At 39.5% G+C, this 72,089-nt stretch overlaps 1 protein-coding gene across 1 annotated transcript; it reads right to left on the bottom strand.

Annotated features, from left to right (window-relative positions):
- Positions 1-11,552: 11,552 nt before the first annotated feature.
- LOC124594845 (esterase E4-like) lies at positions 11,553-54,559 on the bottom strand. The gene is made up of 10 exons (XM_047133302.1): positions 54,284-54,559; positions 44,351-44,479; positions 42,530-42,689; positions 38,224-38,409; positions 28,721-28,905; positions 25,933-26,107; positions 24,885-25,060; positions 20,888-21,035; positions 16,669-16,801; positions 11,553-11,928 (listed from the first exon to the last, which is right to left on the bottom strand). Exons 1-10 carry the CDS (start codon positions 54,506-54,508, stop codon positions 11,694-11,696), a joined length of 1,752 nt encoding a protein of 583 aa, XP_046989258.1. The 5' UTR covers positions 54,509-54,559; the 3' UTR covers positions 11,553-11,693.
- Positions 54,560-72,089: the final 17,530 nt, after the last annotated feature.

Raw genomic sequence — 72,089 nt, 5'->3', positions numbered from 1 at the left:
GTGGGGTGACAGAACTCTTTCAGGAAACGGAGGTGAAGTAGACCAGTGGCCACATGGCACATCAGCCCAGATATGGCTTTTGCGCGCGTCAGGCACTTGACATTCATCACCTGTTTAGTTTTGCAGGAATTGAGTCCCAAAATTTTTTTTAAAAAACTGTGGTTCTATTAGACAGCTGCCAAATTACTGTAGACGCAACTTTTTTTTTTTTTTTTTCGAGCTGTATGATAGGGCTTCAGATAGCAAGACTTTCCCACTTTTTTGTCAGTCATTTTATAGTTTGTAATACCCTCTTCAGATCTTCCTGAATCTGATCCAGCCATGTTTTTTCTGGATCATCCTATTGGTCTTTTCCCCTGTGCACATTTCCATCGAAGTATTGTTTTGGCAAGTGGTTATCCCTCACCGCCTTCATGTCTTCAGACTACTTGAACTGTGCAGTACTCAGTCTCTGAGTCATTGACAGATCCACTTGCACATTTCCTCTGACGTCTTCATTCCTAATTTTATCTCTGCTAGTCTTCTGCAGGGCTGATGACAGAAACTTTATTTCACCTGCCTGTAACTTGCTCAAATCTCCATTGTTAATTACATAGCACTCCAGGCTGTATATCATTATCTGCTGGAGATAGGAGACCTGAGATTCTCGTGGCATATGCAGTGTTCAAGTAACTTATGGGAGTGCAGCTGGATAACATTGTCGACAACTGCCGATATTTCAACAGGAGCACAAAAGGGTGCGTTCCTTTCGAAATACCAGTGATGTCACCTGGCTTCATTCCTGTAAGTTATTTGGGCAGGAGATACATTTCAAACATGGTCACCTTTCACAGTAACTACCTTGCCCCCCACAAGGTTCCACAGTTATGAAAAAATTTAGATTCCTATCTTACTCTGTTCTGTACTTCTAGTTTGTCTGTTCCATTCCTTGATTATACTTCCCAGCTAACTGAGAGCTTCCACACATTCAATCTTCTCTCCATATAGTGTCAGGTTGCCCTAGGCAAGTGTCGTACTCGTAATCATTGCTACAGTTTTGACCTTGTTGCTTACTGTCAACTGGTACTATTTAAATTTGGGGTTCCATTCATCTAATCCTCCCTGTACCTATCTCCTTGATTGCCATTATAATCACATCCACAAGTGCAATAAAAAGTAAGGGGGAAAGTGAACTGCCCTGTTGCACTCCTCTCTCTAACCTGGACCAGTCCGATCTGCCATTACCCATTTGTACACAACTTTTCAGCCTTCATATAGCATTTGCATCTTCATTATTTGGATGTTTGGAACCATTACTTCTTATGACAATTCCCAGGTCTTATACCTTGGCACACTGCCATACATTTTATTACCCTATTTTATCTAATTGGGTTATTCTGTAATAAAATAGCTTGAATGTTAATTATGGGTAAAGGAGTATTAGGAGTTAGAGACATATAAATGACCTGGGATGAATGTAAACACTTGTTTGATTGAAGAAGGGCACTGTATTTATCTTTGTAATAAGTATACGTAATTGGATGTACGACAAAAGCGTTCTTCTTGTGTTTTAAGTATAATGTGTCATGGTGATTGATTTTTCCTTAAGAGCAGAATCTGTTGATAGTGTGTTAAGGTTTTGTTCATATTTAGGGAGTAGTAGTTTTGAATAAATTCTATTCAATAAAACATTTTATCTGCAATGTAAGGAAAAAATTGATTGTAAGGAAAAGATTGATTGCTGCTTACTGTAAAGATGACATGTTAAGTTGCAGACAGACACAACTAACAGACACTTATACATTAGCTTTCAGCCACAGCCTTCATCAGAAAAGGAAGCACACACACATATACACCCACAAGCAAGCACACCTCATGCAAGTGTTAACTGCCATCTCTGGCAGCTCGAATTGGAATGCAGCTGTCACACACAATGGAAGCAGGAATTTGGGGAGAACAGGGAAGGAGAAGGGGTAGCGGTGTATGGGTGAGGGGAGAGAAAAATTCTGTCTGGCGGAGTGTGCAGGGACTAGACTGCCAACAGGTGCAGTGCTGGGAGGCTGTGGGGTAGAGAAAGGGGGGGGGGGGGGGTTGGAACAGGGAGCAAAAAAGTACAGGAGCAGGGAAAGATGAGCAGGTGCATTGGGTGGAGGGTATGGGGATGGGATATTACTGTAGGTTGAGGTGGGGATAATTTCGAGAGTGGAGAATGCGTTGTAAGGATAACTCTCATCTGCGCAGTTCAGAAAAGCACGTGGTGGAGGGGGATCCAGATGGGCTCAGGTAGTGAAGCAGCCATTGAAGTCGAGCTTGTTGTGTTGAGCTGTATGTAGTGCCACTGGGCGGTCTACTTTGCCCTTCGCCACAGTTGGCAGTGGCCATTCATCCTGGTGCACAGCTAGTTGGTAGTCATTCCAATTTGACATGTCATACCTATATGACATGGCTACTTTCACTTATGACCCAGCCTCTGGTGGGGTAGGATAAGCCTGTGACAGAATTGAAATAAGAGGTGCTGGGTGGGTGGATTGGACAGGTCTTGCATGATCCTTGTGGCAGGGTGTTGGGATAAGGAAGGACTGGGATGTGGAGGTTGGGTGGGCATCAGAATACCACTTTGAAAGAGTTATGTGAAGGATTTTGGGTAAGATGCCCTTCATTTCAGGGCGTGATGATAGGTAATCAAAACCCAGGCAAAGGATGTGATTCAGTTGTTCCAGTGCGAGGTGGTATTGGGTAATGAAGGGGGCATTCCTTTGTGTTTGGTTCCTACGGGTGGTGGAAGGATTTGGGGTATGAGGGGAAGTGGCATAGGAGACCTGTTTGTGGACTTGATCCGGGGGTAGTCCCCATCTGTGAAAGCTTTGGTGAGACCCTAAGCGTACTGGGCAAGGGATTTCTTGTCACAGCAGATACACCGTCCCCAGACGGCCAGGTTGTACGGGAGGGATGTTTTTGGTGTGGAAGGAATGACAGCTGTTGAAATGCAGATACTGTTAGTGGTTGGTGGGTTTTATGTGGACAGAGGTGTGGATGGAGCCATCAGAGAGGAAGAGGTCAATATTCAGGAAGGTTACATGCAGGGTTGAGGAGGACCAAGTGAAGCGGATGAGAGAGAAAGTGTTGAGACTGTGAAGGAATGAAGATAGGATGTCTTTGGCCCTGAGTCCACGTCATGAAGATATCATCTGTGAGCCTGAACCAGACTAGGAGTTATGCATTTTGGGAGGCTAGGAAGGTCTCCTCTAGTTGGCATAGGAAGGTGCCACGCAATGCCCGTGACTGCGCTGCAGATTTGTTTGTATAACTTCCCTTCAAAGGAGAAATAGTTGTGAGTTAGGATGAAGTTAGTATGGTGTGAGGAATGAGGTCGTGGGTATGGAGTCTGAAGGACATTGGGAAAGGTAGTGTTCAGTAGTGGTAGAACCATGGGCTTGAGGGATGTTGGTGTATAGGGAGGTGATGTCAACAGTGATGAATAGGGATCCACAGAGGTGAAGGTGTGGGGATGGTGGACAGCCAGTGAAGGAAGTGGTTGGCATCTTTGAGACAGGAGGCTAGATTACAGGCAGTTGGTTGGAGCTGTTGATCGATGATGGCCAAAAGTATTTCAGTGGGGGCAAAATAACTGACCATAGCGGGACATCCAGAATTGTTCGGTTTGTGGGTTTTGGGTAGCATGTCGAGGGCAGATGTGCAGGGTGTCACAGAGGTGAGGGGGGAAATGTATTTAGGGGAGAGGTTCTAGGAAGGGCCTAAGGTGTTAAGCAGGCATTGGGGGTTATGTTGGACTTTTGGGGTGGAGGGTTGGGTTGTGTGGGGGAGAAGACCAGACAGCGAGGTCATCGGTCTCATCGGGTTAGGGAAGGATGGGGAAGGAAGGTGGCTGCGCCCTTCAAAGGAACCATTCCGGCATTTGCCTGAAGCAATTTAGGGAAATCACAGAAAACCTAAATCAGGATGGCCGAATGTGGGATTGAACCTTTTGGGATGGATCACTGGCAGAGTTTGTAAGTGGAGGAGTCACATAATTGGCAGAGGCCTTTTGCTAGGTAGTCGCTACAATTCATAACAACAGTGGTGGAACATTTGTCTGCACGTAGGATGATAAGGTCAGGATTTGGTTTGAGGTTGTGTATGGCTGTCCTCTCTTCTATTGAAAGGTTGGTGTTATAAGGAAGGATCTGGGGGAGGATAGTGGTGTCAAGGAATTCCTGGAAGATGACCAGCAGATGGTGAGGTGGAGGGGATCACTGTTGGATGGTGGTCTGAACTGAGAGAGGTAGGGTTCAATGTTGGGATAGGTTGGCTTTGATTGGAGGAATTGGTGGCAGAGAAGTGTTTCCACTGCAGGGATTGGAAGAAGGAGAGTAGGTCTTTTACAAGTCAAACATGGTTAAATTTGGCTGTAGGGCTAAAGGTGAGGCCTTTGGATAGGACTGAAACTTCTGTGAGGCTGAGGGTTTTCGTGGAAAGGTTAACAACAGTTTTATGGGAATGTTTCAACTCTGGATTTGTAGAGTTTCGTTAGAGTTTTTTGAGGGATGTGGCAAGTTTGAAACGTCAGCTAGGCAGGCTTTGTGTGATTGAAGGGTTGACAAGGAGGAACGCTGTGGGTAAGGTAGGGATTGGATAGTGGTGTCCTGAGGCGACAGTGGAATGGCAGCAGGTTAGATAACTTATGCAGAGGGTGTCTGGAACTCTCCTCCAGGTGCTGGAGAGCAAGGGATTCAATTTCAGAGATATGATGTATGTGGTAGGGATTGCACAGTAGCAGTAGTATCTTGCAGAGGGAGCAGAGGTGGTTCTGAGATGCCTACGCATGGAGATGCTGTTTTGGAGTACCAGGTTTTAGACAGCCAGGAACTGGAGGAATCTGAAAAGATGAAGACAACTGTGAAAGGAGAGGTGGGATTCTGAGTAGGGAATTTTTATGGTTAGGACTTTGGGGAGGGGGCGGGGTGGATTCCATGGTTTATACAGGATTTGGGACTGGGTTTTAGCTAGAGAAAGGGATACTTTCTGAACCGGAGCAGAAAGATGGAGCAGGGGTCCATTGTATTAGGGACGACATAGGGGAAACCGTAATGTCACAGAAATGGGCAAAATAAGATGTTAGATGGTTGTGAGGGGAGCTGGATAAGAGGAAAGACACACAAAAGCAGGCACAGATATGCAAAAATGTGTGAAACCACATAAAATATGCACAATTACATTAAAAACATACAGAAACATGGGAGAAAAGGAACAGATGAGGTATATGAGTATGTAGGTGTTGGGATAAAGGAAGAGAGGAGGAGGGGAGATCAGTTAAGTTGAGGATCACTGGTCTGTGAGGAAAATAAAATGCTAAAGTGTGTGATGGTAAGGGAGGAAGTGGATCAATAGGAATGAATACCATTATTTGTGGAAAGAATTCGGGTCATCCGATGCTGCATCAACATTGTATCTTATCACATGTGATTTATCTTTCTTCATTCTCCCACCTGAAAACTGCTGCCTTTTGATATTTCATTAACAGCATTCAAAAATGTTGAGTACTTGATGAGTAAATATAATATTTTCTGTGGTGTAACTGAAAATAACTTAAATACGAGCCAGACTGAGCCTTCTACGTGGAAGATATCTGTTCTGGTTGAACATATCAGTAATGGCCTGAGGAATTAGTTTCCCATGATAAGCAATCTATTTATTTTTAAGGGTGACCAATTTTTTTGTGTCAAAAAACCATATTATTATACATACATGCCTGTGATAAAACTCTTTCCAGATTGCAGTATAGCTTGTCATCATTTATAACTTAGTTGCTGGATATTGTGTGCTTGGATGTTTCTTGGCAAGACAGAACACCTGCATGCTTTCCTATAATCTTATTACTTATTTTGTGTGTGTGTGGAGGGGGGGGGGGGGGGGGCAGTGTTTTCTTACTGAAAAATTTTTTCAGCAGAAATCATATTTACCTCATTTTTAACTCTTTTTGTTGACAATAAATAAATTTGGAAAAACTGTCCTAGTTTCACGATCTTATTCGCTTGAGAAATTGGCAATATAAAGTAAACTGAGAACCTCATTATTTCAGGTGGTTGCTTTTTTTTTTTTTTTTTTTTTTTTTTTTTTAGGGCGCACAACTTCAATGGTCATTAGCGCCCTGACTCTTAAATGCACCGCGAGGCACAAGTTTAAAACAACAACTAAAAGGGAAAACACGATAAAAGACAGACTGACAGGCATAGGATTAAAAAACAGCATCATCAAATGTCCTTAGAGAGGTTTGTCAAATTGATAAAACGAAGAACACGAGCAGCTGCTCGTGAATCATCCACTAAAATGGCATCTAAAGTACATGGCAGGTTAAGATCTAGACGCAGTCTGTTAAAATCCGGACAGGACATGAAAATGTGGCGGACCGTCAGCAATTGCCCACATGGGCAGAACGGCGCCGGCGCAGCCGTCAGCAGATGGCGATGGCTGAACCGGCAGTGTCCAATGCGTAACCGGGCCAAAACGACCTCCTCCCGCCAAGAAGGGTGGGAGGAGGACGTCCAAGCCGCGGGAAGAGGTTTCAAGGCCCGAAGCTTGTTGTCTGTAAGTGCAGCCCAATCGGCATGCCACAGCGATAAAATGCGCCAACAAATAACCCTGCTACAATCTGATGAAGGGACACAACAAGAAGCTGTCCGAGGCTGGAGGACCGCAGCCTTGGCCGCGGCATCTGCAGCTTCGTTCCCAGGGATACCGACATGGCCAGGGACCCACATAAAGCTTGCTTATATTGCATATCAGTGTCTTCCAGTGTTAAATCTTTTGCACACATAGGTTTCAGTCAAATGAAAATGTCCAACTGCAGACCTATGGACAGTGTGTTGAGGAAGTGTTAGTCCTGTATGCTGTTTATATCCACCTGTGTGTAGGCCATAATAAATGTTACATTTGTCGCACACAGGCATAGTGTAACACATTAGCAGAGTTTGGTTACTTGTCACTGTTCCTTCCTCTCCCTCAGATAAGATGTAGTGCCATGTGACACACCAATGGAGGTGCCAATGACGAAAGTTACCAAGGAAGAACAGCAGTGTGGTACGCTTTCTTTGTGGGGAAGGTGTCTATCCAGTGTACATACACAGAAAAATGCAGGCGTGTTTGGTGCCAAGTGTGTTTCAGGCAAAACAGTGCATAAGTGGTGTTGGCATTTTTTTGGTGGCAGAAAGACACTGATGGATAATGCATGACCCAGGCAGGTGACAAATCGTATTTGTGATGAGGTAGTTGCTGCTATTGACAGTTGCATTCAGACTGGTAGATGGGTTGCATTGGACACCATTAGTGCTCAAGTACATGTGTCCCATCACAGTATGCACCATCACAGTATGCACGTCATTGTGCGCAATACACTTGGTTAACGGAAGGTTTGTGCTCAGTGGGTCCCCAAATGTTTGTCCGAGGAACAGCAACACAACAGAATGGTAATGTCACTGAACCATTTGGTGCACTATCAGGAGGAGGAGGATTATTTTCTTTCCAAGATCATTGCCGGAGATGTATCTGTATGCCCACTGTTTCAGCCAGAATCCAAGTGTGAGAGTGTGCAGTGGAAGCAAGCAGGTTCACCTAAACCAAAGAAAATCTGTTCAATAACTTCAGCAGCTAAGGTCATGTTGACTATGTTCTTCGATGAGCAGGGGCCTCTGATGTGGAGTTCCTCCCCAAAGGACAAGCAATAAATGCCAAGAAATACTGTGATATTCTTCGTCAGCTGCAATTAGCAATCAAGAATAAATGCCACGGTAATCTCTCGAAGTGCGTTATCTTCTTGCATTACAATTCCCAGCCTCTTTGTTGCCAAACATACACAGGATCTTTTCGCGTCATGTAATTGGGAAGTGCTAGAACACCAAGCATAAAATCCTGACTTGAGTCCCATGATTTTGGCCCATTCAAGAAACACCTCAGGTGGGACCACTGTGGATCGGATGAAGAATTGCAGCAAGCTGTGACAGAGTGGATCCGTGCTCAACCTTAGAAGTTCTTCTTCCAGGATATTCATAATCTTGTGCCAAGGTGGGATAAGTGCCTCAACAGCCATGGTCATTATATATAGCTCTATCCAGTAATAATGCCTGTACATGGAAATGACCTTTCCATTTGACTGCACCTTGTAGAAAGGACAATGAACTCTAAAACACATGTTTTGGCCACATACATCCTTATTTTTCTACTTTGAGGCAATGCTTGACCCATCAGAATGTTGAGTATGACAAAGGGATTGTAGTTCTAGTTTCTGCATGTGTTAACATTGTAGTTATAAGAAATCTTGTCATGAAAAAAGAAAGAAAACAGCTAGTTTGTCATTTTAAGTTGATATTTTAGGCTAATTTTCTCTCTGCACATTCTGCTAGTTGTTGTTGTTGTGGTCTTCAGTCCTGAGACTGGTTTGATGCAGCTCTCCATGCTACTCTATCCTGTGCAAGCTTCTTCATCTCCCAGTACGTACTGCAACCTACATCCTTCTGAATCTGCTTAGTGTATTCATCTCTTGGTCTCCCTCTACGATTTTTACCCTCCACGCTGCCCTCCAATGCTAAATTTGTGATCCCTTGATGCCTCAAAACATGTCCTACCAACCGATCCCTTCTTCTAGTCAAGTTGTGCCACAAACTTCTCTTCTCCCCAATCCTATTCAATACCTCCTCATTAGTTACGTGATCTACCCACCTTATCTTCAGCATTCTTCTGTAGCACCACATTTCGAAAGCTTCTATTCTCTTCTTGTCCAAACTGGTTATCGTCCATGTTTCACTTCCATACATGGCTACACTCCATACAAATACTTTCAGAAACGACTTCCTGACACTTAAATCTATACTCTATGTTAACAAATTTCTCTTCTTCAGAAACAAATTCCTTGCCATTGCCAGTCTACATTTTATATCCTCTCTACTGCGACCATCATCAGTTATTTTACTCCCCAAATAGCAAAACTCCTTTACTACTTTAAGTGTCTCAGTTCCTAATCCAATTCCCTCAGCATCACCCGATTTAATTTGACTACATTCCATTATCCTCGTTTTGGTTTTGTTGATGTTCATCTTATATCCTCCTTTCAAGACACTGTCCATTCCGTTCAACTGCTCTTCCAAGTCCTTTGCTGTCTCCGACAGAATTACAATGTCATCAGCGACCCTCAAAGTTTTTACTTTGTCTCCATGAATTTTAATACCTACTCCGAATTTTTCTTTTGTTTCCTTTACTGCTTGCTCAATATACAGATTGAATAACATCGGGGAGAGGCTACAACCCTGTCTCACTCCCTTCCCAACCACTGCTTCCCTTTCATACCCCTCGATTCTTATAACTGCCATCTGGTTTCTGTACAAATTGTAAATAGCCTTTCGCTCCCTGTATTTTACCCCTGCCACCTTCAGAATTTGAAAGAGAGTATTCCAGTTAACGTTGTCAAAAGCTTTCTCTAAGTCTACAAATGCTAGGAACGTAGGTTTGCCTTTTCTTAATCTTTCTTCTAAGATACGTCGTAGGGTTAGTATTGCCTCACGTGTTCCAACATTTCTACGGAATCCAAACTGATCTTCCCCGAGGTTTGCTTCTACCAGTTTTTCCATTCGTCTGTAAAGAATTCGCGTTAGTATTTTGCAGCTGTGACTTATTAAACTGATAGTTCGGTAATTTTCACATCTGTCAACACCTGCTTTCTTTGGGATTGGAATTATTATATTCTTCATGAAGTCTGTGGGTATTTCGCCTGTCTCATACATCTTGCTCGCCAGATGGTAGAGTTTTGTCATGACTGGCTCTCCCAAGGCCATCAGTAGTTCTAATGGAATGTTGTCTACTCCCGGGGCCTTGTTTCGACTCAGGTCTTTCAGTGCTCTGTCAAACTCTTCACGCAGTATCTTATCTCCCATTTCATCTTCATCTACATCCTCTTCCATTTCCATAATATTGTCCTCAAGTACATCGCCCTTGTATAAACCTTCTATATACTCCTTCCACCTTTCTGCCTTCCCTTCTTTGCTTAGAACTGGGTTGCCATCTGAGCTCTTGATATTCATACAAGTGGTTCTCTTCTCTCCAAAGGTCTCTTTAATTTTCCTGTAGGCAGTATCTATCTTACCCCTAGTGAGACAAGCCTCTACATCCTTACAGTTGTCCTCTAGCCAGCCCTGCTTAACCATTTTGCACTTCCTGTCGATCTCATTTTTGAGACGTTTGTATTCCTTTTTGCCTGCTTCATTTACTGCATTTTTATATTTTCTCCTTTCATCAATTAAATTCAATATTTCTTCTGTTACCCAAGGATTTCTATTAGCCCTCGCCTTTTTACCTACTTGATCCTCTGCTGCCTTCACTACTTCATCCCTCAGAGCTACCCATTCTTCTTCTACTGTATTTCTTTCCCCCATTCCTGTCAATTGTTCCCTTATGCTCTCCCTGAAACTCTCTACAACCTCTGGTTCTTTCAGTTTATCCAGGTCCCATCTCCTTAAATTCCCACCTTTTTGCAGTTTCTTCAGTTTCAATCTGCAGTTCATAACCAATAGATTGTGGTCAGAATCCACATCTGCCCCTGGAAATGTCTTACAATTTAAAACCTGGTTCCTAAATCTCTGTCTTACCATTATATAATCTATCTGATACCTTTTACTATCTCCAGGATTCTTCCAGGTATACAACCTTCTTTTATGATTCTTGAACCAAGTGTTAGCTATGATTAAGTTATGCTCTGTGCAAAATTCTACAAGGCGGCTTCCTCTTTCATTTCTTCCCCCCAATCCATATTCACCTACTATGTTTCCTTCTCTCCCTTCTCCTACTGACGAATTCCAGTCACCCATGACTATTAAATTTTCGTCTCCCTTCACTACCTGAATAATTTCTTTTATCTCGTCAAACATTTCATCAATTTCTTCATCATCTGCAGAGCTAGTTGGCATATAAACTTGTACTACTGTAGTAGGCATGGGCTTTGTGTCTATCTTGGCCACAATAATGCGTTCACTATGCTGTTTGTAGTAGCTAACCCGCAACTCCTATTTTTTTATTCATTATTAAACCTACTCCTGCATTACCCCTATTTGATTTTGTATTTATAACCCTGTAATCACCTGACCAAAAGTCTTGTTCCTCCTGCCACCGAACTTCACTAATTCCCACTATATCTAACTTTAACCTATCCATTTCCCTTTTTAAATTTTCTATCCTACCTGCTCGATTAAGGGATCTGACATTCCACGCTCCGATCCGTAGAACGCCAGTTTTCTTTCTCCTGATGACGACGTCCTCTTGAGTAGTCCCCACCCGGAGATCCGAATGGGGGACTATTTTACCTCCGGAATATTTTACCCAAGAGGACGCCATCATCATTTAATCATACAGTAAAGCTGCATGCCCTCGGGAAAACTTACGGCTGTAGTTTCCCCTTGCTTTCAGCTGTTCGCAGTACCAGAACAGCAAGTTCTGTAGAAAATACATCCTCTGTATGTTCAGTAGCAAGTAAGCACTTCCTCAAATATTGCCAGTCTTCTTTGCAGAAACACTGTATATAAATGAAGATAAAGTAATAAAAATAATCTAATATATTTCATTCTTGTATCAACTTGTACAGTGGTGCAGTGCTAGATTAATTCATACAAAGAGTGTGAATTCTGTTTTAATTCAGTTGCAATGTCCTTCATTACTGCAGTAATAACATGTCTAAATTAAAGACTGTGTCTGCGTTGGCTTTGATGTTTCTGGACATGTTTGGACTTCCTCCTGACTCCAGATGTGCTGGTGGGCAGAGGGAACAGCCGGTCCCAAAGTTGCATGCGTTCCTGGTAGTACAGGCCTTGCTTCATCGTCAGGTCTGAGCCAATCTCCAGGTATGCTGGATTTGAAAGGTCGAGTGTTTTCCAATCGACATTAACGAGGTCAGTTTTCTCTGCTGTAGGGTTCCTATAACAATAAACACAAGAAGTTTTCTATAATTGTTGTTACATTATACTATCAATACTGCAAGGAACAAAAAATGTTACATTATGTTTATAAAAAGTTATTTTAATAGTAAATAAAAACGTTGCAGAAATGTAAACTAATTAGCATACCGAACAGTGGCCATATGCCATTTCCTTCTTCGTACCAACTGCCAATGTACATCTACATCTATAATTTAGAGTATACTCTGCTCTAGAATATGCTATACAGTGTGTGGCACCAAATACTTTTCATGGTACTATTCATTAAAGTATCTTCCTGTTACAGTCACAGTCCGTACATGTGAACAATTATCCCTGTGTAAGCTGCTATTACCCTAATTTCATTTTCACCATCTCGGTGGGAGTTGAATGTGAGAGGGAGGAAGATTATTGTTTAATGTCTAACATATCATTAAGAGATGAAGCACAAGCTCAGATTTGGGAAGGATGGGGAAATAAATTGACTATGCCCTTTCAGAGGAATCATCCCAGAATTTGCTTTAAGCAATTTAGGGAAATCACAGGAAACCTAAATCTGGATGGCCAGATGGGGGCTGGAAACATTGTCCACCCAAATATATGCCACCTTACTGCTTTGCAACCTTGCTCAGTAGGAGTGGAGTGTGAATGATGTAAAATGGCAGTACCGTGGATCAGCTTTTCCGTCTTGTTTTGTACATTGCTGTGACATGTGTAGTCTTCAAAATGCTGTGACACCTGTGCTCTTCTAAATACTGTAAAGAGTTCTTTGGTCAATGGACAGCTAATACTCCTGAAAAATCTGCAGAGATCCTAATAGAGACTCCACTTGGTCCTGGGGCTTTGCTCAGTTTTAGCTACTCTATTAACTCTCGAGTGGACGCATCGTTTTTCATAACATGAGCAGGCACACAGTGTACTTTATATAAATGTAAAGAATAGCTGTCTTTATATTACCAAAGTAAACATGTATGTGAAAAATCACAGTTTAATGAAACAGCAATAAAATGAAATTACATTAAATGAGCTAAAGCACTGTTTAAGTAAATCACAAAATAAACTTTCATTATATCACTCTGTTGCCACTTACAAGTGTTACTCCACAATGACGACCCTCTTAAAGCATAAAACAGCACAGCTGCATCAGATCCCAGCCAAATGCTAATTCTATTACTAATTATCTCATTGAGAACTGCTTCATTGTGAGACTGTGCTGCTACCTCATAATATGGGTCATTTTCTTGCATGGATTGTAAATTTTTTTCTCACCTAGCTCGCTATTTTACACTAAGAAGCCAAAGAAACAGGTACACCTGCTTAATATCATGCAGGGCCCCTGCTAGCACACAGAAGTGCTGCAACATGACGTGGTATGGACTCGACTAATGTCTGAAGTAGTGCTGGAGGGAACTGACACCACGAATCCTTCAAGGCTGTCCATAAATCTGTAAGAGCACAAGGGTGTGGAGGTCTCTTCTCAACAGCATGTTGTAAGGCATCCCAGATATGCTCAATAATGTTTGTATCTAGGGAGTTTGGTGGCCAGTGAAAGTGTTTAAACTCAGATGAACAGTGTTCCTGGAGCCACTCTGTAGCAATTCTGGACATGTGGGGTGCTCAGCATTGCAATCTGCAGCAATTTGCTGAAGGGTTGCACTTCCACCACGATCCATTTCAGTTGTCATTGGTCCCGTTCTTGCAGGATCTTTTTTCCAGTCACACTGATGCCAAAGATTTTATGTTTTACCAGATTCCTGATCTTCGCAGTATGCTTGTGAAATGGTCATGTGGGAAAGTCCCCACTTCATTGCTGCCTCAGAGATGCTGTGCCCCATCACACGTGCAGCAACTATAACACCACATTCAAACTCACTTAAACCTTGATAACTTGACATTGTAGCAGCAGTAACTGATCTAATAACTGCTCCAGACACTTGTTGTCTTATATAGGCACTAACGAACACAGTGCCGTATTCTGCCTTTGAACACGCATGCCTGTACCAGTTTCTTTGGTGCTTCAGTGTATATTACTGATGCCCCCTGGGACATAAAACAGCTTATCACTGTGTTAGCTGAAGTAATGCTGAAGGTGTGGTCTTGCAATGGAACAGTACAAGACAATGTTGTTTACAGTTGGTGCACTTTATACATAGGTGCACCTGCTGGAGGGTTAAAGTGCAAGATGTTGTCATATAATCTGAACTATGATGTAACTTGGATTTTCTCTTTATTTGCTGGACCATAAAAAGTGAAGATACATCAACTGAAAAAAGAGAGAAAGAGAGTACTATGTGCTGCTGGCAGTCAAACACCATTTTTCACATAGGCTAACTAATCTCACAACTAACCATGTTCTTTTAACATCTCATCTCATTTTCACGCCTTTCCTTCCTTCTTTCCTTCCTTCCTTCCTTCCTTCACTATTGATGCCTTAGTTTCCTGCCATTTGATTTCTCTGCTTCAGTCTGTTCATACAGAATGTCTTTCTTTTCTGGAAACCCAGTGTGACATGTCATGTTATTTTTCCATACAAACTGTACTGATCTTTTAACTTTATACTAGATAAAATTGTAGTAAGCAGCTCATTAGATTCCAATTTCAATAAAAGTTTTCCATTTATGAGGGCAGTGTTATCATTTTGAAATATACCGTTGTTTTCTTAACGTGAACCTTCACATGACAAGGCAATTACCTGACATCTCTAGGACATGATTAATCAATAGCTATACTGTTTAATACTATTTGTGTCTACGCCAGAATGACCTAAAAACATTGCAGATATGCTTTTAAATTGTTGAAAGTAGCTTTTGAAGTAATAGAAAGCGACGATAAATTTATCAGAAACATAGACAGGATGTCATCGTTACACTGAACAAATTTCCCCTGTAGAAAAATATATAACATACTAATAAAAACAGCTGAAAATTGTTACTCTTTGAAACTTCCTAGCAGATTGAAACTGTATGCCGGACCGTGACTCGAACTCGGAACCTTTGCCTTTTGCGGGCAAGTGCTCTACTAACTGAGCTACTCAAGCACGACTCACGTCCCGTCCTCACAGCTTTACATCCACCAGTACCTCGCCTCCTACCTTCCAAACTTCACAGAAGCTCTCCTCGAACCTTGCAGAACTAGCACTCCTGGAAGAAAGGATATTGGAGAGACATGGCTTAGCCACAGCCTGGGGGTTGTTTCTAGAATGAAATTTCATAGTGTGTCCATAGAAAAATAATAAATCAATAAATTATTCTGTAAGTGACAGTTAAACTTCAAAGGTAGATCAAGAATACTGACTTTGTATCATATATGCAGGTGTGAAAATTACCGAACTATCAGTTTAATAAGCCACGGCTCCAAAATACTAACACGAATTTTTTACAGATGAATGGAAAAACTGGTAGAAGCCAACCTCAAGGAGGATCAATTTGGATTCTGTAGAAATGTTGGAACACGTGAGGCAATACTGACCCTATGACATATCTTAGAAGATAGATTAAGGAAAGGCAAACCTACATTTCTAGAATTTGTAGACTTAGAGAAAGCTTTTGACAACGTTGGCTGGAATACTCTCTTTCAAATTCTGAATATGGCAGGGATCAAATATAGGGAGCGAAACACTATTTACAATTTGTACAGATACCCAGACAGCAGTTATAAGAGTCCAGGACCATAAAAGGGAAGCAGTGGTTGGAAGGGAGTGAGACAGGGTTGTAGCCTATCCCCAATGTTATTTAATCTATATATTGAGCAAGCAGTAAAGGAAACAAAATAAAAATATGGAGTAGGAATTAAAATCCATGGAGAGGAAATAAAAACTTCGAGGTTTGCCGATGAGACTGGTAGAGACAGCAAAGAACCTGGAAGAGCAGTTGAACAGAATGGACAGTGTCTTGAAATGAGGATAAAAGATGAACATCAACAAAAGCGAAAGGAGGATACTGGAATATAGTCGAATTAAATCAAGTGATGCTGAGGGATTAGATTAGGAAATGAGACACTTAAAGTAGTAGATGAGTTTTGCTATTTGGGGAGAAAAATAACTGATGATGGTCAAAGTAGAGAGGATATAAAATGTAGACTGGCAATGGCAAGGACAGCCTTTCTGTAGAAGAGAAATTTCTTAACATCGAGTATAGATTTATGTGTCAGGAAGTCTTTTCTGAAAGTATTTGTATGGAGTGTAGCCATGTATGGAAGTGAAACGTGGACGATAAATAGTTTATACAAAAAGAGAATAGAAGCTTTCGAAATGTGGTGCTACAGAAGGATGCTGAAGATTAGATGGGTAGATCACATAACTAATGAGGAGGTACTGAATAGAATTGGGGAGAAGAGAAATTTGTGGCACAACTTGACTAGAAGAAGGGATCGGTTGGTAGGACACATCCTGAGGCATCAAGGGATGACCAATTTAGTATTGGAGGGAAGCATGGAGGGTAAACATCACAGAGGGAGACCAAGGGATGAATACACTAAGCAGATTCAGAAGGATGTAGGTTGCAGTAGTTACTTGGAGATAAAGAAGCTTGCGCAGGATAGAATAGCAGGAAGAGCTGCATCAAACCAGTCTCTGAACTGAAGACCACAACAACAACAACACATATATATTTGTTCGAAGTTATAAGAAGTCATAATACATACTTTCTATCATATAAACCAGCTAATTATAAAACTTCACATTTTATTCAGATGAACTAGGTACAAAATATTAGCGTCTGCATCTATGAATTGAGCAACTCACCCATATTTGATGAAGTTTGCCCACATTTTTGTCATTCTTTTCACTGTTGTGTATTCAGGGTCAGTTTTAACAAATTCTGGGAACATTGCTGAGATATAGAATAAATAAATGAGATCATCATGATGTGAAACACCTGTCAGAGGAAGAAAGGAAATCATTAATTAGAAACTGATTATAAACAGAATATAAAGAATGTTCTATAATATTGTTGTCAAAGCTGTTACGTGCATTTACTTCTAACAAAACCGAAAAGTTTCTGTCCTGCTATTGACTGAATGTAAAATGAATAAAATACTATAGATAAGCAGGAAAAGTACAATAGTTAACTTGAAAATGTTAGAGTAATTCAGTTAATTTACTGTTGTAATCCTACTAACATAAAGTGAACAACATCCCTATAGTGAACAAAATTGAGCTTTAAAGATAACATTAAGCAGACATTTTATAAAAGTTCAGGAAACAGAATTGAACAATGAAAAATCCAGCATGGAATGTAACAATATTACGCAGAATTGAACAATGAAAAATCCAGGACGGAATGAACAATATTATGCCTTGGGTTCACTCTCACTGATCATCCTACAAACAGCCCTGACTTGGTGCCTTACAACTTTCATCTGTTTCCAAATATTAAATAACACCTTTGAGAACTTCACTTTGATAGTGATAAAACGGTGCAAACAGAGGTACGGTTGTCGCTCCATCAACAAAGTCAAACCTTCTCCAGTTACTATATCTACAAGGACACAGGATATAAGTGATAGGAAAATTCCTGGATCTGACTTAGGATTCAATCTTGGATGTTTGTGTGTAGAGAACAAGAGGGCTTATCGAAGATTTGTGTGACATCAGTTCCTTCTGTAAAGTTACATGTGACCTCTCTTCTCCATATGTGCCCTCTTTTTGACATATGTGCGCCATGCTTGTGAGATTAGACACAAGGGATTCATTCATATCATCCTGAATTCTGCCATAAAGAACATTCAAGATGGCTATCATGCCAGATTCCAGCTTTTCTGTAGCTAAAAAATTTGAAATAGATACTTCCAAGATAGAGTTTTTTCTGATAATGTGTTAAATGATGTGCTCCACATTCTGTATCTTCTGATTTATGTTCTACTTTGCAGAAAATGATGACTGAGTAAATGGCCATTGTGATACACAGTTGATAAAGTTTAGAGAACTGGCCTTTGTGACTAGCACCAGAATGATTCTACTGCCATCTCACTAACTTAGATCTCATGACGGACCTTGAAGACAAGGTAAGAGAAATTAGAGCTTATATGAAGGCATGTAGATACTCATTTACCCTTCACACCATTTACAATAGTGGGACAGGGAATGTAATAATTGGCAATGGTGCAAGGTACCCTCCACTATGCACTGTATGATAGATGTAGATGTATCCTGTAATATTTCAAGGTGACAGAATGGTTGGCTAGTATTTACCTTCAGCAAGTAAAACTGGCAACAACTGAAGACAGATAAAAAAATAATAAAACAAAATCCTAGCTTCCAGAACTGTTAGTTTCTTAATCAGGAAAGAAAGAGGGCTAAATTGGAGGAGTTCACTCTCACTCCAGGACGAGAAGGGCCCACCAGTTGCGAGGACAATAGGTCCTCACAACATTGCGTTCATGGCAGTAGGTCCCTCTGACCCTGTGATCCAAATGAAGTGTCCCACCTTTCTAGTGTTCCTGACGTATCCCTCTTTCTTCTTTGAGGAAGGAACTAATAGTTCCAAAAGCTACATAGCCTTTTGCACGTGTATATGTATCTGTCGTCAGAGGAAGGAAACTATCTTTTGGAACTTAATTCTTTCCTCTGATGACAGATGTACACATGCACATGCATGTGCTCACACACACACACACACACACACACACACACACACACACACACACACACACACAAAGCGACTGTGGGAGTATTTAAAATTTTGCATCCTGAAGGTTAGTTGTAATTTTTGTCTAGTGAATTTTCAAATGACAGATTAGTAAGTTAAAACTTCCTGGCAGGTTGACACTGTGTGGCAGAGCAGGACACGAACCAGGGACCTTTGCCTCTTGCAGGCAAGTGCTCTACCAACTGAACTAAAAAAGTACAGCTCACGGCCCACCCTCACAGCTTTACTTCTGCCATTGTCTCCTACATTCCAAACTTCACATAAGTTCTCATCTGTACCTTGCGAGACTACCGCTCCTCAGAGACATGGCTTAGCCACAGTCTGGCAGATTGTTTCCAGAATAAATTTTCACTTTGCAGTAGTGTATGCACTGATTTGAAGCTTCCTTGCAGATTAGAACTGTGTGCCAGGCTGGGTCTCAAACCTGAGATGAGTCCCATTCCAGTACAGAGTTTTCATCTTCCAGGAAGTTACAGATCAGTGCACACTCCAATGCAGAGTAAAAATTCAGTCTGGAAACAATCCCCCAGTCTCCGGCTAAGCCATGTCTCCACAATATGCTTTTTATCAGGAGTGCTCATCTCGCAAGGTATGCAGGAGAACTTCTTGGAAGGTATGAAATGAAATACTGACAGAAGTAAAGCTGTGAGAGCAAGTCATGAGTCATGCTTGGGTAGCTCAGTTGATAGAGCACTTGCCCATGAAAGGCAAAGGTAACAGGTCTGATTTCTGGTCCGGAACACATTTTTAATCTGCTAGGAAGTTTCAAATCTACAAACACTCGACTGCAGAGTGAAAATTCGTTTTGGAAATTAGTAGCTTGTATAGTTTCTTACTGCGTGTAAAGTGTTCTTGAAATCTTTGCTGATGAACGTATCCTGAACATAGAGCATTTTGTAATTATTATGTGTATTTTTTCAATAATTCTGTTAGGAGCAGAATATACAGGGTGATTCGAAAAGAATACCACAACTTTAGGAATTTAAAACTCTGCAACGACAAAAGGCAGAGCTAAGCACTATCTGTCAGCGAATTAAGGGAGCTATAAAGTTTCATTTAGTTGTACGTTTGTTCGCTTGAGGCGCTGTTGACTAGGCGTCAGCGTCAGTTGATGCTAAGATGGCGACCGCTCAACAGAAAGCTTTTTGTGTTATTGAGTACGGCAGAAGTGAATCGACGACAGTTGTTCAGCGTGCATTTCGAACGAAGTATGGTGTTAAACCTGCTGATAGGTGGTGTATTAAATGTTGGTATAAACAGTTTACAGAGAATGGGTGTTTGTGCAAAGGGAAAAGTTCTGGACGGCCGAGAACGAGTGATGAAAATGTAGCATGCATCCAGCAAGCATTTGTTCACATCCCAGGAAAATCGACTCGCAGAGCTAGTAGAGAGCTGCAAATTCCACAATCAACTGTATGGAGAGTCCTACGAAAAAGGTTAGTTATGAAACCTTATCGTCTGAACTACCTGAACATCAACTACCCGAGGCGATGGATCGGCCACCAGGCAGCCCGTGACAGAGCACTTCATCACTGGCCTCCAAGAAGCCCTGATCTTACCCCCTGCGATTTTTTCTTATGGGGGTATGTTAAGGATATGGTGTTTCGGCCACCTCTCCCAGCCACCATTGATGATTTGAAACGAGAAATAACAGCAGCTATCCAAACTGTTACGCCTGATATGCTACAGAGAGTGTGGAACGAGTTGGAGTATCGGGTTGATATTGCTCGAGTGTCTGGAGGGAGCCATATTGAACATCTCTGAACTTGTTTTTGCGTGAAAAAAAACCTTTTTAAATACTCTTTGTAATGATGTATAACAGAAGGTTATATTATGTTTCTTTCATTAAATACACATTTTTAAAGTTGTGGTATTCTTTTTGAATCACCCTGTATGATACACGAGATTAATTTTTGAACAATGAAAACTCCAGATTGGAATATCAACAAAATTAGGAACAGGATAGATTGCTACCATAAAAATGACCAATTGAGTTGCAGACAAGCACTCCAAAAAGCCTGTTACACATTAGAGCATGCGTGGTTTGGAAGGGAAAAAAAACTGAAGGAAGAGAAAGAACAGATACTGAGGAGAGTAATGCATTAGAGATAGTAACAAAAGTAAATAACACAGGGTTGCGGAATGTAAAAAAAGCTGTTAGGGAAAACCAAACAATGGAAATTTTGCAGACTTTTGAAAAAAAGTTATAATGACATGCAAAGTCTTCAGGCACTAGGTAAATTGTCTATTGACATAAATTTGTCATAGATATTCATTATCGCTACCTATATATCATTGAAGGGAGGTGTTTACCATATGGTGTTTCTGTTCCTGGTGTATACACCCAGCTGTATCTCCCTGCATACATGAAGTGGTAATAAAACACAGGTGCTGAACTCTTCTGAGCAACTATCTTGGCAGCGCGGTCCACTGGGAATATGACAAGTGAGTCAGAGTATGCCTGTAAAAGTGAAGCAGAAATAAGAATTGTAATTCTATCACAACTAAAGAAGTATAAACAAAGTACAGTTTATTTGACTACAAGCTGACACGACTGGAGTCACACCGAAAAAGTTTCATCTGGGAGTAGAACTACAGTCGACCTAAAATAATGGACAAAATTTAAAACTGTGTTTTATATCTTGTTGCATTTTAGAAGAATTTAGTGAAAACTTCATCAGATACAATTACAGTTGTTCCAGTGCAGTTGTATACCTGTTTCTCCAAACCTGCCTAATTTTTTGTATCATAAATGTCATATTATGTTAGAACATTCTCAATTTAATTTTGATCCTCAGTATTATCACCTGTTTGAATCGAATTTCATAAATACTTTGATTTTCCTTGTGATTTTTTTTCCACATCTATAGAGAGCATGCAGGGGAGGATAACAGCAGGAACATTTGTACCTGACTCACAAATGCGTAGTTCAGATCTATCCACTCAACACCAGAGTTTGAAATCAGGAAAGCAGTTCACCAACTCAAAATGGCTCTCTGTTGTTCTCCATCCTCTTTTACAGTACCCTCCCATTTTCTGTCACTACTCTGAGTTATCTATTTACTAAAATCTATCTCCCATTTTGCAGTTTTTATTTCATTAAAAGTATGGTGACTGTTTCCTCATGGGTCTGTTCTTGTTCAGTTTATCTCACATTTCTTCAATCAGCCTCCCAGCTCTGAGTGTTATAAGACTTTATTGCTTTTTTCTTATTTTTCAATTATGTTTTATCAGTTTCTGGTAGTTAGTTACTGATATTCAAAAATCGTATTTGATTATTGGTTCATTTTTATCACAAGTCTCTTTTCCTTCATCATGTATCTCTTTTCATGAAGTGCTTCGTCTGCTTTACAATTGCGTCTAGCTTCTATAGTCCTCAATGCATATTTTTCCTCCTCTTTCGATATATACTGTTGAAGGACTTGAAAAACACTTTTATTAATCACCAAAAAATCTGCTGCAAGGACATATTCTTTATTGTAAAGACTAGTTTAGATCAGAAGATTATCTTTTGTCAACTTATTTACAGGGTGTAGCAGAAAGGTATGTTCAAGCTTTCAGGAAACATTCCTCATACATAGAGGAAGAAAATGTGTTACATGGATGTGGGTCCAGAAAAGCTTTATTTCCATGTTTGAGTTCATTTTCCACAGCATGGTTAAGTTTCTCTGGTGAGCCTGGGTTGAGGCTCTAACTGTCACCAACAATGCCAGCCCAAAAGTCGTTGATAACGCAGATGCACAATTTCACAAGGATTCTTGATAGCCCACACATGCTGATTGTAAAAATTGGCATTCAGATCAAGATGAAGTGAAGCCTCATCCATGAATAGCACATTTGTAATAAAGTGAGGGTTGATCCATTGTTGAATTAAGATGCCCTAAAGTGTAGCTAGCATTGCTTGTTGGTGCTAATTGTCTTATGGTGACATTAGGGTTGTTGTCAACTGCACGGAGAAGGTCTTCTCCAGCTGAAATGTCCCAACCCTTGTAGGCCTCCCCCAGTTGCAAATAGTATGTTTAAGCATCCCTAAAACAACAATCAGTTGCTTCAAATGTCCTGTTGGAGCACCATCATTCTGGAAATATATCCTGATACAAACATTGAGCACCATGGATATTAGCCAGACAGTCGGTAGTTGATGTGGAGACACAGCGTCGTTGTTATAGATGGTCTGTGAAAACCAGTTTATAGATGTTGGCCACTGATGAATCGTGTGTACAATTGGAGTAAACCCCCTCAGCGTCAGTTAAGGCCTGAAGATGGTGTACAGAAGCACTGAAACTGTTAGCCATATAATAAATAACATCATAAGGATGGCTGTAGGTGTTCCATTTTGTTAAACACAGTTATTACCATCTGATAATCCGCTCAGAAAATGGGAAGCTGCCAACCCTGCATTTGAATACACTTCCATTGCACTGTACTGGAAACCAAGTTATGATGAACACTAAAAAGTTCATGCTGCATGCTTGATGCTGCTAGAACAGTGAAATTAGTCACATGTCAACAGAAGCAATGAAGTGAGTTGCATGTGAGGATTACCTTTGTTAAATTGGAACAACAACATGGTGGTGAACCTAAGAATTACAGCGTACTGTATATTTTAACTAAATGTAACCAAGATGGTATTTTAAACATTTTGTGTAAGAAAATGTTTCATGTAAAGAGGGCACATTCTGTTTCTGTGTGTTTCACGTGATTATTTGATTATGAAGAGAAGTGGAAAATGAGCTCTAATATAGAAATAAAGTGTTTCTGGACCCTTGTCCATATAACACATTTTATTCTTCTATGTGTGAGGAATGTGTCCTGATAGTTTGGCTATACCTTTTTGTTACACGCTGTATGTATGTAAACTCATGAGTTGCTGTGGAACACTGCATGCAAATAATTCTAAAGAAGATAGTTGAGAAGTTTTGAAATCTATACAATTAGTTTTGCTGTGGAATCCATGACTGAACAACCCTAAAATTCCAATGCATTCTGTTTCAGTATCTGGCAAACGGTCACTCCTCTTCTGTCATAAATATTGTTAATATTATGAGTAATTTTCTTTTTATTTTAATTTTGTCCAATTATTCACAGGCTAGCTTCAACAGATCGGTATTGCCATCATTCTCATACATCATAGTATTTAAAATTTTCTAAATATTTTTATATTCTGCTCAAGAACTGAAGCAGAATAATTCATTTAAAAAAAGAGGTTATTTACTAATCTCTTCTTATGGGATTAGTTTCAATTCTGTGTTACAGTTTATTGTAGAAGCCACTCTATTTCCTGTTATGAAGGTACAAATTCAGTACAGCACTTATATTTGCTGAGTCTCAGATTCAGACACATCTAATGACCATTCCACAAACATGAAAGGCTGGTTCATCAGTAAAGGCCATCTTCTCTAAGAAAATCTCTTTCTAAACCCAAAGAAAAATAATCTCTTTGGCAAACTGCTTACTTTATAGCTTTTCGAGATGCTTCATAACACTGTAAGACTGTAATCAATGAATTCATGTCTTAGGAAGTACAGTTTAATTTGGTCACAGCTGTTTAATTGTTTTGTGTTTAATATTTTTGGGCAATCTCTTGGAGTTTGCAGAAAGATCTTAAAGAATTTACAGTACTACCTGTTCTGTGTTTTAAGTTCAGTGTTACAACTAACTTTATATATATAAAAAAAGTTTTCTTATACTGGCTCAATATATCATTATATGTTTATGTTTTTGGAATATTACATTATTTCTCGTCTTTCTCCAAATGAAACAGCATTCAAACTGCCACTGATGTATATGCACAAAGAAATTAATTCGTCATTAACAGCATCTGCTTGATAAAGATATTCCTATTCATCCCGTAAATTACCACTCCACTCCATACATGAATATAACCTCTACTTATGCCTAATATCAACCACTTACTACTGTACCGATGCTTTATGGCATACCCTCACTCACAGACAACTCCACAAAATGAACAATGCAAAGAACACTCCAAAAAGTGTGAATGTAGAAAGTGGGACTGTGTTGGTGAAAATCTGGATTGTCATATTTTTGTGTCTGAATTATATCCTGAAGTCTACTTTTTCTATACACATTTTATACACATCAATACTGTTGCTCAAATTTTATTGTTTTGTCATTCATTCCTGTAAATGAAGAAAATAATAAAAATGGTTGCAGTGTAAATTTCTTATCAGAATGTTGAGATGGTGAAACAGTTGTATACTGGACATCACAAAACCCTTGCGCGATTTTTATATAAGTTGTGCCATATACATACAAATACAGTGTCTGTAACTAGTTTTTTACTTACTTGTCCAAGCCCAGTTTCAGAGTCATTTGTTATTGGTTTGTCTTGAAGATAAAACTTCCTCAGCTCTCTGCTGACTTCTAGCGAGTGTGGTGTATCTCGCTCATAAATAAATGAAATTGGGAATACTGTCTCATAATTTTCTGTCATATTTTCTGCCAAACCATTGTAGAGAATCTCTGAAATATTAAATGGTTGTAGTTAAAGGTAAAACATATTAGCAAACATTACTTCTGCATTAACTGCCATTTTTTTCTTAAACAAAGATTGAAAATTAAAAAACAAAAATGAAGGTCCTAAAAGAATGGTTCTGAGACAGTAAACTGTTAATTCCTAATTCTGAACACCATACTGTACAGTCTCATAATCGCTGGATAATACATCTGTGGACACATTGTAGTGGACATCGGTTTCAGTATCACTGTAGCCTCCTTTAACTAAACACCTGACCTGACATCTTGCATGAGGATTTCTACTGAAATGGTGAATACGATCTTGGAACATACAGTGAAATGCAGTTCAGTTCCCAATTGCAAAGTATTTAAAAAGATTCCACATAACAACACTCAACTACGATGTGTCATTGCAGTATCTGATACACCCCACACCTTCCACGTGAAGACAAACAGCCATCCATGAGATCAAACTACAACTACAAATTTTGCTATATTATATGGAGTGTTGCATGTGATGAAATTTAAGTAGCAGTCTGATGAACAGAACTCTTTCTTGCATTCTGTCTACCAGCTCCAAGCAGTCTTTGTTGACACTCAAGATGCAAGATTGTTCTTACTTTTGCCCATGTCACCTAAATTTACATCTATACTCTATGAATTACTGTGAATTGTGTGTCAGAGTTTGCTTTTTGTTATATTCTGAATTAACATTACTTCTCGTTCCGTTTACTTGCTGTGTGTGGGAAGAATGATTGGTAGTACACATTTCTGTGAGATGTAATTTCCTTAAATTTTTCTACGTGATCTCTATGTTTATTCAGTAATATTATTATTTTTTTAAAAATATTAGGTCATCCTTAGTGCAGTTTACTTACCCAAAGCTTTCCAGGAGAATTCGTCTTTGGTAGTTCCTGTTATCAATGGAACTTGAGCAAAATCTCCAGAGAGTAGTTGTTCAGTGGGATCTGCAGTTATGAATCTGTCAGCCCCATCTCCAAAATCTTTTTCAACAATGACACCAAATACAACCATAGGATCCCAACCCCATTCCTATAAAATTAATAAAAACGAGGAGTTAACTACACTGCATCGTCTTAGGCTTACACTGTTTGTAAGCAATGCACATTGTAATTATTTGTGAGACATTCCTTAAAAAAAATTAAAAAAAATTAAAAAAAAGCCATCACTTGTCTGAGTATATAAATCAGGATAGAAGAACCAGGAATATCTTTGAAACTGAGCAGACCGACTGTAGTCTGATTGAAATTATTTGATCATCTGTCGCTTGCCATTACAGTGTTGCCAGCTACCACTCGGTTATACGCAACACAGAAACACAGCAGGCACTTCACAAATGCTGTTAATTTGTAAGGTGGAGCAAAGTTGGAAGCAGCCATGGCGAGGTTTGATGGAAATGCAAGATGCTCTGTCAACTGCTGATTTTAAGTGACCAGTGATTGAACTGCGACAACAACCTTATGATTTGTGGTCAACAAACTGTGGCAGAACTATCACTTTATTCATGGTGATTAAAGCTAACCTCTACGAGCAAACTCAAGACAGAAAAATTTCAGTTTCAGCACTAAACAACGAACTGTAATTCAATGAACATTCCTGTTTGGGACTTGGTTGTAGATTATAGGTGTTACTGGTAAATTCCAAAGAAAAAAGAATGATAGGAAGAAAAATAAGAGCAAATAAAATTGTCAATACTTTAATGAAAATAATGCGGCAAAGTATTAGAAATTAAAAAAATACATCTAAATCAATTAACTGAATAAAAATAATTGGATTTAGATTTAGAAATAAAAAAGTTCGCTGTCCTTCATGAGTTTCGAACCCACAATTTTGCACACGACAAGTTCATGTGCTTACCACTACTCTACAACACTCCCATGCTTAATGCTGTTCATTTGTGACTCCTATTCCAGTAGCAATGATGAACTGCAACCTTCAAAAATTTGGCTTCACATAATGTTGTGCAAAACTTTTCTAATGTACCAATCTCTGTGATTATAACATATGTAACACTGAATCCCATCTTGTGCGGAAGGCTCTAGTAGTGTTCGCCTAGTGCCATGTATGAAACGCATGCATTTCGTGTGTGTGTGTGTGGGGAGGGGGGAGGGGGGTGTGAACTGACCAATCTTGAGGCAGTTTGGCAACAGCAAATGGTTCGGTTTATAAGATCTGCAAGAATTGTATATTTACAATGAATAAAATATTCACCAGTCAAATGCTAAAAAAGACATCAAAACTAAGTATTTTCAAGGCAAATGTCTTAACATATGTGGTGGAGATGTGAACACTGACAGGGAAGACAGAGAGGAAAATCATCATCTTCAAAAACAAAGTGTTTTGAAAAGTTTTTGAACCAATTTTTGAGCATATAATTTTAGCAGAAGAAAGAACACAGAAACCTATGCATTGTACAGTGAGCAAGATGTGACGGTAGGAAGAAGAAACAGATGGATTGAATGGATGGAACATGTACTGAGAAGGGATGGTAAAAAAAGTGCTACAAGGGAAGCCACAAGGAAGGAGATGCCTTAGTGGGTCAAAGTTGAGATGGCATGATGGAGTCAGAAAAGCTATAGCCAGACTGGGAACTCACAGGAGCATGGATGAAAACCAAAAATGATGGAAGAGGCAAAAGAGTGAGGCAATAACTCAACTTTGGTTCAAGTGGCCATGTGGATAAGGTACAATAGGAAACATACTTAAAATAGAAGTGATGAACATTGGCATTATACACAATTAAGATAACTAGACAAATTATCAGAGAGATTTAAAATTGTCAGTTCCCTTTCAAACTATATTAATACAATTAATCTCTCTTTCCTAATATTTATCTTGTTATATGGGGTGCCCTGTTTTCATGCCCTATCAGATTTATTTTTATTATTTTAAGTTATTTGCTGGATGCCCTTCCCACCTCAACAGTCTTCAATTAACCTATGGGAGGAAAACCATGTCTATGATTCATGTATACTTTGTTCTGTGTTTTATCATATGTTAGCTGCTTGTCTATGGTATTTTTGGAGGTGGAGATTGGGAACAAGCCTAGAATTCACCTAAACAAGTGTGAAAAACTACACTTAGGCTGGCTGGTGTACCAGACCAACGGTCATTAATCCACTGTACAGCTTCTATCTGGGCCTGGTTCACTTCCCTGTTTCACAAGATACTGCACTGCATGTTAAGCTATACAAGCACATCATTATCTGCACACTTAATAAAAAACAGTCATTTCATCTTGCAGTATATCAAAATGGTTAAATCAGTTACACTCCTTTTGCCTACAAACAATATTTTGTAAATATGAATGAAACATACTAGTTCGTGACTTTGTTAAGTATATAACAAAAATAGCTGACAGCAAATGTTTAAAATAAACAACCAGATATGACATATGTGTGGTGCTTCTCACTGCCATTTCCCAGTATTGACAATTTTCTAGTCTATTAGCATGTGTGACAATATAAAATCTTCTGTGATTCTTGAGTTTCTCCCGGCGTATTTGATAATCAAAATATCCACGGGTGTGCTGCCGGTCTATAGTGTGCAACGGGCACTATAGACCGGCAGCACACCCGTGGATATTTTGATTATAAAATCTTTTGTTTGATTTTATTATGTTCTTAATAAGTACATGACACTTACAAAAAACTGTGGTAGTGTTTCTGCAATCTCTATGGCATCCTTTCCTTTCAGACAATTAACAATCTGCTCTGATGATGTGTCAGGGCAGTTTAGCATTCTTGCTTGCTTCTTGGCTTGTTGCAATGGGTCCTTTATAACAATTGATTGAACAGCTGCACTCATTGCAATTCCTTTATGAAACAAGCCTGAAAAAGCAATTTGTACTTTCAATGATGATTATGTAGCTACTTTAAATATTATTGTAGCACTGAAAAAAAACAGAGATGTTATTTAGAAAACGATCACCTTCTAATTAATAGTACTATTTGCCATGGTGGCGCAGAGCAAAGCAAGTGCCAGAATATAGTTCACTGTATTTAGTCTTAGTTGCACATTACAATGTTTTGATGACTGGTTTCAGATGAAAAGTATCCATTATCAAGTATCAGAAGGCTCTTGTTTTAGGGTGCAAAAATAACTAAGGTCATATGCACTCATGTCAGAACCTTATAACACGAAGGAGAACAAGGAGTTAAAAGCAATTACACATTAAGCCCAATCGACTGAAGGAAAGACAACTAAAAACAGGGACTTGCTCTGGGAGAAAGTGCCATAAAATGAGCCATAAGGACAATGGAGGTCCTGAACTAAAGATTAAATGTCCTTTGCCATATTGCTACAATGGATAAAAACGCGGTTGACAGCCTGCACATCATTCACTAAAACTGCCAATAGCTCAGACGGCAAACATAAATTAGAACATAACTGGTTAAAAGAATGGCATTCTGTCAGGAAATGATACACCATCAAAGGCTGAGGACAATGAGCACAAAGTGGTGGGGAATGAATGGTGATGGCTAAAAAGGCAGTGCCCAAAATGCAACCTAGCTAAAAATGATCTCCTGGTGACGAGAGGGCCGAGAGGTGGTCAGCCAAGCCGTTAGGAAGTTTAATGCCCCGGAGTTTGTTCCCATGAAGGGAAGACCACTAGTCATGCCAAAGTGACACCACCTGCTGACAGATGGCAACACACAGATCATTGGATGGAGTGGAAGAAGTAGTGGGCTGAGATACAAGGATTGCAACATTGGCAGCAGTGTCAGTGGCCTCATTCCCTGTAGGACTGACATGACCAGGGACCCACATAAACTTCACAGTGACTCCATCAAGAGTGAGCAAGTGAAAGCACTCCTGGACTTGTTGCACTAAGGGATGGATGGTGTACAGCACACACAGGTCCTGAAGGGCTGAGAGAGTCAGAGCAGATGACACAGTTGAAAAGCCTATGTCACCAGATGTACTGCTTGGTCTGATACTGGACGAAGAGCTCTGCTGTAAGTAATGAGCAGTGTTCCAGAAGGTTATACCGAAAATCATCAGTACCAATGATGAAGGCACACCTGACACCACGGTCAGTCCGAGAGCCATCAGTGTACACAAAGGTACTACCACGAAGTTATGTGTGAAGGTCAAGAAACTTATGGCGACAGAGCAAGTTTCAAGTGGCATCCTTAGGAAGCGAATGAAGTTCAAGGTGAACAGGAGCCACCACACAAAGTCAAAGTGATGAATGGGCCACACCCACTGGGAAAATGGCAGGTAGCATGAAATTAAGCTGCCAAAGCAATAACTGAAAGCAAACTCCAGAAGGTAGCAGAGAAGAGGGATGTGCCCTATACACAGCAGTATGACAGCAGGAGTTTGACAGCTTCTGCATACAGACTCTCAACCAGGCTAATGTAAAAGATGCCAGTGCCAAACGGATTCCATGATGGTGGATTGTATTGAGACAGCATAAAATGGACGGACATGCAGATGCATAAATGAAACACCCATAGTCTATTTTCAAATAAACAAGGGACAGTACAAACGGAGGAGGCTGGTCCAATCTGCTCCCCAGAGAGTATCACTGAGGACACACAGGACACTGAGGGACCGTGTATAGTGGTGGCCGGGTAAGACACATGGAAGGATCATGAAAGTTACCTATTGAGCATGAGCCCCAAGATTTTCGTAGTTTCAGCAAACAGAAGAGCAACAGGCCCAAGACATAAAGACAGTAGAAGAAACCAATTGCACAGCCAGAAATTCATACAAACTGTTTTGTCAGTGGAAAAATGAAAGCCATTGTCAATGCTTCACGAGTAAAGATGCATTGCTGAAGACACTGCTCAATGAGACAAGTCTGTGGAGAAATGCAATAGATGGCAAAATCGTCAACGAAAAGAGAGCCGGAGATGCCTGGTGGGAGACACGCAATAACAGAGTTAATGGCGATAGCAAAGAGGACGACACTCAGGACGGAACCTGATGCAAACCATTTTCCTTGGTAAAGGTGTCTGAGAAGGCAGAACCCACATGTACCTTGAAAACTCTGTCTTTTAAAAATTCTTGAAGGAAGCCCCATGTGTAGAGAGTACAGAGGATATCAGTCCTCCAGCAGGTGGTGTCAGAAGATGATGAGGCCACCACTTTGTCACAGAGATATCTCTGTGATGAAATAATGGTTTCATCAGTATTTGCATCTTCATATTATCTGACTGTTTATATCAAAGTTCAGTTCAAACTGAATTTTATAACTGTTTACTTTAGATACACTGTCCCAGAAGATAATTCCATAAGACAATGGAGAGTGAATATATGCAAAATAAGCTAACTTTCTTGTCTTTAGGTCAACATATTGAGAGGTGCTTCTTATGCTATAACAAATTGAACTGAATGTCTTGATTAGTTTATCCATGTGTTGACTCCATTTTAAATTACTACCTATTTAGACCCCAAGGAATTTTACAAACTGTACTTCATTCATTGTATGGCCATTAATGTCTATTCTGGTTCTAAAAGATCATTATGCTATTTTCAAAGTGCATAATATGAGTCATTGTGAGAGTAACAAACTGTTAGCTGTGAACCATTTTTAGGCCTGTTCAGCTATCATCGGAGTTGTATCTGCTAAGGGAGTTTGAACCCTTGGTTAGTATGCTTGTGTCACTGATAAACATTACAGTTTTTGAAGTGTCCTTTTAAGTCATTAGAAGATAAATAAAGGTAGCTTAGAAACAAGAGTGGATCCAGTACCGATCCATGTGGTACGTCACAGGCTTTGGCAAGGCAGTAGAATATACCAACAGGACAATTTTTCTTGCTCTATTAGCACTTCATTTGTGGGGTCTTGTATTGCTTTCTGTGTGGACAACCCTTTATGAAAACCAAACTGAGAGGCAGTTAACTGGTTTTGCTAAGTAAAATAAAATAGTATGCTATCATAGGCACATTTTCACATATTGCACCATTTGTGTAGCCAATGGAAATTGGGGTATTTCCAGATAGACTAACATATATGATACCTCTGCCAGTCCACAAAAGGGGAGTGAGGAATGTAATATCTAACTATTAGTTCATCTCTCATTGCTTGTGTTCTCAAAGATATTTGAGAGACAAGTGTATCATAGGATTTATAGCCATGTAATTCAAAATAGCTCAGCGACATCTGCACAGTTAAACTTTCATAAGGAATTCTCCACAGAGAGAGCAATATTTAGCCAGACAGATGAAACTGCAGGTGAACTAAATTTCAAAAGGTATCCAGTGGTGATCCTTGGTGACCTTGCTAAGGCATTTGTCTTTGTAGACTATAACACACTGTTAAAAGCTTCCACATTATGGCATCAGAGACTAGCCTTTAACTTGGCTAGAATATTATTTACACAAAAGGAAACAGAGAGTGTTCTTAATGGAGGCAGGTGTAACAATAAACTAAGGGGAAATGCAGTCTCCCAGGGTTTGATCCCCGGGCCACTGATTTTCTTAATCTATGTTAGTGATCTACCAATTATAATTAATGACAGAGCTGATGATACAAATATCCTGATCAAGGTGCCCAACTCCACAGTGCAGGATACATCCCTGACAGACAATTACCAAGTACACAAATGGTCGCAGCAAATAGCCTAACCCTAAATTTTTCAAAAACTAGTCTGTATGGTTTCAGGCAACAAATAAAACACTTTAAGTTTCTGAAATGGATTTAACAATCAGAAAATTAATGGAACCATGCATACAAAATTCTTAGGCAATCAGACAAACAGTCTTTTAAAATGGAAGGAGCAAATCGATCAGCTGGTCAAGAAACTTAACTCAGCATGCTTCGCACTGAGAACCATTTCTCACTTTGTTGACAGTGAAATATCATGTTATCAGATTTTGCATATTTCCATTTTATACTCTTCTATGGCTTAATCTTCTGGGGAAATGCTGCAAGAGTTGAAAATGTCTTCAAAGTTAAAAAAATGAGCAGTGAGCTACATTTATGGGGTCTCTGACAGAACATCCTGCAGGGCTTTTCAAATAACTCATGATATTTGCTATTACAGGTCAATCAGTACGTATACTCACTGATGATTTCTGTAGCCAACAACATGAAATTATTTCAGAAACACTGCGACATTCATAGTCATGGCACAAGACAGGTGACAGATTTCCACCAAGCTTCTGCAACTATCACAAAAATATGCAATGGAGTTACTGAGTCAGGTATAAAAGTATACAATAAGCTCCCCATCAGTATAAAAAAGGAAATTAATAACATACAGGTGTTCAAAAGGAAACTAAGAACATGCTGCACATATCAAACTTTGTAATAAAATTAGTGAATTCTTAGAGTTACTAAGCATCCTTTAGTGTAAGAACAAAGAAAACAACTTCGTAAAAAGACACTCTTAAAAGGAAAAACTGTGACATTTTTACTTACGTCATAAAGATATAATTTTATATTTCAAATTAAATGTTGATTATAAAATGTAAATTATTTGTGCTATTAGAATAAAAATGTGTACTTTTATTTATTCTACATGCTTAAGCTTACAATTAAATTTATGCCAGTAAAATTCTGGCTGTAATATTACATGCAAACCTTGGTTCTTAGAAACCAAGTAAAATACTTGATATGTGACACATAAAATGCACATGCAGTACTGTATTATTTCACTTGCTTTGTCCTATATTACTAGTACACCATCTGTACAATATGTAATCAACAGGACCAAATAAAAATCAAATCAAGGTTTCAGCTCAAACTTTCCTATTATTACATGTTCTTCCTTTCCAAGCCTAAATTAAAGCTGATCTCACTGAGCCCAGCATTGGATTAGAAATGCTAGTTACCAGTACCTAGTAATCACTTCCCAAGGAGTTCTGAACTGAATTTGACAAACTTTTCAACAGTTAAGTTCTAACCTATTTCAGTTCGTCTAAGAATGGCATATAATGGCAATATCTGATTTAATATGTTGTTATAACTTACATTATGGGTTGAGTTTTAGAAATGTAACTTGGATTTCTGGTTTCATGTACCGCCTAATATCAAAAAAGTGTCAGCAGTGTAGTTTAAATGAGAATACTAACATCCTATAGTTTCAAATTAGGCCATTGCCTTGTAAAATGGTAGGATTTTTTCACCCCTCCTTCAGTTTTCAGGAACTTTTATTGATTCAGTGAAACCATGCATTAAATATACTTTCAAAGAGAATCTATCTATTCATTATTATCCAGTGCTAGCAAAGAAAATTTGTTCCATGTTCAGAAAATGATTGAAGAGAACACCTGTATTAGCTACCAGTAAATCAGCAGTTTCAGTGAATTCTTCACGCTGCAGCTTACGTAATATCCTTTATGTGACTACAGTCTGCAGCTAATGGATGTTTTGCCATATATTGTAGGAACAGGCAGATCAGTTAAAAATTGACAATGAAACGTAACTGTATCAACATGACAAAGAAATGCAGAGGCAGTGATGCATGTCTATCTTAGTCACAGTAGAAGACAGAAGTACAGAGAGGTATGGTGGGGAATGTCTTCGTAGACAGCCACAAGAGTCAAGGAGAAGTGCCGAATACTAGCTCTGTATGAGAGGTCATCCCACCATAATGCACTTACTCATTCAGTTTTGTTCTCTTTTTAAATGTGAAATAAACCACTTCTGTGCATAATTTTGAGTTCCTAGAGCCAAATGCATCTACTTTTGAAAAGTTCTGGAACAGATTACTGAAACAGAATTTTTATTATATATTTTGAACACATTAATTTTTTAAAATGACCAATTTCATTGTAACATTAACCATTCTCATATCTGACTGTATTAGTTATGAGAGTAAACCATCCAGCTATCAGCAAAATGTACATGCTACATCACTGATTAAAATAGTGACTATGTTATGCTTTGATGTAGCGTGCAAATTTTTCTGATAATTGCCTGGATAACTCCCCAATGTACCGGTAGATAGATCTTAGGATGGTTCATGGTGAACTGAATCTGATGATTTTAAAAAATTAATGCAATCAGGACAGACCATGGAAAAGCTGTTTTACAAACAGTAATTGCGGATTTTATCAAAGGACCATATGGTCATTTTTTGCAAATTTCTCTGAGAAAATGTATCAACACATCCTTGAGAGATATTTCTCGTGATGAGTTCTGTAGAGGCTAGTGTGAAAATGAATAGATGAATTAGTGCAACTACTTGAAAGAGGCTTCTTTCAGAAGAGGTAATCAAATATTTTTATGAAGTATTTATTACTTTCTAAAATGTTCATAATGATCCTACAGTGATACAATTTTTAGGCCACTTGATACTGTAGAATCTGTGTAAAATGGAGCATACAATAAAATTGGGAAATTTGGCCATAGATCAAAGCAAATCAAGATGACTTTTCCATTATATCATGTGAGTCCTTGCACCTGTTCAGGTGTATCACCAACAATGAGCTACTGATTTCTGTGTTCTTACTAGTTACAGACTTGCCGTATATCTATTTGACAACAGGCTATTTTGCATTAAAATAATAATAATGTGGCTCTCACATTGACAGCTCATTTTATCTGATGTGTCATAGTGAGCTCTACTGGAACGCCTTCATAGTGTTCAACTAAATGATGTATATACATCAAAGACAGTATGCATGTAAAATCATAGTTCATAATCCTCTGTGTGAACTTGAATGTATTTTTCCATCTCGATTATTTTGTGAGATAAATATTTAGGCAGGAGTAATAGGTTGTGTGGCTCTTCTTGGAAGCTATGGTTTCATAATTTTAACACTAAAGTTTCTCCATGGTGCCCACTGCCTGTCTTACAACAGCTGCCGCTGGAGTTTAGTCAGCGTCTCTATGATGCTGTTGTACTTATAAAACAAATTCACGACGAAACATGGTGCCTTCCTTTGGGTCTTCTTTATCTCCTGTATTAATCCTATCCTGTAAGGACCCATTCATTTAAGTGGGATTTTGTTAAGTGACCTCCTTTATGGGTGAAATACATTACCCTACAATGTTTTCAATGAATCTCAGTGTGACACCTGCTTTTCCTGCATTTCGTTTTGTGTGGTCATTCTACTTAAGTTTATTCTGGACACCTAATTCCCAGATATTTTAAAGTTATTCCTTTTTCCAGTGATTCATTGTCAGTAATGTGTTCAAACATTAATGGGTCTTTCATCCTCTTTATGTGTGGTTATCTTAAGGACCATCTACATCTGTACACTGCATACCACTGTGTGGTGCATAGCAGAGGGTCTTCCAATCGTACCATCTATTAGGGCATTTTCCTGTTCCTTTTTTTGTCAGCATCCAACCCCTTGCACTCAGCTTCAGTCATCTGCAGATCTTCCTGTATTTTGCTGTAGTTTTGTACCTATGGGATTTTTCTGTATACGTGAGCATCGGTGAACAGCCTCATGGATCTTCTGATGTTTTCATGTCTGATAATGTCTCCCCTATTATGATCAGTGTGCTGTGTTCTAGATGTGATGAAGATGTCAATCCAACCATAAACCTAGTCTGATATGGCTCATATTTTCTTTTGATGTGGCAGTGTTGGACATTATGAAAGTCTTCTACACGTTACGGGATACAGTATCAACTTGGGTACCATCTTCATCTCGTTGATGAATAGAGTGAGATGTATTTCACAAGAGTGCTGCTTGTGGAATCGATATTAATTAGCACAGAGGGGATTCTTGGTCTCTAGTAGAAATCATGTTCCACATTTCTGCAAACAATTGATTTAAGTGACATAGGCCTTCTGTTTACATTCTTGAAAACAGGAATGATCCGTACTATATCGCAATCCCTTGGCTTGCTTTATTACTCTAGTGACCTATGAGGAACTGCTGCTAGAAGAGAAAGAAGTTCTTTCGCATGATCTACATGTAATCATATAGATATCCCATCAGGCACAGTCGACATTTCTCTGTTGAGCAATGTTAGTTGATTTTCTGTTCAGCAGTCACTTACCTACATGTCTGTCATTTCAGAATCCATTCAACAATAAGGAAGAGGAACAATAGTACAATCCACAGTGGAACAATTTTGATAGACCAAATTTGGTATTTTATCTCCTACTTTATATACTTTATATCAGCCTTTGTTTCAGTGCCAGTGTGATTATTGGTCCTCAAAACTGCTGTCAGTAATATGAAAAATGCTGTACTTTGACCTTGTTGTGATTAAAAAAAACATAATTTCATTTTATTTCAATTTCCATTTTCAGATTTCTATTCAACATGGTACTCTTTTTCCCTGCATTTAAAAAACATTTAGTCAAGTTCGTGATTTGTACGAGGGTAAGTCAATTATTATCTGCAATTTAGTTATATTTTTGTTTATTTTGGTAACAAGTCATTTTACATTGATGATGCATGCTTTGTTTATTTGTTATTATATCTTTGCAATTTTCAAGCTGCTATGTTAGTTTTGTTGTTACTGCCGTGTTATTAATCATGGCTATTCCACTGTCTATTTCCACCAAAGAAGAGCAACATTCAGTGATCCATTTTTTGTGGTTGGAAGGTGTATCAGGGGCCAAAAATCATCGAAGACTTTTGGTACAGTACAGGAACAGTGTTTTGCCACAACGCAGTGTCCATGAATGGATTGAAAAATTCTGAAATGGTTGCACAAGTGTTATGCACGTTGAAGGAGCTGGACGACTGTTTACCCCCACAAATTAAGAAACCATTGAGCATTCACATGAAATGATTCTCTTAGACAGATAATTAACTATTAACAAAGTGGCACATCATCTGCAAATTACTAGTTTCTGCCTATGAAATCATCCTCAACAGACTTGGGTTTCATAAAGTTTGTGCAAGATGGGTCCCAAACTAACTCACACAGTTGCATAAACAAATGCACTTAGGCACTGCTAAAATGCTCCAGAAACTGAAGTTTGAAGTACTGGATCACTCTCCATTTAGTCCCGATCTTGCCCCTTCTGACTATCACTTGTTTGGTCCACTCAAACAGGCATTAAGGGGCCGTCGATTTGCCTCAGACGAAGCAGTGAAAGAAGCGGTACATTCCTGGCTCGCAGATCAACTAAGAACCTTCTTCTATGAGAGCATCAGGAAGCTTGTACAACAATGGACCAAGTGCATTGAAATGCCAGGAGACTATGTTAAAAATGATGTTCTTGTAAGTTTCGTACTTACTACCTTATAATATCAGTATTATGATAATTGCTATATACCTCTAGACATTGGAGACAGCATGTGCAGATATACACTGATGGACCCTGCACTGTAACCACTGACTGTCACATTGTCTGGGTCACCTCCAAACGAAGCAATATTCTGCTGTACCCATTTGAGAGCCATCACCTGATCCTTAAATCCATTGTTCCCAGGAAGAACTGAATCTCCAGTGCTTAAGAAACCTGTAATATGATTACATGTAGTCCCAATTTTTATAATCAACAATATTTTATGTCTATTTAAACATTATTTAGAGAGTCATACTACTTCAACATACAAAGAAAAAAATTATTCACCAGCCACTGAATGATCAAAGAGCAATAAAGAAGCAATTTTTATTATAAACTTATTAACAGCAACACACAGTGGCAGTACTCACTATCTTTCATATAAGTCTTTATTTGCAAAATCCTACAGCGGCAGGAATGGTTAAAGGTTTGACTGACCGATGGGAGAGCATCATATTGATACTGAAAACCCTGAGCTGTCTGATCCTCAAGGTAGATGCCAACTATCTCATGAAAGCTCATTTACAAAGTTTCAATAACGAGCATTAAGCAAGGAAGCTATGAATATACTGCAAACACCTCTCTTGCTCCCATAGGAACCATGAAGACAAGATTAGACTAATTACCGTGCACTTAGAGGCTTTTTCTCTGCAAACCACATTGAAATGGATGGCAGATGGTATGTCCTACTGTACCAGTTATTAGGGTTTCTTCCTGTTCCATTCACGTATGTAGTGCAAGAAGAATGATTGTTTGATGCCTCTGTACACACTGTAATTATTCTAATCTTCTTCTCATGATCCGTATGTGAGTGCTACATGGGGGGGTTGTAGTATATTCCTAGAGTCATCATTCAGAGCCAGTTCTTGAAACCTCATTTGTAGACTTCCGTGGGGTAATTTAAGTCTATCATCAACAGTTTCCCAGTTTAGTTTCTTCAGCTTGACTGTAACATTCTCCATTGGCTCAGACACATCTGTGACCACTCATGCTGACCTTCTCTGTATATGTTTAATATCCCCTGTTAGTCCTATTTGGTATGGGTCCCACACATTTGAGCAGTATTCAAGAATGGGTCACACAAATGATTCGTAAGTGATCTCCTTTGTAAACTGATTGCACTTCCCCAGTATTTTATCAATAAGCCGAAGTGTACCATCTGCTTTACCCACAACAGAGCCTATGTAATCATTCCATTTCATATCCCTACAAAGTGTTACAACCAGGTATTTGTATGAACTGGCTGATTCGAACTGTGGCTCAGTGATATTATGGTGATATTATATATTTTTCATTTTGTGAAGTGCACAGTTTTGCATTTCTGAATAATGAAAGTAAGTTGTCAGTCTTTGCATCCCTTTGAAATCTTGTCACAATCTGACTGCTGAATATTCATGCAGCTTCTTTCAGACAGTACTTCATTATAGATAACTGCATCATTTGCAAAAAATCTGAGATTACTATTAATATTGTCCACAAGGTCATTAATATACAATATGAACAGCAAGGGTCCCAACTCACTTCTCTGGGGCACACCCAAAGTTACTTGTACATCTGATGATGACTCCACATCCAAGATAACATACTGTGTCCTCCCTACCAAACCTCCTTAACCCAGTCACAAATCTCACTTGTTTCTGCATTTGTTCAAAATTCTGACAGTTATGGTATGTGTTATACTGAGTCAAATGCTTTTTGGCAATCAAGAAATACTACACCTACCTGACCACCTTCATCCAAAGCTTTCAGTTTCTCATGTGAGAAAAGTGCGAGTTGGATTTCACATGATTGATGTTCTCAGAATCCATGCTGGTTGGCATGGAAGAGATACTGTTTGAGATACTTCATTATGTTTGAACTCGGAATATTTTCTAAGATTCTACCACAAATCAAGTGTCAAAGATAGTGGATGGCAGTTTTGTGGATCACTCCTACAACCCTTCTAGTAGACAGGTGTTATGTGTGCTTTCTTCCAACTTCTGGGGACAATTTTTTGTTTGAGGGATCTATGATAGATTATAGTTAGAAGAGGGGCTAACTCAGCCACAAATTCAATATAGACTTTGATAGGAATTCCATTGGGCCATGGAGGTTTGTTCAATTTCAGTTGTTTCTCAATATCACTGGCATTAGTAGTGATTTCACTCATCTTTTCAATGGTACAAGGGTTAAATTGGGGCACTTCTTTGCATATATAGATATAGGGGTAGAATGCTTAACATAGTTAACACTCATAATTTTGCTTAACATTTCTCTAGTATTTCAGTGCATGTACTTGATATACTTTCTGATACAAAACATGTTTATCCACCTTGCACTGTAGTGATAAGGTTATAAAAATGAGAGTAAATTATATTGAGCATTGATGTGGGATTTTACACATGAAAACTAAGATGCAATTTAGTGAAACTGTGTAACATAAAGCCACTGTTTACATAATACTTCTTCTGCACCTTAAGTCCCACCAAGAATTTTCCAGTAATATGTGAATCATTTGTTTCTGTTTTCTGTCCATACTATTAGAAACACACACATCATCAAAATTCACTCTTATGTGCAGGAGCATGTTTAAATTACCTTAATGATTGAAAATCCAGAATACATACAGTGATCCATAGTAAGTTCTGCAGGTGGCAGGTCAAACCGGTTTGCAGAATGGCTATGCATGATAAGTTGACACTGAATATATTCCCTAATGTTTCTATATGCAGAAATCAATGTTTTTAGTAGTACTAAAAAACTATGGGCTTCTGTATAGAAGCAATGAACCAAAAAATGTTTACAGTTTACAATGGTCAAATAAAACAATTGTGTGTTTCTCAAGTTTGGTCATTAGGTAATTCAGAAACTTTAAGGTCAGTTAAGTGTAGCAGACTGATTTATAAGAGGAGCCTGAGCTGAGATTGAGAATTTACATATTTTGCAAATTATGCATTTATAACCATGCTAACAGTGTTGAAGTCTCTTGCCATTTTGGAAAAAAATATATTAGAGTGAAGTCTGGAACAGTAGATGGTGAGCAAACATCAATATTCACTGTGAAACTAATGCGCGACAGAGCTGTGGTACTAAACTAAGGGTTTTATAATTGTAAATATCCATTTGCTTTTTCTTTAATGCAATACAGCAGTGATTGTAACATGGAAAATCTAGGCTGGAATGTAAAAATATTGTGAAAAGCATAGTTGCTGCTCACCGTGTAGAGGAAATGCTGAGTCGCAGATAGGCACAATAAAACGACTGTGGGAAAATGGGCTGTCAAAAAAAGGTCTGCATTGAAAAAAGACAAAAACACACACATGAGATCACTATCTCTGGCAGCTAAAGCCCTTATTATACAGTGAGTAGCAACTGTCGTTTTCATAATATTGTTACAGCTGGGATTCTGCATGACCTGGATTGGTAGGTTTCAGGAGATGTGGAACTAGATATCTACACACAAATCACTTCTGTAAATTAAGGGCTGCTGGTTTGTGGGTATGGAGCTGTTGCCCAATAATGTCCAGGATATGTTCCAATGGGTTCATAACAGGCAAACTTGGTGGCCAAGACATCAATGTGATACAATATTGCAGTGCCTGTGAGTACAGGTTGTAGACATATATGGCTGACAACATATGGAAGTTCGGGTCTGCCCATGAATAGTGCTCAGATTGCCCAGTTGGTGTGGCGACCATCCAATATGTGGGAAATCTGGGTTTAAGTTCAGTTCAGCACAAAATTTCATTGTGTCATTCCATTACACAGCTGATGATATTTGCAACTGTGCATACGTTTCATGTATATCAATGTGAGTTTACTGTCATGCTCCTCAAATCACTGGAGCATGATTCTAGTCTTGTGACATGATCAGTTATCCTGCTTTAAGAAGCCATCACACTCAGGGAGGACATCAATCATGAAGGAATGCTGCAGGTGGTGCACAATAATGTTCAGGCAGTCCACAGCTGTCATGGTGTCATTTTATTACTAACACAGGTCCTGTGGTGTCCCTCTTGGATGACAATGTAATCCAGAAAAGCCCACTTACCTATTGAGCAAGGTAGTGCAGTGGTTAGCATACTGGACTTGCATTCAGGAGGACAACAGTTCAAACCCATGATTTAGGTTTTCCATGATTTCCCTAAATCACTTCAGGCAAATGCCAGGATGGTTCCTTTGAAACTATCAATCTCTCACTCTCTCTCTCTCTCTCTCTCTCTCCATGTGTGTGTGTGTTTGTGTGTGTGTGTGTGTGTGTGTTGTTTTTTACACTTAGTTAAAGGAGAATATGCTGTTCCTGGGGACAGCTTACCTAAAGCCCCAAGCCTGTAGTTGAGAGTCACAAGAACTATATCCTCATCCAAGAGGTACTCAGGACCAAAAAGGTCACTTGTTCCTCTAAATAGATAGAAGGCACCAGGATGCAGGAAGATCATTACTGGTCTCTTTGGGTTTCCAGTACTGTCTGGCAACTGGAATTATAAAAAGGTGTATACATTAATTAATGTCATTTCTGTGTGTCTACATTAATTATTATGAAATACAAACAGACTGTACAGTTATAACCATTTCCTTCATTTGACATAAGCTGTGCTAAACTGCTCATGCTTTCATTTTCGTTATAACCATGCAGAATATTTTCTTGGAATCTGTAACAATGATCAAAAGATTATGCAGTCTGCAAAACAAGCTTATTACTAAGCATATTGTAGAAGAATTATTGAAGACTTTGTGACTATGTCTGTACATTGTGCAAAATTCATACGCGAGTCAGCTGCTTTCAACTACAGTTGCGATTATGCCTATTAAATCTCTCAGCATGATATTTAAATTAGTCTTCAGAAGTGTTGCACTATTTAGTTCCACCTGAATAAAAACACAACCAACTATCACTGCAGTTTGAAAAGTGAAAGAAACAGAAATGGATGTACAATCAGCTGTCATTCCATACAAGAAAAACTCTTACCCCTAAAACAACAGCTAAAAGCAATACAATTTGCATTAGACATTTAATGTGTAAATACTAAAAGTTTGCTCAAAATTGGAGATATAAGTTACATGAGGAACTAGTTAGGTGAGTAATTAGATCAGAGCCCACATAACCCCAGCAGGAAAATACAGGGTGATCAGAATCAGTCTGAAAAGCTTTTAAGAGTATTACAGGGGAGGTTTTTCTGAGAAATAATTGTTAAGAAAAATATTAATACATTGTAACGTTTCTGAGTTATTTAGCATTCAAGTTAGTCAATCAGGTCACTGTGTGCACAAATTCAAGCAGCCTGCTGCATACTATTAGTGTCAGTTGTTCTCGTAGCAGAGATGATAGTACACAAGGCTGTTCAGTCTTTGCCTCAGGTTCAATCATTATTATGTCCAATTCTTGTATCACTCTCTTCTTCGGCTGTTGGAACTAAACAAAGAACATGTTTGGCGACACTGTCTGTTGCAGGCCACTTGAATTTGTGCATGTAACAGTGTGATTGGCTAACTTCAATGCTAAATAACTCTAAAATGCCACAAGTATCAAATTTTTTTTCTTAACTATTTTTTCTCAGCACAACCTCCTGTGAAACACTCTACAAGATTTTCAGACTGTTTCTGACCAGCCTGTCTATCACACCCATTGATACTCCTCTGATTGACACAAAAGGTGGATGAAATAGTCCCTGACAATAAATACAGATAGTTTATAATATGAAATGGCATTCAAATTGTTGGATTAGGAGTAATATGAAGTGCAGAAAAGGCCTTGAAGTTCATTTTTCTTCAGCCCCCTTAACCTAAGGCTTCAGTAAGTTTTTCATTTATGTATCTCATACACCTCTTTCTTTTTACTTTCTTTTTCTTACTGGCTGAGGTTGTGAAATACCTTCTAGCTCCGAATGCTGAATGTTTTTGTGTCCAGCTTCACTGGTCCTGTGTTAGCAATTGGTGTTAGTTCAATACGTAGACCAACATTTATCAGAACATATCCTATAACGGAGACAGGAATCCATCATTATGGAATTAGTGATTCAATGTTTGCATCTGAATTAATGAAACATGTTGCAACAAAAACTTTCTTTAACATGTTATTGTTACATATTTTCTACAGCAGGTAGCAATTTTCTATCACAGATATAGTTTTACTTACCTTTGTAGTGTATACGTTGAGAAACAAACAGTCTTCAGAGGTTTCATTGGTGTTCTCTCTCTCAGGACATCTTGCTCCATCCTTTGTGGCATCTGTTACACCATCCCATGGGTTCAGTGGCACTGGAGGCTAAAAATTCAGATAAATGTGATAAATTATCCTCAACCTTTATTTTGCTTGTCTATGTTTTATCTGTTTAGTGTTATTAATTTCTAAAGAGGACCAAATGATACAATCAGTGATGTATGAATTCAAATATGATTATGTTTACAAATGAAAATTATTTTTAACAAATGTAGCAATCATGGCTGTCATAAAATGACAAAAAAATCATGGTTGTTTTAGTTTTTAGTGTGAGAGTTAAATGAACTACACTACCTCTGACTTGTTGAAGATATTTTATAGACGTATAGAAGATTGGATATTGATGCCTAAAAAGAAAAGAATGAGACAGAGAGTGGGAGAGATCTGAAGGTTTGTTTGACCACCACACAGCTTTACTAGGGCACAGTCCTGTTTGAGGTGGTATGTTTTGTCTTCCTCCAACCTTTGAATGATTTATACACCCAAATATAAGGGGATCGACAGTTTAATGTGAACTCCAAGGAATGGCACAACTTGGCGTCTTTCATATCAACAAATAATAACCAGAGGTGAAAGAAGTGAAAAGTTACAGAATAAACTCTAAGAACCTTTTGGTTTAAATCTGACAGTCCACTGAGCTGAATTATATATAATTATAAACATGATAATAATATTAAAACTGGAAATTTTCGTTAGCTTACACACTGTCTCTGAAAAGCACAGTGAAATGCATCTGTTACTGTCCCAGTGCTGCTGAATTTCTCTTTAGCTATATCTTACATGCTTTAATATTTGTTTAATTATACCAGTTTTGTCCTCAAGGTTATGTCAGACACTACAAACTGTTGTAACTAGTTGTTTAAAATATATGAAACCTTATGAAGATTTAAAAGGCATAATTCTGTTAGGACCTGGTTACTAAAGCTGTCCTTTTTGTCATCTAAACAGGCTGACCTTGAAAAGTTTATTCAGGAATTATGTTCAACTATTATTAAATGAAAAATATTAATAGAGGATTTTCTCGTACATTTTTTGATGTAGCAAGGGATCGTGTGTACATTATTATTCCATGCATTATGCCAGATTATGAAATGGATCATGCTGTTATTTAGTACACAGAAAGATCCATGATAAAGAGAGGAAAATAAAACAACAATACATTTATGTATTCTCAATTTCATTCAGATTGTTGCCAGCAAAGAATCATGAGCAGGCAAAACTTTTATACCATATTAATTAAAGAAACTCCATATCTGAAATTAAATATGAAGCAACTGTGCCTGGGTGAACTGGAACATGAAATACTAAAATATTACCAACTGGCATTGCAGACAGTGTGCTAGGTCAATTTATGCAACCCTGTGGTACTGAATTATTTACAAGTCACACAGAGACTGACCGACCACCAAATGGCAATATCAGCTCAAGACTTGGAAGCCTGCTGTCACATGGTCATCACATGTACTGGTCATTAGATTCAAGGTGCTTAGGATTAAAACCACTTGAGACTGGTGTGGGAATAATTCTATAACTCTGAAAAGTTTCAAATGTTCTAAAACCCTTCAAGGCCTGGCAGGCTAGTGTACAATGTACTGGGTTACCTGAAGGCCTGCAGCATTCATTCCTTCAGACATCATGTTCCATAAATCCCATCATGAGAGAGAGCCTTCAGAGTTGCCCAATGAATCAAGTTATATGTTAACAGGCACCACTGTCAACTTCCGTAAATTATACTGATGATAAATTTATGACTAGTGCTAATCTACTCAAACTGATAATATGGTAATTATTTCCAAAGTACTTTAAATGTGTGTTTCAAGAGGAAAACAGCCACTTCGGAAAAAAGCCACTGCACCTCCTCCTCCTATATTCCTCACTTGCAAATTTCATCTGATAATGCCACTTGCTAACTCCTGGTAGATTAATACACTAACTCTGGTGAAATAATATTGTGATTATTGCAACATGAAGTTGGGCAAAATGAAACAATTGCTTTGGGGACAATAAATTGCAGAACTTGAGGTTCCTTAGAAGGACCTCTCTGGGTATCTTTGCTCACTCAGAGACCAGAGAGGAATCATTTTAGACAGACTTATGAAAGATTCCTCAATAGTTGAAGACTAATGCCCCATTGCTCTCCTTAGTGTCATGTTCAAGCTCCTGTAGAGACTCGCCCTTGACAGAATCTGTTCAGACATCAACAAACATGTCCCTATAGAGCTAGCTAGGCTTAGTTCAGGAAGAGGATGTGACCAAAGGTGCTAACAATAGCAGCTCATATCAAAAACGGCTTTGAGAAGAAGAAGAGAAACATGATGGTCATCTTAGATCTAACTGCAGCCTATGATACCATCCTACATGACAGACTCCTACCAAATTTATTGTCATTCTATATCAGAAACTTACCACTGTAACTGGCAAAATTTCCTCAGTTGCAGGTTCCTCAGAGAATTCTAAAAGTAGAGTTTACAAAATAAATGATGGTGTCTTACAAGGTGTTTTGGCTCAATTCCTTTTTATTTGTTTACATACAATCTTCCATGAATGAAATCCAGGAAATTTATTTACATCAGTTATATTGCTTTGTTGACTCAGGATGGAAGCTTTATGGAGGCTGATGGAACATTAACAACAGACCCAGATATGTTGGGTGGATACTTTAAAAATAACTCGCTCTGAACACCCTCTCCAATGGAAATGAAGAACACATTTCATGCACTGCAATCACAGACTAGACACTTTTTTTTTTTTTTTTCACAATAAAAGTGTCTACATTGTGATTGCAGCATAAGATGTGTGTTCTTCATTTCCACCCAAACAGATTGCCTCACACCACAGCATGAGTACCTTACAAGACTCTTCAATATTTCAACACTCCAAAATATCTAGATATGATCCTACACATGTCTTTGACATACAAAATTCATCTCAGGACTATGAAATCAAAACTAAGAATAATATGCTCCAGAAGTTAACATGAATCACCCGGGGTGACAGTGAAACAGTCCTCAGATCATCAGCCTTAGCTCTTTCATACTAAGTTGCAGAATACTGCTGTTTCATCTGGCTAAACAGTGCTCCCAGAAAATAGTAAGACACAAGCAATGCACCACATCACAGGATGCACTTTTCATACAAACACACATTGGTGACCAATTCTTGGTAATATTCCACAACCATTCATAAGAAGACAACCATCATTGCTGAACATGTGGATAAGAATAAAAAACAACCCACAATTACCAGTTCATCAGAACTTTCATTGTCAGAAACCCAACGACTGAAGTCTATAAAACCATTATGGTGCACAGCAATCAGCTTGTAGGACAGACATTTCAACTTGCAAGATGCCTGACAGCAAAGACTACCAAATCCACTGGTTCGTCCCTCAACTGTTAGGGATAAAACTCAATGGGACGCAGGGCAAGTAAGGCTATCAACCTGCTTCCCTGGTACTTTAAATATAATGCTGTCAACAATCAGAGTAAAATGCCTCGTACCTTTGGAGGTGACAGAGTCCCACCTCTAATTGACAAACCAGGGACTCCTAAGATACGACTTGGCAAATGAATGGTAACGAGATGGGGAGCTATTATTATCAATGGGAGCTACTCTGGGAAGAAGGTAGAGCTGGCAGAGGATGCAAGTAAGATGGGGTTGGATGTTTTAGCTGTTAGTGACATTTGGGTAAGGGGTGAGAAAGAAGAGGAAGTGGGAGAATACAAGGTCTACCTGTCACGACTCAAAGCAGGAATAGCACAATGGGGTGTAGGTCTTTACATCAGGAAAGAAATGGAACCCAGCATAGTTGCAATAGTTGCAATAAGGTACATAAATGTACGACTGATGTGGATAGATTTGACAGTGTCTAGCAAGAAAATTAAGATTGTGTCAGTATATATTTGCATTGTAAAGGGACAGAGCAAGATAAGATGGATAGTTTTTATGACGCACTCAGTGATGTAGTTGTTAGAGTAAAGGACAATGACAGTGTTCTGCTCACGGGTGATTTTAATGCCAGGATTGGAAATTGAACAAAAGGGTATGAAAAGGTTGTGGGTAAATTTGGAGAGGATATTGAGGCCAAAAGGACCGGGAAACAACTCTTGGATTTCTGTGGCAGTATGGGCTTCGTAATCACAAACTCCTTTTTTAAACATAAGAACATTCACTGGTATACTTGGGAAGGCAGGGGAACCAGCTCTGTCATTGACTATATAATAACAGATCAGGAATTCAGGAAGGCTGTGAGGGAGACATGTGTATTCAGGGGATTCTTTGATGACACTGATCACTATTTAATCTGCAGTGAAATTGGGATTGTGAGGCCGAAAGTGCAGAAGGTCAGGTCCATATGTAGGAGGATAAGAGTGGAGAAACTTCAGGATAAGGAAATCAGGCACAAGTACATAACAGAGATCTCAGAAAGGTACCAGTTAGTTGAATGTAGTCAATTGCAGTCATTGGAAAAGGAATGGACAAAGTACAGGGACACAGTACTAGAAGTGGCTAAAGGATGTCTTGGAACAGTAGTGTGTAAAGGTAGGATGAAGCAAACAGCTTGGTGGAATGACACAGTCAACGCAGCCTGTAAAAGGAAAAATAAGGCGTATCAAAAATGGCTACATACTTGAACTCAAGTAGACAGAAAAAGTTACGTTGAAGAAAGAAACAAAGCCAAAGAGATAATTGCAGCATCCAAGAAGGAATCTTGGGAAGACTTTGGAAACAGGTTGGAGACTTTGGGTCAAGCTGCTGGAAAACCATTCTGGAGTGTAATTAGCAGTCTTCAAAAGGGAGATAAGAAGGAAATGACAAGTATTTTGGACAGGTCAGGAAAACTGCTGGTGAATCGTGTTGATGCCTTGGGCAGATGGAGGGAATATTTTGAAGAGTTGCTCAATGTAGGTGAAAATACGATCAGTAATGTTTCAGATTTCAATGTACAATAGGATAGGAATGATGATGGAAATAGGATCACATTTGAGGAAGTGGAGAAAATGGTCAATAGATTGCAGTGCAGTAAAGCGGCTGGGGTGGATGAAATTACGTCAGAACTCATCAAATACAATGGAATGTCAGGTCTTAAATGGCTACACAGGATAACTGAAATAGCGTGGGAGTTGGGACAGGTTCCATCAGACTGGACGAAAGCAGTAATCACACCAATCTTTAAACATGGAAACAGAAAAGATTGTAACATCTACAGAGGTATCTCTTTAATCAGCGTTGTGGGTAAAATCTTCTCAGGTATTGTTGAAAGGAAAGTGCGAGTATTAGTTGAGGACAAATTGGATGAAAATCAGTGTGGGTTTAGGCCTCTTAGAGGTTGTCAGGACCAGATCTTTAGCTTACGGCAAATAATGGAGAAGTGTTAAGAGTGGAACAGGGAATTGTATCTATGCTTTATAGATCTAGAAAAGTCATATGACTGGGTTCCTAGGAGGAAGTTATTGTCTGTTCTATGAGATTTTGGAATAGGAGGCAAACTTTTGCAACAATTAAAGGTCTTTACATAGATAGTCAGGCAGCAGTTAGAGTTGACAGTAAGTTGAGTTCATGGTTCAGAGTAGTTTCAGGGGTAAGACAAGGCTGCAACCTGTGTCCACTGTTGTTCATATAATTTATGGATCATATGTTGAAAACAATAGACTGGCTGGGTGAGATTAAGATATGTGAACACAAAATAAGCAGTCTCGCATTTGTGGATGACTTAGTTGTGATGGCAGATTTGATTGAAAGTTTGCAAAGTAATATTTCAGAGCTAGATCAGAAATGTAAGGACTATGGTATGAAGATTAGCATCTCCAAAACGAAAGTAATGTCAGTGGGAAAGAGATATAAACGGATTGAGTTCCAAATAGGAGGAACAAAGTGAGAACAGGTGGACGGTTTCAAGTACTTAGGATGCATATTCTCACAGGATGGCGACATAGTGAAAGAACTGGAAGCAAGGTGTAACAAAGCTAATGCAGTGAGTACTCCGCTATGCTCTACTCTCTTCTGCAAGAAGGAAGTCAGTACAAAGACTAAGTTATCTGCGCACCATTCAATCTTTCGACCGACTTTGTTGTATGGGACCAAAAGCTGGGTGTATTCAGGTTACCTTATCAATAAGGTTGAGGTTACGGATATGAAAGTAGCTAGGATGATTGCAGGTGCTAGTAGATGGGAACAATGGCAGGAGGGTGTCCACAATGAGGAAATCAGAGAAAACCTGGGAATGAACTCTATAGATGTAGCAGTCAGGGCGAACAGGCTTAGATGGTGGGGTCATGTTACACGCATGGGAGAAGCAAGGTTACCCAAGAGACTCATGGGTTCAGCAGTAGAGGGTAGGAGGAGTCGGGGTAGACCAAGGAGAAGGTACCTGGATTCGGATAAGAATGATTTTGAAGTAATAGGCTTAACATCAGAAGAGGCACCAATGTTAGCACTGAATAGGGGATCACGGAGGAATTTTATAAGGGGACTATGCTCCAGGCTGAACACTGAAAGGCATAATCAGTCTTAAATGATGATGATGATGATGAGATGCCTGGAATAATCAGTGGCAGAAGGAAACTTCCTTGAAGCATCACCAACGTATTGAAACTCCCAGGAAGCAATCAGCAGGTTTTCATCTACCCCAATGAAACTGGTGCATTATGAATAGGATCAGAACTGACCACAGCATATATGAAGCATTGCTGCACCAATGGTGATGGAAATGTGACAGCAGTGAAGAGCAGCAAACAGTACATCACATAACATTTGAATGTTCCTTCAGAGCATTCAGACAGGCAGTGTAAGACTTTCGCAGTTTATTTGCACAAGCTTCTGATTGAATTTTAAAGCTGGGCCTAGGGCTATGCACCCATTACAAACTTTGGGCTATGAACCCATTACAAATTTTAGATTGCATGCATCTGTGCAGAAATGTACACACTTGTTGAAACATTCTGGCAGATTAAAACTTTGTGCCAGACTGAGACTCAAACTCAAGACCTTTGACTTTTGTTGGCAAGTGCTCTACCATATATATTTGTTGTAAATAGTTGTTTAGCATTTTCTCCAGTCATCATGTGAAAATAAATAACAATTGCAAAAAAGGATTCGAATACAGGCTAGTGGAGTTGAAAGAGGAATCAATGTCAAATAGAATAGGCCGATAGTACATTTATCAGAAGTTAGGCAAAAAATAAAGACTAAGTAGAACCAACAAATGATTTTTTATTACAGAGAAACAACAGAGAGGAAATCCAAGCAAAGGCTTTGTAATAAATAATAAAATTAAAAATAATTTCACTTATGTTTACTGAATCTCAAACAGAACAGCAAAACTTGTTTATAAATAAGAGAAAGATGTCACATGGTGGCTAAGTACCAATGTGCTCATACGATGATGAGGAGGTAGAATACCTTATGAGGAGCTACAGAAACTGGTAAATGACTAAAAATGATATTACAAGATGCTGATGGGAGATTTTTTTAATACAGAAGTAGGGCAAAAGCTAAAGAATAATTCTTCAGTGGGAATGACGGTAAGCAATGATAGAGATCACACATTAGTAAAATTTGCTTAGAAGAGCAAACAACATAATTTGTTTGTACCACTTTGTTCCAGAAGAAAACGAATAGGAAACATACTTAGCAAAGACCAATTGGAAATAAAATGAAATTGCCAATATTTCACTGAACAGTAAAGAGATCTTATAGAAGGTGATTACCCTGAACTATCTTGGGACTTGTGCACCCTAGGGATCATGCACGGTCACCATTCAGCACATCCGCAGTTGGCTCCTCTGCAACTGGCACATCTACCAGTCCCTTCAACCTCCCCCACCCTGGCACACCCGCACACCCACTGGCTCACAGACAGCCTGCCTGCAGCCGGCCCACCCACAGCCAACCTGTCTGCAGATTTTTCAGGCTTGCTCTTACATGTTCTCTTCTGAGCCACTTGTCACATCTGCATCTGAGCCGCCTGCCTTCAGCCAATGTTCCCTCTGTTGTCACAGCAACCATTCCAAGGCCCACAAGTGCACCTCTTTCCATCAAACGCCATGTCATCTCCGAGATGTCAGCCAGTTGTGTAGCACGGGTTGCCACAGTTACTGCCTGCTAACAACACTTTCACTGAAGATCAAACAAAAGCCGGGTTGTTTTCAAATGCCTCCATCAGCCACCACAGTACACTGCACTGCCAGCCACCCTGCCACAGGTGTAAGCAGTGGTGAAAACAGTGTACTGCCATCATGGCACTACCTCGTTTCTGCGAGTTATGTGCCTCTGCTGGTATCCCTCAGCCCCACAAGTTTTTATCCCTCTGCCTGACTACTCTGCAGCCAGTTCACACTCCGTGTTTATGCCAGCTGCGCCTAGTAGCCCATCAGAGTACATTTTGTCGAGCTAAATGAGGAGCATCTCACCACAGCATCCACAAACTATGTCCATCCTCGAGTACCCTACACTTACTACCTTCAAAGGTTTCAAGGACTTTGTGTCATTTTTTATGAAACACACATTGCATCAAAGAAGTAGGCCTACATATGCTTCACGCTTGCTCCTTCTGTGGAAAGTTTGCACTGGTGCTCCTAACAAAACTAATTGTCAGTTATAAAAAGATATTTTGAGTGTGAACAAGAGGAAAATGTAGAACTAGCCTATTTCAAAAATAGTAACTGTGCAAAGATGTTCAAGTTTGCTGTGATGATTTTGATCGGACAATGATCTCTTCATTGCGGATGTGCACCAGGCTCAAACTCTAATGGGAATTGATGAAATGCCGCAAGTACTGAAGGGAAGGGGCACTACATTCTTAGTGTGTGAATCTGTTGCGAATTTGTGTCTGGGAGGGGGTGTAGGTGGTGTGCTAGGGCCATGCGTGCAGTTGCCCTGACCACTGTGTCCGATAATACAATGATTGTGCATCTGCCTAGTAAGCAGAAGACCTTGGTCTTGGTTCGAATCCTCGTCTGGCTCAAATTTTCAACCCTCCCCATTGATTTAAATCAATGCCCACTCGCAACCAGTGTCTGTAACTTCTTTGTGTCCTAATTCTAAGCACCTTCTGGATCAAAATAGTGTCCTTTACAGACAATATATATATATATATATATATATATATATATATATATATATATATATATATATATATATATATAAAATTAACAATCTTTTATTAAAAGGTTGGTAATTAAGAATTCATATTTACAATGAAAACTGGAATTTCGTGAGCTATGTGTAATTAGAAATATGGACACATTCATTTTTTATAAAAATGGTATGTGTTAATTATTGTATATTTGATGAATTTTTTTTATTTAAATGCCGTAGTTATTCGAATGGAAAGAAAAAGAGAAAGAATCATGACCATAGCAACATTTAAGCCAGCGATTACTAGTCTCCCACGACGCCCACCAATTGGCCTACCATTAGTGAATTAAAGTCGGAGTAAATCGATGTCGATTTTATAGAGAATTTTTGACAGTCGCATCGAACTGCTTTAGTGATTGATATTTGAGCTGTGAATTTCACCTACAATTCCATACATTTAAAAAATTAAAAAAAAAAAAACGATTGCCGCGAAGTCCCCTTGTAAAACAATCAATTGTTTCCGCTTAGAACTGAACATGCCAAGTTCAAACTACAAACAACTGAATCCGCTGGTTTCATTCAGTTCTTCTCATACACTAGTTTTACTCGAAAGAATTACTAAATAATTCAACATCGATACGTGAAATACAAACCGAATGAGCCGATTGTTTTCGAGTAGTCAAATGTGTCGATTGTTGTGCAGCAACCAACTAAATCGATTATTTTTATTCGGTTGATACCATCACCACCTGAGCTCAGCTACTGGCGTACCTTGAAGCGTAGATTCCCAGTCGGAGGCTGCGCGTAACGCACTCCTCGGAAGGAGTATATCGTTCGCCCGTCCAGGGACTGCAGCACACTTCCCCTCAGGCGCCCCAGCGGCGTCTGCACCTCGGGAAATTCAGACGCTAACGTCGACGCCCCCTTTGTCCTGCCCCTGCCTGCTGCGGCGAGCGCCACGGCGCAAAACAGAACCGCCAGCACTCCTCTTTTCATGTCTGGAGGGAACTGACGGCACGAGCAGGAAGGAGCCGCTTATGTAGCAGCACGCACGCCAACTGGCTGCTTCTGGGAAGGCAGCGCGCACTTGGCCAAACCTGCTCCACACACACACACACACACACACACACACACACACACACAGAGTGGTACTCCCCTTGTTAGCCCGTAGCTTTCCGGTCCCGTCATACACAGGAACACCTCTGTGACACTGGCTTCTCGAGAGGTTATCTGAAAAACACCAAATACGGCTACTGATTGGTCTCTTGGTCTCTGCAATCAGTGTTGGCCTATCTATTAGATTCTCTCTCTCTCTCTCTCACTCTCTCTCTCTCTCTCTCCCCCCCCTCCCCCCCCTCCCCCCCCCCCCCCCTTGCGCGCGCGCGCCCACTACACACATTCGCAAACAAGTGTGCTTGCTCAAACGCAGAGTAGATGTAGAAGACGTCAGAATCCTCTACTCTAACACGTCACATTATTTACTATTTTTTGGTATTTTGTAAGCGTATTCTTTAGTTTAGTTGCATAATGAGTATCCACAGTCATGCTACAAATGCTGGATAAGCTTTATCCCGCAGTGTAAGTAATCTTCGCCTACTGACAATGCTGTATGATTTTTTTTAACTGCTTTTAGGCGAAGCCCTTTTCACCAGTTACAGTTATTTCAGTTAATGTTACAAACAGAACATCGACCTTCTATTAAAAAACATAAACTATAATTCAACGAGATAGTCTCTGTGCACGATTATGATATACATCTTTATATATATAATTCTACTGTACGTGTGTATGTCACTGAACTACTCCTAAACGGCTGGACCGATTTTAATGAATTTTTTTGTATGCGTTTGGGTGGCGCCCTGGAGGGTTTAGATTCACAAATCAGCCCGGCAGATGGCGCTGCAGTCGATATCTAGGTTATTTATCTATACTGCAGCCTAACGGCTGGATCGACTTGAATGACTTTTTGTGTTTCCATTCAAGTGGGGGCATGGAAAATTTACATTCTTAAATCACCACGGTAGGTGGCGTTGGATTTTTGTGTGCAATATTGAGCGTATAATATTCAGATATAAGTTACGTGCATTGGATTTCGCTTATTTTTCTACATTTTAATTTTTTTGTACGGTGTCTTTTGATATTTCAGGTGTCGCATTTCAGTGAATATTAAGTGTATTATATTCACATATAAGTTACGTACATAAAACAATGCCACGCCTTCGTGGACGAGGAGGAAATATTGATCGACGGACTCGGAATTCAAAATTAGTCCAGAACCATCGGGTAAATAGATCGGCAGAAGATCAATTGACAGACAATGAAAATTTAAGAAACCAGGCTGCAGTCAGACGTGCTAATGAAAGTCAAGAGCAACCCAACGAACGCCTTCGAGTTAATGCATTGAGACAAAGTCTGACCCTTCAACGAGTCACCGACACATTCAGAACACGTGAACAACGTTTGCAAGTGTATCGCGCATTAGCACGTGCATCACTTCTTGGCCTTGCGTTTGAATATGAGTCGTACATCGACTATTCGTCACATTCACAAATTGTAATCGGTGCTATGAACAAACAATGCCAACACTGTCATGCACTCAAATACAAAGGTGAATCGGCCGGTTTCTGGTGCGCGTGTGGCAAAGTTGTATTGCCACCATTGAATTCGCCGCCAGAACCATTGAAAACACTATTGGCTGGAGCTACATCTCAATCAAATTGTTTTTGCGTAAAATTCGCAAATTCAATTCGTGCTTTCAAATGGCATCATTTGGAGCAACAAAAATCGTTCAGAATGAGGATGGTCGCAATTTTCAATCAACGTTTAAGATTCAGGGCCAAGTGTATCGTCAAATTGGTTCTTTAATGCCGATGCCTGACACCGATTCAAAATTTCTGCAAATCTACTTCATGGGTGATGAGGAGCAGCAAATAAACGCACGCTGCCAGTGCAACCATATCGAGCAGTTGGAGGAGCGAGAAATTGTGGGTATTTTAGAACCGTTTTTACAGAATCACAACCAGTTGGTCCAGTTGTTCAATACCGTTTCAAACAGACTGCAAAACGACAACTATACGATCGCCATCAAAGCAGACAAAGTACCATCTGGGCAGCACGCGGGCCGATATAATGCACCGACCACTAATGAAGTTGCAGTTGTTATGGTTGGCGACGCATTTGAACGTCGAGATATACGAATCCAACGCAGAGATAACATAGTGCATACGATTGAAGACAGTCATCGCTATTACGAAGCTTTGCAATATCCATTGATATTTTGGGAAGGTGAAGATGGATATCATTTAAATATCAAACAAAGAAATACAGCACCAGGTACAATCTACACATATCATTACCTAATATTTTATTTTATGCACGATTAATTTCTTTTGTCCTTAATTATATTTTTACTTTGCATGTGCAGAAATCTGCAAGAAAGTGAGCGCGATGAACTTCTACGCATTTCGGTTGCTGATTCGTACCAATGAAGACAATAATATTCTCCGATGTCACCAGCTGTTTCATCAATATATCGTTGATATGTATGCGAAAATTGAAAGTGAGCGATTACGATACATCAGGTACAATCAAACGAAACTTCGAGCTGAGGAATACATTCATTTGCGTGATACTATTGTTGGTATCGTAGATGGAATGACTAATACCAACGGCATCATATATTCTTCCATCATCATATATTGGTAGCCCACGTCATGTTGTTGTTGTTGTGGTGGTCTTCAGTCCTGAGACTGGTTTGATGCAGCTCTCCATGCTACCCTATCCTGTGCAAGCTTCTTCATCTCCCAATATGTACTGCAGCCTACATAATTCTAAAACTGTTTAGTGTATTCGTCTCTTGGTCTCCCTCTACGATTTTTACCCTCCACGCTGCCCTCCAATACTAAATTGGTGATCCCTTGATGCCTCAGAACATGTCCTACCAACCGATCCCTTCTTCTTGTCAAGCTGTGCCACAAACTCCTCTTCTCCCCAATCCTATTCAATACTTCCTCATTAGTTATGTGATCTACCCATCTAATGCGTTCACTATGTTGTTTGTAGTAGCTTACCCGAACTCCTATTTTTTTACTCATTATTAAACCTACTCCTGCATTACCCCTATTTGATTTTGTATTTATAACCCTGTATTCACCTGACCAAAAGTCTTGTTCCTCCTGCCACCGAACTTCACTAATTCCCACTATATCTAACTTTAACCTATCCATTTCCCTTTTTAAATTTTCTAATCTACCTGCCCGATTAAGGGATCTGACATTCCACGCTCCGATCCGTAGAACGCCAGTTTTCTTTCTCCTGATAACGACGTCCTCCTGAGTAGTCCCCGCCCGGAGATCCGAATGGGGGACTATTTTACCTCCGGAATATTTTACCCAAGAGGACGCCATCATTTATCCATACAGTAAAGCTGCATGCCCTCGGGAAAAATTACGGCCGTAGTTTCCCCTTGCTTTCAGCCGTTCGCAGTACCAGCACAGCAAGGCCGTTTTGTTTAGGGTTACAAAGCCAGATCAGTCAATCATCCAGACTGTTGCCCCTGCAACTACTGAAAAGGCTGCTGCCCCTCTTCAGGAACCACACGTTTGTCTGGCCTCTCAAAAGATACCCCTCCGTTGTGGTTGCACCTACGGTACGGCTATCTGTGTCGCTGAGGCACGCAAGCCTCCCCACCAACGGCAAGGTCTTTGGTTCATGGGGGGGGGGGGGGGGGGGGGGGGGGGCATATGCAAGAATAAATTCAACACGCCATGACTTTTGTGGGCGCGTACGGACGACCAGATTTGTTCATTACATTTACGCGTAATCCAAAATGGGATGAAATTAAAACTGCGTTATTGCCAGGTCAGACTGCAATAGATCGGCACGATATCACTGCACGTGTCTTCAGACAAAAGTTAAAATCGTTAGTGAACTTGAGTATACATTCCTCAGTATTTGGCAAAACACGTTGCTGGCTGTATTCAGCTGAATGTAAAAAACGAGGTTTGCCACACGGGCATATTTTGATTTGGTTGGTCGACAAACTACAGTCTGAAGAAATTGATAAAATTATCTCAGCAGAAATTCCGGATCGGAATACCGATCAAGGATTGTATGAGATTGTTACCGCTAACATGATCCGTGTCAATGCGGTGCTACTAACATGACGGCGCCGTGCATGGATAATGGAAAATGTACGAAACGTTTTCCAAAAAATTGTATAAATGATACAATCACTAATATCGATGGTTATCCATTTTATCGTCGTAGAGACACTGACCGGCCGGCCGAAGTGGCCGTGCGGTTAAAGGCGCTGCAGTCTGGAACCGCAAGACCGCTACGGTCGCAGGTTCGAATCCTGCCTCGGGCATGGATGTTTGTGATGTCCTTAGGTCAGTTAGGTTTAACTAGTTCTAAGTTCTAGGGGACTCAGCAGTTGAGTCCCATAGTGCTCAGAGCCATTTGAACCATTTTTTTTTAGAGACTGACCATGGTGGTCAATCACATCAATTACGCATGTCAAACGGTACAACAGTAGACATTGACAATCACTGGGTGGTTCCGTATTCACCATTGCTGTGTAAAATCTACAAAGCACACATAAACATTGAGATCTGCAGTTCAATGAAGTCCATAAAATATATATGCAAATATGTCCACAAGGGCAGTGATGTGGCTGTATTTGTTGTTCACAATGTTAACGAAAACGATGAAATAGCACGTTATCAAATGGGCCGATACATCAGCAGCAATGAAGCAGTTTGGCGTATTTTGGGTTTTCCGATACACGAAAGAGACCCTGCTGTTATACATTTGGCCGTGCACCTTGAAAATAGACTGCGTGTTTATTTCACGGAAGAGACTGCTCTACAACGTGCATCAATTGCCCCAAAAACCACATTAACTGAGTTTTTCGAACCATGCAACCGACCAGGTATTCCAGGTCAATTTGCAAAGACATTAATGTATACTGATGTGCCACGATATTTCGCATGGAACAAACAGTCAAAAAAGTGGGAACCACGAAAGCGAGGTGTTCCGGTTGAAGGATACAACGGCATATTTATGGGAAATACATTAGGCTGATTATACACAGTCCGTCCAAGGCAACGCGAATGTTTCTTCTTGCTTTTATTGTTGGTTAATGTTCCTGGACCGACGTCCTTACAATACTTGCGGACAGTCAACGGCATTTTGTACGACACATATCGTGATGCGTGTCGCGAATTACATTTGCTGGAGGATGACAACCATTGGAATACTACACTTGCAGATGCAGCATTGAGTTCCTCTCCTCATCAAATTCGCCAATTATTCGCCATACTATTGACGACATGTTTTCCATATCAAGCTTCTGTCCTCTGGGACAAATATAAAGATTCCATGAGCGACGACATTCTGCATCGCATTCGGATCGCTGATCAAGATTCCAATATCGATTTTTCGCCGGAAATATATAACGAGGCGCTAATAAAGATTGAAGATATTTGCATTCTGATTTCGAACATGCCACTTACTCACTCATTCATTTTGGTATGGCCTCACCTAACCGCCCAGCAACAGACATCATTAACAGCGAGATTCAGCGCGTACAACAGTTCAATACGGTCTCTGTAACTACTTTCGTTGAAAATAATGAGCAACTACTCACTGATGAACAAAAGAATGTATACGTTGGAGGCACCAGGAGGCAATGGAAAAACGTTTCTCATCTCACTAATACTTGCACGCAATCGATCACAAAAGCATTTTGCGTTAGCACTTGCTTCATCAGGTATTGCAGCCACTTTGCTTGATGGCGGACGGACTGCACATTCAGCACCCAAGTTGACGTTGAACATTCACACAAATCCAGATACAGTGTGCAACATAAAAAAGCACTCCGGTATGGCTAAAGTTTTGCAAAAATGTAAAATTATTGTCTGGGATGAATGCACTAAGGTCCACAAGCATTCACTTGAAGCTCTCGGTAGAATGATGAAAGATCTAAAAAATAACACCAGGCTTTTCGGTGGTGCCCTTTTCGGTGGTGCCTTAACTGTTGCTGTCCGGTGATTTTAGACAGACATTGCCGGGCATTCCTCGCGCTACGTATGCGGATGAAATTAACGCATGTATAAAACAATCTTATTTATGGCGAAATGACAGTACATTATGTCTTAACACAAATATACGTGTTCAATTGCAAAACGATCCATTGGCACTATCATTCTCCGAGCAATTGCTCAACATTGGAAATGGAACAATACCATTGTATGGAGACACACAATGGATCAAATTGCCAGACAACTTGTGCAACATGATAAATATGAAAAATGCTTTGATTGAAAGCATATTTCCAGATTTAGAAGCTAATTATATAAATCATGCGTGGCTTCGTGAACGAGCTATTTTAGCCGCAAAAAATATCGATGTTTACGCTATTAACTACAAAATACAAGAGTCATTGCCCGGCAATGAGGTATTGTTCAAATCGATCGACACTGTTACCGATCCTGACGAAGCAGTCAACTATTCTGTTGAATTTTTGAATTCGCTGGATTCACCAGGAATGCCACCACATGACTTGCGATTAAAAATTGGCTCACCTATCATTTTGCTTCGAATTTAAATGCGCCTAAACGATGCAACGGTACAAGATTAGTCATAAAAAAATTATGGGCAATGTTCTTGAAGCTACAATTTTGAACGGCAAATTTGAAGATGAGGTTGTTCTCCTGCCACGAATCCCAATGATCCTACAGGCTCACCTGTTCCTTTCAGACGTCTGGGATTTCCAATTCGCTTGGCATTTGCCATGACTAAGGTCAAACAATGTCGATTTGTGGGTTGGATCTAGAAAATCCGATCTTTTCACATGGCCAATTATGTGTGGCGTGTTCTCGCGTTGGAAAACCGTCAAGTTTATTCATTTATACTCCTCAGGGATTGACTAAAAATATTGTTCATCAACTCGCATTAAGATAAAATTAAACAAACATTATTGATTATAACGAATTGTTTTTAGAAAAATTGATGTTATTTCAAAATGGATAATAATGAAATTATTATATTGTTTGTCTTTCATTTCATACTTTGTTTAATATCCTAATCGCTTGAAATATCATGCAGGACAACGTCTGTCGGGTCTGCTAGTATATGTGCCGGCCGCGGTGGTCTAGCGGTTCTGGCGCTGCAGTCCGGAACCGCGGGACTGCTACGGTCGCAGGTTCGAATCCTGCCTCGGGCATGGGTGTGTGTGATGTCCTTAGGTTAGTTAGGTTTAAGTAGTTCTAAGTTCTAGGGGACTTATGACCTAAGATGTTGAGTCCCATAGTGCTCAGAGCCATTTGAACTTGCTAGTATATGTATAAGGCAAGGCAATGACCTGGCTGAATGACTTATCATCACCCAGCTCAAACCGCTGAGGGTAAAAACTTGAAATTCGGAGAAGTTGTGGATCTTATACTGTAGGCATCGTTTAAGAAGGGATCTTTCTAAATTCCAAACCTAAGGGGATGAAATTGGGGATGAAGGGTTTTTTTTTAACACTGTCGCTATTAAGGCAATTTTGAAGCTAGACCTACGAAAATTAGTATTTGGTTTCTCGGTCAGAAATAGAGCCATACATGTGTCAGAATTTTTGGAAATTTAACACTGTGGGGTTGAAATAGTGGGTGAAAGCTTCTCCTGAAAATATGTAGTTTTTAAAGAGCTACTAAAGTATTTTTAAAGATACATGTATGAAGACTGGTATTTCAGTTCTCGATTACAAATAAACAATGCGTGTTTCAATGTTTTTGGAAACTGAACCCCTAAGGGGGTGAAATAGGTGATGTGAATTTTTATGAAAATATTTTATTATGAAAGCATTTTTAAAGCTAAATTTATGAATATTTAAATTTCGCTTCTCAGTTAGAAATAAAAAAAAAATTTGTTTCACTGTTTTTGGAAATTCAACCATGTGGGGATGAAATGGGGGATATAACTTTTTGTGGAAATATTTCACTGTGCAAGCATTTTTGAAGCTAAATCTCTGAAAATTTACATTTGACTTCTCTGTTAGAAATAAAACATAAGCGTGTCACTGTTTTTGGAAGATCAACCCCTAAGGAGGTGGGATAGGGGGTGAAACGTTTTATGAAAATATTTGAAAATTGGTGTTTGGCTTCTCGGTTACAGGTGAAACAATACGTGTTTCGCTGTTTTCGTAAATTCAGCACCTGAGGGGGTGAAACAGGGTCGGATTGATTCACTGACTCATCACCGGCCTGGCCAAACCACTAAGGCTAGAAACTTTTAAGTCTGGAGAGGGTGTGGATCTTTTACTGTAGGCATCGTTTAAGAAGGGATCGCCCGAAATTCCACTCCTACGGTGGTGAAATAGGGGATGAAATGCTTTTTGAAAGTATGTCGCTATTAAGGAATTTTGGAGCTAGTACCACGAAAACTAGTATTTGGTTTCTCAGAAAATAAAAACTCCGTGTTTCAGCTTTTTTGAAAATTCAACCACTAAGGGGGTAAAATAGATGAAAGTTTTTTTCAAAATAAATAACTACTAAAGAATTACTAAAGGATGTTTAAGGCTACATCTATGATAATTAGTATTTGACTTCAGGGTTAGAAACGAAAAAAAATAAGAAAACGTATTTCGGCGTTTCTGGAAATTCAGCCCCTAAGGGAGTGCAATAGGGAATGAAAACTATTAAGAAAATATTTCGTTACATAAAAAATTTTTACAGTTAAATTTATGAAAAGTGGCATTTCACTTCTCGGTTATATATTAAGAAATATTTCTTAGGGGACGCAAGTGTTATGGAAATATCTTCACAAGAACGCAAAAGGAATGATTAACAAAAACTTTGGACTCCAGCTATCAGAATCGCTTTTTGGTCAGAAGTACATTCGGAGAAGACCATGCTTATATGGCCTTCATTGGCGTGAAAAGCTTAGAAGGTGTTGCAATTTGCGAATAACATAAAAATTCGATTAGAAAACAAAAACAAAAATCTCTGCAGACCATACAGTCTACACGAGCGGATCGGCAGGCGCTAAGCTAGTACATATATAGTTGGATTTTAGTGTAAGGATCCTCAAATCTTAAAGTGCTCTTTTACGAATACGGTTGAAGTGGCAGACACATTTGGCAGTGGATATATTCATGGTGCTAAAGTTACTCTAAGAGTAAAATAATCCTTAATTTTTAAAAAAATATGCTGTGTAACTGTTCTTTGGTGATTATCACATTCTTTTAGTAGATGTACAATGTCTCCACCAGTGAGCCCAAGAATCATAGCCTGGAGAGGAAATTAGTTGTAAGAAATGTTTAGTTTTATTAGTAAACATGTAACCTATTCTTAGTCTGTTAAGAGTAATAATTTCTTTCCTCGTAAGTGTCGAGTTGAGAAATCAAGAGTGTAGTGGAATCTGTTGCTGAATCGCCGAATACCATGTGCCTTTGATGTTATGATCCATATCCACTAATTTTGTGCATACCGGTTTTGCTTGTTTGGCGAGTCTACTAAGAAAATCACTGTATGGTAGGGATACGGAGATGGGAAGTAGTTGCTGCACCATTTTCGCCAGTTGGTCTGCACGTTCGTTGCCGCTAATACCAAAATTTCTCGATATCCATTGCAGATGAAACAGTGGACGCAGCTCCTTCGCTCGAAACAGACTGCTCAGCTCAGTAAACGTGTGCCAAGGGATTTAGAGTTTTCCCTTCGGCTGTCCCCGGAAGAGACTGCAGGGAACTCGTTGAATCGCTACATATTAGTACAGGGTGACGCAGAAAAACGGGAATATTTTTTAAAAGAATTACGTCCTTTTTTTAATGGCGTCCTCCCGTACGAATACATTCGTGAAATCTCCTGTTGAGATTCCTCATTGACCTCTGCAACATCTCAACTGGGATACTGTGAACTGCATCGCGAATTCTCTGTTTTAACTCATTCAGGGTTCTTGATAGAGTCGTGTAGATTTTGGTCTTGAGGTAGTCCCACAAGAAAAAATCACAAACAGATAAATCTGGCGATCTAGGGGGGCAGGGAATGTTACCGAATTGTGAGATCAAGACGGTTGTCAAAAATTCTCGCACATATGGCATTGATTGCGTGCAGTGTGTAATGTCTCTCCGTCCTGTTGATACCAGACTTCTTGAACGTTTGGTAAGTTGTTCAATGCAGGTGTAACGAAAGTTCGTAACATCTCCACGTAACTATCGGCATTGACAGTTATTGTGTTTCCCTGTTCATTTGCAAAAAAATACGGTCCGATAATCCCATATGATGAAACACCACACCATACTGTCACATTACTACTGCATAAAGGGCGCTCATGAACGTCATTTGGATTTGTCTTTGGCCAGTAACGGTAGTTCTGTTTATTCACATAACCTGTGAGATGAAAATGTGCCTCATCTGACATCCATAACTTGTTTAGAAATTCATCGTCATTGTTTATTTTTGTTATCATTTGTTGACAGAATCCTAATCGTAACCGGTAATCGTTGTTTTTCAGTTGTTGCACCATCTGTAGTTTTTAAGGATGAAATTTTACATCAAGATGAAAAATTCTGTGTACACTCTCCCGGGACATTCCAACCACTGCTGCTTGCTTAAGAATTGAACGTGTGGGCTCTGTAAGTCAGACTCGTGTACAGCATCAATGTTCGCTGGAGAACGCACACTTCTTGGTCGTCCTGTTGGTTTCTTCTTGAGGTCAGATCCAGTCTCTTCAAAGTTATTAATCCAACATTTTATCGCGTATTTCGACGGAACGGCATCATGACGCCCTAAATGTTAAAAACGTTGAAACTCCCTCTGCGACACTACCAAACTGTCATTGTTTTTATAAAACATTTTTATGGCAAACGCACGCTGTTCTCCGTTCCACTGATCCATGATTACTGAAATGGCGGACTGTTTACTCGCTAATTGTCACGAACCCGCAGTGCTGCCACCTGCTCATGGCTGCCACACTGATTTCAAACATACCCATTATTCTGTGTCACCGTGTATTTTGTCGACTTTTAAGTTGCCAGGCTAGGATGAATGGTATACACCTCTTCATTTAATATCGGCGCTTCTGTTGGCAACAAGACGGATTGTCCAACACTGTTCGGCAATTAAAATGCGAGTTTTGCGGAGACACATATTTTGGAGCCATCCGTGCACAATTTGTACCAATCATGACAGTTATGGTCCAATTTTGGCTCTCAGTTCACTCAGGGCTACGGATTCTTTAGTTCCACTACATAACCAACATATCCAGCACAGTGAATTTTTGAAGAGCTGTCTTATGGTTGACATCACACGTTATCTGCGAAACTAATGTTAACATTGCGCTGTCAAAATAACTGAACCAAACCCCAGCTGATTGGCAGCGTTGTTGAGACACAGACACAGTGAAGTATTTGTTTCCATATAAGTGGAATGAAATTTCACCTATCTCGAGATTATGTTCTGTTTAATTATTTGAGCTGCAGTTACAGTGTACGTGAAGTTTCGGTTTGAAGAAATTCATGGCACACAGTACTTTTCTAAATCAGAATATAGCTGAAACTGGTTTGAAGAAGGGACAATTCCAACAACAAATGATACATTGTGTAATTCGCCATAACTTGTTGTCAGTTAGGTCATTTATAATGTCTCTCAATACAATGAGGCGACAAAAGTCATTGGATACCTCTTAATATCGTGTCGGACCTTACTTTGCCCGGCGTAGCGTAGCAACTCGATGGTGGTATGGACTCAACAAGTCGTGGGAAGTCCCTTGGAGAAATGTTGAGCCATGCTGCCTCTTTAGCTGTTCACAACTGCGAGAGTGTTGCCGGTGCAGGAAATTGTGCACGAACTGACCTCTCGATTATATCCCTTAAATGTTTGATGGGATCCGTGTCGGACGATCAGGGTGGTCAAATCATTCGCTCTAACTGTCCAGAATGTTCGACAAACCAACCATGAATAACTGTGGCCCAGTGACATGTCGCATTGTCATCCATAAAAATACCATAGTTATTTTGGAAGAAGTAGCTGAACATAACCATTCCAGTCAACGATCGGTTCACATGGACCAGAGGACCTAGTCTATTCCACGTAAAAACAGCCCACACTATTAAGGAGTCACCACTAACTTGCATAGTGCCATGTTGACAACTTGTGTCCATGGATTCATGGGTCTTTGCCACACTCGAACCCTACCATCGGCTCTTACCAAATGAAATCGGGACTCGTCTGTCCAGGCCACGGTTTTCCGGTCGTCTAGGGTTCAACCGATAAGGTCGCGAGCCCATGAGAGGCGGTGCAGGTGATGTACTGTAACCAAAGCCACTTGTGTTGATCGTCTGCTGCCATAGCCCATTAACGCCAAATTTCGCCGCACTGTCGTAAAGGATACGCTCGTCGTACGTTCCACATTGATTTCGGCGGTTATTTAACGCAGTGTTGGTCGTTAGCACAGACAACTCTACGCAAACGCTGCTGCTCGCGGTCGTTACGTGAAGGTCGTCGGCCACTCCGTTGTCCTTGGTGAGAGGTAACGCCTGAAATTTGGTATTCTCGGTACACAGCTGACAGTATGAATTTCGGCATACTGGATTCCCTGACGATTTCCGAAATGGAATGCCCCATGCGTCTAGCTCATACGTCGTTCAAAGTCTCAATTCCCGTAGTGCGGCCATAATTACGTCGGACACCTTTTCACACGAATCATCTAAGTACAAATGACATCTTCGCCAGTGCATTGCCCTTTTATACCTTGTGTACGCGATATTATCGCCATCTGTGTATGTGCATATCGTTATCCCATGATTTCTGTCGCCTCAGTGTATGGTATTGTCCTTTGGTCTTGGTCATCTGACAAGTACCAGTTCAAGAAGCAGAGCAGTGAATTGTACAGTCTTTTCAAGGTTTACGACATGATCCAGGGTTTTCATAATGAAATTTTCACTCTGCAGCGGAGCGTGCGCTGATATGAAACTTCCTGGTAGATTAAAACTGTGTGCGTGACTCGAGTTCGAGTCTCGGTCTGGCACACAGTTTTAATCTGACAAGAAGTTTCATGACCCAGAGTGTTCGAAAGAAGAAACTCACTACAGTGACGAGTGCTGTATTGTTTGCAAATGTGAGGAAGACACTGGGTCCCCTTTAAACAGGCTCGAGTTCGCGCTAAATTATAACATGTAATGTGCTGAAGCAGTGTCAGCTTTCGCTATTAATTGTTTTGCACCCTGATTACAGATTCTGTACTCTGACCTTGGCGCTCCAAGCTGCCGCTTGTGTCACTTGGATCTTAAACCAGCTCTGATTAGAAATCTGAGCTATGTTTTGTTTCTCAGAACTGGAAAGTAAACAAAACCGTATGGAAGTGGTGACAAATCTTACGACATTATTTCCGTCATGAAGAAAAGCGAATACCTGAGTAAGCTTTGTGGAAAGTTCCCACAACCCTCCATCCTGTTGCGACAGCGGCGGAAACAAACTGACCACCAACCAACCTGAGTCGCTGAATTCGTCACCGCACTCGCCGCTTTGCAAGACAGTGTGGCCTGTCAGGTGGAAAACTGTACGGCGCAGCAACTGTATCTTATTTCTCCCAAAAACAGTGCAGACAGAAGGATGGAAACAAAACTGAAGACTCGCCGAACTTTTATATCTAGATTAGACAGTAAACAGTACTCCCTCCTCCCCCCCCCCCCTCCTCCCACAAATACTCCCGATTCTTTAAATAATCGAACACCCATGTATAAGGCAGTCCAGTTGTCTGGTTATTTTACGAATGAGTTAAAGTGTTAAATATTTGACTTCGTTTGAAGAAAAGTTAGTTTTCCACGCAACTCAGTGTTTATCACGTCGTGTCTCCTGAACTGTGGGCCTTACAATGACACAGTTTTTCAGGTATATTCACTGGTTATGTGGATATTGTCTGCAAACTGTTTTGCGAATGGACTTAAGAATAATGAAGTAATAAATTAAAACTGCATGTCCGATTCTGGAGTTTTACTGCCTGAAGAGGAAAAATGTGGCAAGTAATAAACATACTTACTTTCAGTATTTCGTGGGGTGCCAGCGAGAAAAAATTTCGAAAAGTTGTGACATTATGTGTAATGTGTGTTGGAAGCCGCTATACGCTCTCATTCTGAAATTATGGGTGAATATAGATTCGGTAATTTCCGTGACTTCAACACTTGTGCTAGTGCGAACGAAACTCTTGACACACGCTAAAGCATCGAAAATCAAAGTTCTTTGCTAATCACTTCGGTAAACGTTTAACCCATATAATTCTTGTATCAAATCTCACTGGAAGTGATATAAGAATCATATGGGTTAAACGTTCAGTTAACTGATTAGCAAACGACGTTAAGATTTTCGATGCATCAGCATGTGTCAGAGTTTCGCTATGCTTCTTTTCACTAACTCTTTATTTACTAGCGGACTTAGGAGTCCCGGCAGTTTCTGTGCTAAATTACATAACTCAGTAACAATTAGTCATGTAGGGACAGAAAGGTACCATCCCATTCAGTTCTTGCTTCCTAGGCCGCATGTCAGCACAGGTTGCTCACCATTCCGAATACTATGCATCAGCCTGGAATGTGAACAGTTGTACTGCAAATGGCTGATTGGTGTGTGAGAAAACGCTGCAAGGTTACATAAATAAAAGTAAGGTTTATACGTGAACTGAGGTGAGTGATAATTTTTATGTAGGTACCTTTATACACACTAACGTTAATTTGGATAAAATATTAAAGGACCCAGAAAGATGGAACAAGGATTTAAGTGATGGCACTGACAGTTGTACAAGATTATAATGAACACATGAGTGTCATAAATAAAGCTGACACGTTGTCTTTTATGAAACAGGCAGACCCTTGTGAATGCCTGTATTTCATACCGTGACGTGCAAGGGACACTTCCATTGATAGATTTCAAACGTAGAACTACACTTGGTCTACTCACACTTGGAAAGCAATTGCCCAAAAAACAGAGAAGGCTCAAAAAGAATCAAAATTGTCCTCTTTCAACTCCAAAGAGAAGGAAGACAGCATTTTGGGTGCCAAACAAAGTTAAATTTCGGTATATAGTTTCCCACTGGCTAATATTTGTCAGTTCAAGAGGCACCCGTGAATTTTGCTCATCTACAGAGATGGAATCTAGACGATATTCATAGTGCTCAGAGTGTAAGTTTTTGTGTGTTAATGAAAAAAGAACTGTTTTATGGGTATCACCGGACGCAATAACCTTAGCTGTATGATTATTTCGCGACTTTCCAGTCCCTAATATACTTCCACCTGTGTAATCCTGTCGGGACATACAAGTCCTCTGAACAATGTATGCACTTTAATAACTTTGTATCATTTTTAAAGTAAAGTAATTTGCTATTAATTCGTTCGTCGAGTATTGAAGCAAAAATTCTGATTCCTGACTTTATATTTTTTTACGTTAAATAAAAGGTTAAACGTACTAACAAAATTAAAAATTGTATGTAATGAATAGGAAAACAGTATGCTGCTTGATATCAACTTCATGTAAACTATTATTGCTGTCTGTAGTTGTTGGCTGTAATATTATTTTTTTCAACGTTTTAAAGCTGTTCAATTATTTGCTGTTGCACGCTTATTATAATATTTTTTACTATCTGAAAGCTGTAGAAATTCAAGGCTGACAGCCAGTTGATCTTTGAGTAAACAACTCTTTTTAACTTTAATAAGTGACGAACTGTTATTGAATTAATAGCAGACAGATAAAGCGAAGATAGGTGTTTAATTCAAGTGGAGAGTGAGTTTCATCATCGCAAAGCTGACAATGTTTGTGGACTGGTGGAAACCGATTCAATAATATAACAGACAATTAAAGTTGTCGTTGTATTATGTAAAGATTTACATCAAGTCTCGTCTTGCACCCCGTTAAAATATTATAACATCCACTATCAACGTCAGCTTTCCTGTTACAACTTGGCGATTAATAATCTTGGAACAGGAGAGGCAACAGTACACGTATAGCATGAATGTCTAGGAAAAAGGGATCGGCCGATCAGGTGAAGTTGGTTCTTGCATGTTGAAATATGAAATAGACATGTACAACCCATTAGAGCGGGGCCAACAACGTCAACTTATTGTTTGATCTGACTGCTGTGGTGGCCAAAATAAAAACTGGAATTTGTCAGCAGTATACAGCTACTCTCCACACGCGCAGGATACTTTTCTCAGATCGAGCAAAAATTCCGATTTCAAGGCATAACACTTTGTCCTGCTACCGAGATTTCGCTCGTATTGAAAGAAGAAAGAAGAAAATATGAGATAGTGATTGCATCTGATTGGAAATATGTTGTGTCAGAAGCTTGTGACAAAGGGCATTTGCCCTTTTGTCACCAAAGAGATGGTCCAAGCACACTCTGTCTATTTTTCACACATCGGGGCGGTCCTAAGAGAGATCCTGAATTGAAAGTTACCCAAGTTACCTGGCTAAGATTAATTTCTGATGACCCAGCTGCAGTTTTGTGAGAAACAGCTACAATGTGCTACAGCCTTGGCGTCGTTCCTCTCTTCTAAAGAAGAAAAGAGGGCACCAACCACATCACGTGTTTCCCGAACCACTACAACAGATCCCACTATTATACAAAGAGTTGATTCGTCTTGCACCAGAGAAAAGAAGGATTTAGTCTCTGCGTTGCAGTATTTAAAGCCATGCTACAGATAATATTGCAGGTCGTTGAATTACAAGCACTGTGTCTGATGTAAGACTAAAAACATTTTTAAAGACAGTGCGAAGACAAAATTATGCACTGCTTATTGCGTTGATGAATGTGATAAAGTAATACTTTTGTTTCACAACGTATATCATTAATATGTTACTGAAGCTCTAGTATTAGTAAAAATATCTATAAAAATGCTAATAAGTGATATACAACATTTTATGACATCTTGTGAAGTGCAACTTTATTCCATGGAAAGTAAGTGTCTTTCATTACAGTAGACCAAATATGTGCAGACGTACATATGAATACAGATTTTTACCATGTGTAATTAATTGTTTTCGTTATTTTTATATAATATAAGCATTTTAACACAACTTACGTTAAAGATGTTTCTCGTATATCATTAATATGTTACTGAAGCTCTAGTATTAGTAAAAATATCTATAAAAATGCTAATAAGTTATATACAACATTTTATGACATCTTGTGAAGTGCAACTTTATTCCATTGAAAGTAAGTGTCTTTCATTACAGTAGACCAAATATGTGCAGACGTACATATGAATACAGATTTTTACCATGTGTAATTAATTGTTTTCGTTATTTTTATATAATATAAGCATTTTAACACAACTTACGTTAAAGATGTTTCTCGTCAGTACCGAAAAATATGTGCAGACGTACATATGAATACAGATTTTTACCATGTGTAATTAATTGTTTTGGTTATTTTTATATAATATAAGCATTTTAACACACACGTTAAAGATGTTTCTCGTCAGTGCTGAAAAGTTGTTCCAGGGGACCATTCAACTGCTGAGAATAGTTTTGGGGACATGGAAGCTCCCTTCCTGACTGCTCTTTCAATTCTGAAGTTTTCAGTATCCTGAAGAAGTCTAACGAAACTT

This window comes from Schistocerca americana, chromosome 2, assembly GCF_021461395.2.
Source record: "Schistocerca americana isolate TAMUIC-IGC-003095 chromosome 2, iqSchAmer2.1, whole genome shotgun sequence".
NCBI lineage: Eukaryota > Metazoa > Arthropoda > Insecta > Orthoptera > Acrididae > Schistocerca > Schistocerca americana.
The sequence above is the reverse complement of the archived record's forward strand: the minus strand, read 5'-3'. Positions and strand labels throughout refer to the sequence as shown.

Coding starts and splice junctions, on each gene's coding strand:
- LOC124594845 (XM_047133302.1), bottom strand. CDS start 54,508: ATGAAAAGAGGAGTGCTGGCGGTTCTGTTTTGCGCCGTGGCGCTCGCC. Junction 42,690..44,350: donor TCAACGTATACACTACAAAG/GTAAGTAAAACT, acceptor TTATAATTCCAG/TTGCCAGACAGTACTGGAAA. Junction 16,802..20,887: donor AGGAACAGAAACACCATATG/GTAAACACCTCC, acceptor TTCCTCTGACAG/GTGTTTCACATCATGATGAT.